This window comes from Prionailurus bengalensis, chromosome E2, assembly GCF_016509475.1.
Source record: "Prionailurus bengalensis isolate Pbe53 chromosome E2, Fcat_Pben_1.1_paternal_pri, whole genome shotgun sequence".
NCBI classification, from domain to species: Eukaryota; Metazoa; Chordata; class Mammalia; order Carnivora; family Felidae; genus Prionailurus; species Prionailurus bengalensis.
This window is the reverse complement of record NC_057352.1, coordinates 57,972,519-58,033,466: the sequence shown is the minus strand read 5'-3', so window position 1 is coordinate 58,033,466 and position 60,948 is coordinate 57,972,519. Positions and strand designations below refer to the sequence as shown.

At 56.0% G+C, this 60,948-nt stretch overlaps 1 protein-coding gene across 1 annotated transcript; it reads left to right on the top strand.

The window, feature by feature from the left end:
- The first annotated feature begins 1,158 nt into the window (after nucleotides 1-1,158).
- COTL1 (coactosin like F-actin binding protein 1) lies at nucleotides 1,159-37,941 on the top strand. The gene is made up of 4 exons (XM_043599791.1): nucleotides 1,159-1,925; nucleotides 2,188-2,270; nucleotides 22,496-22,653; nucleotides 36,808-37,941. The coding sequence occupies exons 1-4, from the start codon at nucleotides 1,849-1,851 to the stop codon at nucleotides 36,916-36,918; spliced, it is 429 nt and encodes a 142-aa protein (XP_043455726.1). The 5' UTR covers nucleotides 1,159-1,848; the 3' UTR covers nucleotides 36,919-37,941.
- The last annotated feature ends 23,007 nt before the right edge of the window (nucleotides 37,942-60,948 follow it).

The window sequence follows — 60,948 nt, the reverse complement described above, 5'->3', positions numbered from 1 at the left end:
AGTGGCCTCTGTTGGGGGTTATGCCCACGTGCACCCCCACCAGTGTGGACAGGGGCTGGGTCTCCCTAGCCTCACCACAGAGCAGGCTTGTCCAACTTTGATCTTTGCTGACCTGCTAGTTTATTTTGAAGGGATCTCTGTCCTGCCTTAATTTGGGCGGAAAGGGAGCACATGTTTGAGAGCCATTTAATCTATCTGGTCGTGGCCTGGGCCGGTTTTTGCTTTCGTTTTTTGCTTAGATGGGCTTCTGTATACATCAGCAAGATGAATTCTTTGTGATTTGAGTTGCAAATACTGTTCCCTGCTTTGTCTTTTGTTTTCACACTTTGCACGAGGCACTATGTGTCGTTTATGTTGTTTCTCCTTGAAGAGCGCTCTTTATCCACAGAAATGTGTCCTTGTTTTGTTCTAGGTTTGGATTTTGAGTCAAGCCTGAAAGACCTTTCTCATTCCAGACTTCTTCCCGGGTTTGCTTCGGAAACTTCTGCGGTCTCCTTTATTTACATTCAAAGCCGTGATGCTTTTGGGTTGCCCCTGATCAGTGGTGCGAGGTACGCATCCAGGTTTTTGTTTCTTTCCAACGGGCAATTGTATCATTACCTTTATCAAGGAGTAAGATAGGAACTGCTTTGGGCTGCCTCAGACTGGAATTTGTTTTTGACTTTTTATTTATAGCAACACCTGCTCCTCCTTTTCTTTTTTACCTGCCTTGACACTGTTACAAGTCTTTGTGGTCTGGGAGGATAAGGAATGAATGAGTGAGTCAGCCAGGGAGGGAGGAAGACCGAATGAGTCAGCTTTTGCACTCAGAGGAACCCAAAGGGGGAGATAACCGGAATGCAAATAACCAGAATACAAAGTAAACAGTGATCCCACCAGCGTTCTGGAAGCAATCCACTTGCTATCCCCTCCTATTCGAAATGCTTCCTGCTTTCCAGTCCCTCCGCACCTAGAACCCAGAGTCAAACACGGGGTGGGGTCAGTTCCTTTGGTCTGCTGCATTAAGTCACCCGCTTGGAGGTCCCCTTTGGAGGCTAGGAGGTCTGCAGCTCTGCAGCCTGGGCGGGGTGGGGGGTGGGGAGGAGGAATAAGGAAGAGCGAGAGGCAAGGAGTGGGACGGAAGAGGAGGGCAGAAGACAAGGGAGGAGGGGGAAGGGAGGAGGAGGAGAGAATAGGGAGAAAGGAGAAGGGGTGAGTGGTGGAGATAACGGGGAGAGTTAAAAAGGAAGAGAGAAGGGGGAAGAAAGGAAGGGAGGGGAGGTAAGAGAAGAGGCGGGGGAGGGGTTGGGAAGTGGGAGGAGCAAGGAGGGGGAGGGGAGGAGGGGAGCAGGGAGGGAATAAGGAGGGCTTCCACAAGGAAGGGGAGGAGGGAGGAGGGAGAGGGCGTAGGGAAGGGTGAGGGAAAGGAGAAAGAGGGGTTGGGGACGAGGAAGTTGGGGGAAGGAGGAGGGGGAGGGGGAGTGGGAGAACGAGAAGGGGGTTGGGAGGGAGGAGGGGGAGGGAGGAGCAGAAAGCCCCTCCTCCAGCCCCGGCCCCGGAGTTGCGCAACCCGCCCGGACCGGGATTGGTCGTGGGCGAATCAAGAGGCCCCGCCCCCACGGCCCAGCGGCCAATGGCCAGAGGGGGGCGTGGCGGCGCGGCCTGGATCCCAGCGCGCGCCCTGTGCGCCCTCGGAGCCGCCGCCGCGCTCACAGCTCGCAGCTCGCCCCTCGCAGCCCGCGCCGCTGTCGCCGCTGCCACCACCGCCGCCCGCCCTGCGCGCGTCCCCGCCGCGCTCCTTTCCCTGCGGCCGGCCCGGGGAGCGCTCGGTCGCTCCGGGCAGAGTGTCCCTGCTGCGGCCCTGCGGCGATGGCCACCAAGATCGACAAAGAGGCTTGCCGGGCGGCGTACAACCTGGTGCGCGACGACTGCTCGGCCGTCATCTGGTGAGGAACTTTCCATTGCTCTCCAAGCCCCGCTCCCCGGGCTCGCGAGGGGCCTGGTGCACTGAGCCGGCTTCCAAACGGGACGGATTAAGGGTCATGCCGTGCTGTCTCCCGCAGCCTTAACCCAGGACAGCGTGGAAAGCCAGCGCTGGCTTCTCCCTATTCAGAGCATCCTTTAGATTGTCCTGCTGGAGGCTTGGCACCTGGCTGCTACCATCGCTGATGTGTGTATGTGTGTGTTTTTTCTTCTCCCAATCCAAAGGGTGACTTTTAAATATGACGGCTCCACCATCGTCCCCGGCGAGCAGGGAGCACAGTATCAGGACTTCATCCAACAGTGCACAGGTAGGGAAACGCGCCTTCGAGGGGGGTCTGGGGGGGGGGGGAGATTGCTGATCTTTGGGGGAAATTGTCAACGCGGGAAAAAGGAGCTTCTGCGGAGGCCAAGCTGGGAGGAGCCTGGCCACCCCCACCGCGCCTCTGGCGCTGGGGGAACCAGATTTGAGGATTTTAAAGCCTCGTGAAACGTGCTCCCTCTGGACATCCAGAGCAACCAGGGGGGGACTGCCTGGCTCCCTTGCTCCCACAGTACCCTCTCCAGAAGAGTTGGCTCCTTTGGCTCCTCTGCCCCCTGCGGGTCACTGGTTTTCCAAGGGTCAGCTCAGTGTGGTTCCAAACTCGTCTTCCGCCCTCCCCACCTTCACCAGTCAGTGGGCCGAAATAAAAACAATCCTGGAACTTGCAGGAGAAAGAAACTCAGCTATATCCTCCCTTCTCCCGAGATCATTGTCAGTGTTTTGGTTATATGTGTGTTTTTTACTTGTAGGAAATAGAGTCAGATAGGACAGAGTACACGGCATATGATGAGTACAGTTTCATTGATGTGAAATTGTAGAAAAGGCAAATCTGATGCGTGGTGTGAAAAGTCAGAAGAGTGATCTCCTTTTGGGGTAGATAGCCATTGACTTGGGAGGGGCACACGGAAGGCCGCGGGCTTTTGGAAATGTCTCCTCTTTCCGTCTGGGAGGTGATTACACAGGTGCGTACCTAGGTAAGAAATCATTGAGCAAAATACTTCTGATGTGTAAACTTTGTGCACTTCCCTGGGGGTGTGTTAAACCATTGAAAGGAAGGAATGCATGGTGTATATAACCACAGACCCCTCGGTAGAGGCAGAAAGCCCAGCCCCTTTGGGAATGGGACCCATTCCAGGTCTCTGGTCGCTAGCTTTGAAACAGATGTGCAAACAAAGGCAGTGTGGCCTGGAGGTTAGAGCAGGAACTCTGGGCCAGCTCAGCAGAGTGGGTGTGAATCACCGACTGGCCACTTCCTGGCTGTGTGACTGGGGGCAAGTTACTTAACCTCTCGGGGCCCTGGTTTCCTTACCTGTAGTCTCAGGACTGCTGTGAGGGTAACCGAGTCAACGTGTGTAAAATGCTCAGGGCAGTGCCTGTACAAAACTACGCGGCCAACCGTGAAATGAAGAAAACGTACGAAACTGTGCCGCGGGATCACGTGGCCGCGCCTTTCCTTCACTGTTTCCTTAACCAAATGGTATTTTGCCTTTGGTTTAATTGAAAGAGTATTTCTGAAGAGTCTGCTGGGGGCTGGGCGGTCCTAAGGCGTACAGATTGCTTAAAAATTAAACCTAAAATATCAGAGGTGTGAAATGCTGTAACAGCTCACGTTGAATAAGGCACCGAGGGTGTCTCGTGGAGAGCCGCTGGGGCGGGATTTGAACCCAGGCCCCTGACTCAGGATCCCTGCCTCTGTACCGCCACTACCCTTCCTCCGCTGCGGTGGATGCTTTTGCAAGTAGCATCCAAACTCTTGGCTTTCCCCCCAATCTGGTGGACAACCAGGAGATTTAACAATATCTTTTGCCTGGTCGGATCTGAGGCTTTGTCCGACCGGCCAGCTTCCCTCCTCGCTGAATTCAGGAACAGAAGACTAGCAGTTTCTTTCCTCCCTTTGACCATCCATCACTTCCCACCCAACCCCCCTCCCCCACCCCTGCCCCCGCCGCCGCCATCAGACTGGGTCTTGCTTCTGAAGCTATTGTTCGCTCCAGTAAGTAGGAGAAGGCGACCCAGGGACGAAAGTGCATCCTGTCAATGGAAGAGACTCTGAACAGATGCTCGAGGCCATTGGAAGGGCTTGGTGCGGTCAGAGAATACTTCCTTCCTCCCCTGGGGCCTTGCAGGCGTGTTACTCTGACCCTTCCCCCAGTGGCAGGGATGGGAGTGGGGAGTGCCTGGCGGGGGAACTAAAAATGCTTTCCCTGCTGCTTGTTGATCTTATGAATGGGCTGTGGGATCCGAAGGCTCCGTCTGCTTTGGCTGGAAATCTGCCTGCCTTCCCCAGCCATCTGTTGGACAAATGTATAGACGAGTTATGGTTGCTGTGTCTGCACTGGTTCCCCTCGGAAAACCACGGCCGTGTCCTCGTGACCCAGTGACAAAGGACTCAGAACGCACCGGCCGGTAGCTTTCTACACGCGAGTCGCTGCACTTGGCGTGCCTTGTCCCCATGACCGAGATCGTTCCCCTTCCACAGGTGAGTACCCCAAGGCCCAGCGCAGTTAAGTAACTTGCCCGCCATCACGTAGTTAGGACGCGGCAGAGCTGGGACTTGAACCCAGGCAGGCTGGCTCCAAGTCCCATGTTCGTGGCCTCGTCTCTCTAAGGAAGTGGGTTTAGATTTTTTTTTTTTTAAAGTTTCATTTATTTAAGTAATGTCCACACCCCACGTGGGGCTTGAACTCACGACCCCGAGATCAAGGGTTGCTCACCCTTCCGACCGAGCCTGCCAGGTACCCCGGAAGTGGTTTAGATTCTCATTTTCAAGCCAGGAGGCTTCTTTAGTGCTACAGTAGGTTCCAGTTTGTTTGCAGGATACATCACTTATGTGATGCGGGGAGGGCTCTCTGTGGCCCTAATTCCCAGGCAGGTGTCCTGCAAGCCTGAGGGGCCCAGGCCGTGGGGACAGGCTCTCGCTCGGGCCCAGCCTTCCCCTTTCCAAACATCTAACAAGGGGCAAAGGGGACTTAGAAGCCAGAAGCCATCACTTCATCCATCTCTCCCTCCAAAGGTGCTGGGGTGGGGTGGGGGAGGGGCGGTGGGGCGGGGCGTTTCCTCCCGGGCTTTCTCTCCTCCCAGACAGCCCGATTCTGGCATTCTCTCTCCGAACCAGCCCTTCTTTCCCAGCCCCGTGCCCTCTGGCTGCTGCCGTCCTGTCCGCCCAGCTTCTGCCTCTCATCTCTCCTCACCCCCAGGCCTGGCCTCTCCTTGGCTGCGGCTGTTTTCTGGAAGGTTGCTCATCTTCCTGTTTCTGCTGGCAGGGTTTGGAGCCCTCTGTGTTCTGTACTGGCTCTGTTGGTGCTGGATGCACCTGCCCCCCCCCCCCCCCCCCAACTGCTTTACTGCCTCCACTCTTGGCTTTTTGCCCCACACCTCAGTCCACGAGAGATGGTCTGAGAGCTCGCATAGTGGGGTGTGTTTTTTATTTCCACAGCCCGGAGTTAGAAAATCTCTAGAGTCACATCCCAACTGTGTCTCTTGCTCGCTGTGTGGCCTTGGGCAAGGACATCCCCTTCTCTGTGCCTCAGTGTTCTAGTCTGTGAAATGGGCGTCCTGGCGGTGCTCACCTCTGACAGTGACTGGGAGGGTTGGCCGAAAGAACACATTTAAAAGGAGACCGCAGGCCCCCGATGGCACATCGACTATTGGTACTTTTTATGGGGTTTACTCTCGTAGCTCTTACGAGGACGTTGTGTTTTCTGTTCTGAAGCTCCCGGTATGTACCTCAGCGCCGTGCCCAGTGGGCCCAGAGCTCCAGATTAGCCCCAGTAGCCACTCGACCCCAGGGCGGCGCCTTGGACCTTTCGCCTGGGTCTGCGCGCAGTAACGCTCAGTCCATAAGCACCGACTGCGGAAGAGATGGTTGGCACAGCGGTTCAAGGTTTAGGCTGCATCGGGCCGGCCTGGCTTCCAGGTTGGGCCAGTCATGTGACCTGGGGCAGTTGCGTGACCCTCCTTTGCTACAGCGTGGTCATTAGGAGGGTTAAGGAAGCAACTCACCGTGCTGACGATGTCCTAAGCGCTCCTTAAATGTTAGTGACTGTGATTGTCATCTCCTTGGTGGAACTTAATTGGTGTGGCAGGAGCCTGTGTGGTCTGAGAGCACCAGAGAGGTGGGAGGGTCAAGAAGCGATGGGGAGGAAAGGGGTAGCCAGCTGTGCTGGAGGGCGGGGGGTGCCCCCGACAGAGCCTGGGGGAGCCGAGGGGAGCCACTTGCCAGGCCGAGTGGATGTGTGATCTCTCTGATTGCGGCAGAGAGGGCCTGCGGCTCATGGGTACGCGACGATCAGTGGCTCAAGCTGTCTATGAAATCACGTTTTGTTTTTGTACTTGATAAGTAATGTGTGTCCCTGGTGGAATATTGAGAAAGCCAGACTTCCTCCCTTCCTCCCTCCCTCCCTCCCTCCCTCCCTTCCTTCCTCCCTTCCTCCTTCCTTCCTCCTTCCTTCCCTTCATGCCTCCCTCCCTTCCTCCCTCCCTTTCTTCCTTCCACGTATGTGAGTGGCTCTCCTGCAGGGTCCTGTTCTGGGCACTGAGGATAAATATAGAAACAGAGAAGGTCCCTGTCCTCAGAGAGCTCATGTTTTATTGTCATTGCCCAGCCTTTAAAATGGCTACGTAATGTTCTCTCATATAAGTGTAACCTTGTTTAACCAATTCTTTGTTGATGGACCCCAAAGTACTCTGTCGCAAGCCCGTTTTATTTTGGAAAGGATCCAAGCACCTGGGAATGAATCCAGTTTTCTGTGGGTGCATATTTTAGAGCCGATCGGGTTCGAGCCTCGATGGTCAAGCCAGGGTATCTTGCCTGGACTTGTAGCCTTGAGGTGCTGTGTGACCTTGGGCAAGACTCCCGCATTTTGTTTCCCCCTCTGTAAGATGGGGATAATGGCTGCACCGCTTTGTTGTGAGAATACATTGACATGATATATACAAAGCGGCACTTGGTACGGCCTCAGGGCTCAAAACTATGCTTGTTGCTAATGTGGAACCTTCTGGGAAGGTGTCACACATCAATGGATAGGTTGAAATAAACTTGGGGGTCAGTGTCCGCGTGAAGCTTGATTGGGGTCGATGCCCTGTGATGTTGGCTAGATGAGGGTCTGGGTGCAGATGATATTCCCACGATGCTTTGTTGGGCCTGGAGTCTTCAGCTCAAAACCTCACTCACAGGGAAAAGCGGGGTTTGGTATTTTTGTCCATCCTTGGACGTCCCAGCCTTGGGGTGGGGGGCTTTTCAAATTTCAGAGTAATCCCCGCTCTGCCAGTGTAGTTCCGGGGAAGCTGACTTAACTCCGTACCGCCCCACTGGGAAGACGCTGGCCACTCAGAGTAAGCCGCGTCCTCTGTTGGCTGATTGGTTCGGGGTTGGGCCCTCGTGACTCAAGTCGAGCCAATCGGCTGCATCCCTGATACTTTGGACAGAGTTGCTGGGTGAGCCCATTTTGCTCTGGGATTAAGACCTGTTAGCATAGTGAAGGCCTGGAGCCTTCGGGACCCTTGCACCCTGTGGGGACTCGGGAGCAGAGCCAGAGATGGGGAGCGCGTCCTAGAGGGCGTGGCTTAAACTCTCAGGTGCAGCCACGCGCCTGGAGCTCTCTCCTGAGGCCGTTTGCTTCCAGGGGCCAGTTCAATTTCTTTTCCTCAAGCCAACTTGAGTAGGCTCTTTATCATTTCCATCCAAAAGAGCCGAGGCCATAGCCCCCAGGGTAGATGGCTGGGCGGGGCTGAGGGAGGAGAATCCAGGCTGGCCCAGGAATTCAAAAGCTCTCCTATGAGGATTGGGTGAGGTATCCGGGCATTTTTAGCTTGGAGAGGCACCTCAGGGGACTTGAGTGTTGTCCTTGGTGTTTGAGGGACTGCCGTGTGCCATGTGCCCACTTCGCTTCTTCACACCCCAACCCCACGTGGTAGAAGGACCAGACAGTAGGAATTTCAGGGGTAGATTGTAGGTTCACCTAAGGACTGTCCTTGGGTTAGAATGGGCTGTCACTGAAGGTAGTGAGACCCCCATCATGGGAGGTATGTCAGGAGTGGTTGCCTGACCACTTAGCAGAGATGTTTAAGAAAGGGTTTGGAAGGGGCCATCCATGACCATGCACTCTCCTCTTCTGGTCTGTTCTACTCCCAGGAAGAGAAACAGAATGCATTAGTATAGGCCCGGGATGGGGTCAGCCCTACCAGGGGCTGAGAGCGGCAGTCGGGTGGTTTCTAAGGAAAATGGGTGCGTTTGTAGTTAGAGAAAATACTATTTACTCTGACACTTGCCCAAGAACAGTAAGGCAGGCTTTATTCAGGGGGACTGTGTGACAGGTGTAGGGACCATTACCGTGCAGGTTTGCAACGGGGGAGGGGGATCAGGCTCAGTTCTGAATACAACAAGAAAAAGTCCGAATTTGTAGTCAAGAAGCAAGATGGGGGCCAGTGGGTGGGGAGTGGCCAAGAGGAAGTGTCAGGGCTGAGGGCGATTCTGGCCGAACTGCTAAACTTAGCAGGATTCTTGCTGAACGCGAGTAACGCGCAGATGAACACAGAAGTCCGAAAGTTGAGACCCAGGTGAAGAAGCGTTCAGAAGGCCAGATTAGAATTTGGTCAAGGACGGAACCTTGGCTGCTACCAAAAGAAAGCGGATGGGGCGCGAATAAGACAAATGCCCTTGTCTGGGGCCTCTGCGTGTCCAGCTGCACAACTCACGTACAATCGGCGGTCAGTTTGTCGTGCTGTTCTGCACCTGGCTGTTTCCCGACCTCCCTTGTGGCCCATGCACGTACAGACTCCAGAAATTTCAGCCAAAAGGTCAGGAGAGAAACGTCTAGTGAGTCTAAGGGAATAGGAGGTCGAAAGGAAGCTTTAAATCTGCAACAGTGCTGTGAACGTGGCAAAGCGCTAAGCAGTCTGTCCGCCCATTGAACGAATGAGGACGGAGCACCTCCTTTGTTCCAGGGACAGTGTTGGGTTTATGATCTTTAGGTGGCACTTTGAAGGCTAGTGAGCCACTACCTGCACGGCTCTCTGCGATATACAGTGTCTCGTTGCTTTCTTTTCCCATACGTGTGTCGCCGAGGGGTTTTGAGCTGCACTGCCTTGCCTCCTTGTGTCCTAAGATGCATGGGCACGCTTGAGATGGCTCGTCTGGATTGCCTCTGGGGTGATAGTGGTGCCTGCTTTTGACTTTGTGGTCTTTCCCCTTCCATGGGGAAGGCTGCTACCTGTCCATCTGCCTGGTAAGTAGCGTGTCCTTGTTCAGAAAGAGTCTTCGATGAATTGAATTGAATTGAATTGAATTGAGTTGAAATGAATTGAGTTTTTGCTCCTTGAAAATCGCTGGGAGTTGGTGCAGACTTTTAAAGTTTTGCTTGTGGAGCGACTAGGTGTTCCCTCCGCCCCCTCATCTTCCATCATTTCTCCACCTGTTACGTTCTGGGGACTGTCCCCTCACCCCTAGAGCACGGCACCCCACGCGTAGGTCTTTGGTAATCTGGTCACCAAAATTAGTGGCCGTTTCTTTGTCCTTATTCCACTCTGTGTTCTCCCAGCTTTTGTCGGTGAGCACGACTCACTGAAAAAACACGTTTCCTTCCCTCTGCTTCCCCCTGCAAACACACATACTTCTCCTTTTATGTCTCTTACCTCCTGTTCTCATTTCCTGCTCCCGCTTCTCTTTTCCCTTCTTGCCCCACAAGAGTGGGCGTTTCCCACCCTTGATCTCGGCTTTTCCTTCTGCAGGGAATGGGGTGAGCGCCTGCTGGGTGCCACGCCCTTTGCCTGGTGACCGCGTAGCCCAGGGCCAGGTGGCGTCAACTCCTCTCCCCTTTGGAACATCTGGTGGCTTTTGCCCATAAGGTCCAAATGCTTAGCGATAACACAGAATGCCCCTCACGAGCCCTCCCATTGCTCGTCCCCAACACAGAGGGTCCTGACCCCTCGGTTGCTCAAAGGCCAGGCTCCGTGCGGATGCTTTGCACATATTGGCACAGATACTGTTTCGTATCCGTGAAGGATGTGTGTGTGATGAGTAAGTAGGAGTTTTCCCGTTTCACTGATGAGGAGTCTGACCGTTTCCTTGAAGAGTGGAAAGTTGCTTGCTTGAGATGGGAGAGTAGGTGGCCTTGGACCCCAGATCTGTGTCCAAGGAGCTTTGTCCTCCCGGAGGACTTCTATACGCCTGTCAAGGCCCAGTGGAAATGTCCCCTCCGTGCAGATGGCCTCCTTGCCTCCGTGATGCTCACCACATTGTGCGGGGTGAGGGGTGCCTGTTTCTTCAGCGCTGCAGCAAGGGCCTGGAGAGAGCGACTCGGGCCGGGGTGGTGGCCTCCTCGGTGGCGAACCCCTGCCCCCCCGTGGTTAGCCGGTCCCAATCTCTTTTCCTTACGTGGGCCCAAGTCGCGGGCTGCAGCACTCAGCAGCGCCTCACGTCGTCGTCGTCTGACTTTCGCTGCTGGAGGTTGAGCTCCCCCCCCCCCCCCCCCCCAGGGCGGAATCCTGGTTGCTGTCCCGTCAGCACCTGGAACAGCACCTGGCATTCTCATCTGCTGCTTGTTGAGTAGAGGAATGACAGTCCCCTGAGATGTTGGAGAGCTGAGCTACCCCCCACCCCCCTGGGAAGGCACGCTGTGCCCCTGCTGAGGTTGCAGCCCAGTGGCCCGTATGGACATCTGCAGGTGCCAAGGCTCCCTCGCCGCTGCCTCTGCCCCCAATGGCTTCTGGCTCCGGTTTCCTGCCCCAGGGCCCTTGCATGGCTGCATTCCTCACCCACCTGATTTTATGTGCTTGGCTTTTCAGATTCAGCTCAGTCAGTGGCCTCAGCAGGGGCAGGTCCCCCGAGGCCTGCGTCTGACCTGATGGCGGGGCTATGCCCTCAGCATTTTGTGTTTTATTTCACCAGCGCATTTTGAAATCAGCCTGCCTTACGTCCTGAGTTGGTCCTGGACTTCGTTTATCCTCCTCTACCTCATTTTTCCTGTGCCTTCTGGAACAAATTCCCACAAACCGAGTGGCTTGAAATAACGCGATTTTATCATCTGACAGTTCTGGAGGTCAGAAGTCCAAAATCTGTCGCACCGGGCTAAACTCCAGGTGTAGGCAGGGGTGTGGTCTTTCTGGAGGCCCCAGGGGAGAGTCCATTTCCTGGCCTTTTCCAGCTCCCCGAGGCGCCTGTGTCCCTCGACTCAGGGCCCCTCCTCCACCTTCGAGGCCAGCGAGAGCGGGTCGCGTCCTTGTCAAGCTGCTGTGTCTCTGGTTCTGATTCTTTTGCCTCGAGGCTCCTGATTACGTTGGGCCCACCTGCATCATCCAGGATGCTCTCTCCTATCCAGATCCTTAACAATCACCTCTGCAAAGGCCCTTCTGGGTCAGGTGCTGTAGTCGTGGGTTCTGGAGATTCCGACGCGGACACCGTGGCCAGCCGTCTTGCCAGCCGCTGTGATCTAATGATTTCATCTCATCTACACCGTGGCCCAGTGTGGAAGGTCCCGCTGTAAGTCCCACTCCGTAGGTGGGAAAACTGGCGCCTGGGTTCCTGGCCACCCGCCCCTGACACCCTGCTGCTTCCCTACGCTTGCAGCTGAAATTCTTTTCAAACAAGCTCTTGTGGGGGCGCCTGGGCGGCTCCGTCGGTTAAGCGTCCGACTTCGGCTCAGGTCGTGATCTCGCAGTCCGTGAGTTCGAGCCCCGTGTCGGGCTCTGCGCTGACAGCTCGGAGCCTGGAGCCTGCTTCGGATTCGGTGTCGCCCTCTCCCTCTGTTCCTCCCCTCCTCACGCGTGCGCGCGCTCTCTCTTGGAAAAAAACATGAAAGAAAATCTCTCTTAAAAAAAACCAAAAAAGCTTTTTCCTTCCCCCACCCCCCAGTTTTACTGAGAGAGATTTGACAGACATCATTAGCAGCGTAAGGCACAATGGTTTGCTTTCTACGTGCTGCGGAATGATCACCACGGGAGGTTCCGTGGATATCTGTCATCTGATGGGGGGGTGCAATAAAGCGAAAGAGAAAGCATTTCTCTTTGTGATCAGAGCTCTTAGGACCCACGCTCATAATAGCTTTCCGCAAGCTCTTTTCTGGAACGCTCAGGGGCAGACCTAAGGCCTGTGTCCCTGGCTGGTGGCACACGTTAGTGGGACTCACAGCTCAGAGGTGATTTTTCTGGAAGAAGTGGAAAACCTGCGATGGTCTCTGAGGGACACCTCTGTGATTCAAATGCCTCTGTCCTTCCCAGGGGACAATTCTGACTTTGCTACTTCTGTCTGAAAGGATGTTCCGGAAGGTCATCTGATCTGACCCGGAGGTAGTTTTCGTCCCTTTTGGGGGGCTCTAATTCTACCCCGACTGTAGACTGGAGCGTGTTGTTCCTGGTTTCAGATAAAAGCCGGTTGCCGCCTCGGGCAGGCCAGGGTTCCCCCTGGGTCACGCTGGGCTCCTGGGGAAAACTGAGAAGAGCCGGGTCCTGGGCTGCGAGCCCCCCTCCGCCCCCCACCCCCCGACAGGGGAGGGCCCGCCTGCACTCCCGCGAGCCCCGCAGCCCTGAAGACGATGCCCCTCGCCCCGTTCTCGATTTAGCAAAACCCACTGCCCCGTGTCCGATTCTGAGAAAATAGCTTACTCTCTCCCTCAGCGTGACTTCTCGTTCCTCCCATCCAACAAATACAAATCCAGGACCTGCCGCCTGCCAGCCCCTCTGGCCGTAAGGGACATAAGTCACAGAGCTCGCGTTGTTTTGGGAGCACAGGGACCGATCACAGACAAGCTGGCAAATTGGGTCACTCCCGAATGCCCCAAAGAGGATGAAAAGAAGCAACGGCCTGGAGGTGGCCTGCAGCGGGGCCACCGTCAGCCAGGGTTTGGTCACGGGAGGCCTAAAGAGGAGGGGACGCTGAGGCAAGCCTGAATGCGAAGGAGGTGGACACTCGGGTGCCTGGGAGTGGAGTGGGCCCGGCACAAAGGAAGGCCCTCAACAATAAAAAAGAAAATGGGCGAGGGGTTTGAACAGGCATCTCTCCCAGGAGCCTGGCAATCCCACTCCTTAGTATCTACCCGAGAGAAACGCCGTCACGGGTCTACGTGAAAAGTTGCGTGCGAATGTTCACGAGCATCGTTCACGAGAGCCGGGGAGCGGAGACCGCCCGGCTGACCGTCGTCGGATGCAGGGTAGACAAAACGCGTCTCTCCACGTGGTGGGACGTTACCCAGCCGTAGCAAGGGAGGAAATCGCGATTTGTCAACGCCGTGACGCTGGCGAGCCTTGAGAACATGATGCCAAGTGAAAGAAGCCAGACGCGAAAGGCCACGCGTTGTGCGAGCCCACGTATTTGAAGGTTCCAGAACGAGGCGCTAGAGAGCTGGGGAGTAGTTGCCGGGGTGGGGGGCAGGGGACGAAGGAAGACAGACCACCGGCGGGTAGGAGGTCTCCTTTTGGGGCTAACGGAATGTTTTGGAATTAGACCTAGCGGCCAATGAATTGTGCGTTTAAAAGGGGTGAATTTTAGGATACGTGAATGATGTCTTTTTTGCAATATGTCAGTTTTTGCAATATGTAGAGGCAAAGGGGTCCGGGGGGCCCCGTGGGCCACGGCGACGACTCTGGGTTTTACTTGAGCATTTTCTTCCTATGCCTTTGTTCTACAGCCTTCTGGAAGTTTGCCTCGGTCCTTCTTGTGGAGAATCCCCTGCTCAGCATGTTTCGCTCTTGTCACTGTTCCGTCTGTTGCAGACATGCCCGTCCCCATGGGGACCCTCCACCCCCGTGGGCCCCTCGGATGCACTCAGCGCTGCCCTCCCCGCACCCCCCCCCGCCCCCCCTGCACGTGCCGTGTGCACTTGATGTCCCGGATTTCCATTCTCCCCGCCATTTCCATTGGCTCCGTGATAGTTGACCTCTTGTCATCACCGTCTAGCGTTTTTTTCACCGCTGGCTCTGTGCCAAGGCTCGCTTCTGAGGCTTTCGCTCTCCATTCTGGGGAGGATTGATATCCAGAGACATAGGTCCCGTGGCTGTGTTCTCGTCTTCCCGAGCCCGCGCCCAGGACGGAGCCGGTGCCCAGGGCGTGTGTAGCTCATTGCCGTCAGCCCTGGCGTCGGAAATGAGCATTTAAAGAAAAGTAGGGGTTCCGTCTCGGATATTCATAGGGGTTAATAAATTGGTGAGCCGGTAAAAGTGAAATGAGTCAGCTGTGAACGTGTGGGCGAACTTGAGGGCTGGAAGGTTACCAGCCGTGGGGATCGGTGGGGGTGCAAACGTTTTGTGAGTTCTGTGCCCGGCACCCAGGGGCACCGGAGTTGAAAGAGCCACACGCCGCAGCCCGGAGAGCTGGGGATCGGAGTGAGAAGCCACTGGGCCCCAGTCACCCCGTGGAAAGAGGCAGAGCCGGGACGCAAGCCTGGGGCTCCTGGCTCCCTCAGGCTGCTGGGGTCTAGGATTTGCTTGGCTCCTGAGACCCAGTTGAAACGTCACTTCCTCTTGGAAGCTCTCCCTGATCGCCCCTCCCCAGGCAGAATGAATTTCCTGCTTTCTTTGACGTTCCCATCCGCCCTGTGGAAACTTGTTGCTGTGGCATTACCTGCCCTGTGTCACACGCTCTGTTTTTGTTTGCCGGGCTAGAGTGTTACGTCCTTTGAGGGCAGGGATGGTGTCTTCTTCTTTTTTCAAAAAAATTTTTTCTTTAACGTTTATTTCTTTTTGAGACAGAGGGAGACAGAGCGTGAACAGGGGAGGGGCAGAGAGAGAGGGAGACACAGGATCCACAGCAGGCTCCGGGCTCCGAGCCATCAGCGCAGAGCCCGACGCGGGGCTCGAACTCACAGACCGCGAGATCGTGACCTGAGCCCAAGCCGGACGCCCATCCGACTGAGCCCTCCCCCCCCACCGGCGCCCCAGGGACTGTGTCTTCTTGAGCAAAGGTCCCTCTTCACAGATTGTTAATACGTGTCCGTGACGACCGACAGCAAAAACAGATGCAAGAATGCAGAGCGGGGCACGACAGGGGACTGTGGTGCTTGGACAGTCAGACATCCAGCGTCCCCATGGTGTCTCGCTGCAGGTGCTGTAGGAGTGGGTTCTGCCTCCGGGACCTGGTTGTGGCCTGTGGTCTCTAAGTCAGAAGGGTTTAGCATGCTGACTTCCATTTAAGGAAGTAAAACTAACCATCAAAAAAAAAAAAAAAAAAAAAAAGCAGCAAGAAAGTTCCGGTGCCTTGTCATTTGGGGAGAACCTTCAGCTACCCTGACAATTTGGGTATCCAGATCAGCCCGCCCCCGGAGGGTTCTACCAAAGTAATCACCTTGCCTTCCCTCTGGCTATCGTGTACTCCATTTTCTCCTGTTTTCTGCCAAAGTGGGAAAGCTGGGTCACTCGCGTGTAATGGAACCGCAGTGAGTCAGGAATCCCTGGAGAAGTCTACCGCCTTGAGGGGCGCCTGGGGGGCTCCGTGGGTGGAGCGTCCGACTTCGGCTCAGGTCAGGATCTCGCGGTTCGTGGGTTCGAGCCCCGCATCAGGCTCTTGTGTTGACAGCTCAGAGCCTGGAGCCTGCTGCGGATCCTGTGTCCCCTTCTCTGTCTCTGCCCCTCCCCTGCTTAGGCGCCGTCTCTCTCTCAAAAATACACATCAAAAAACAGTTTTTAAAAAGCCTCCCTTTGACGAATGGGGGAGCAGATCTCAGACGGCAGGTGTGTACCCTCTGTATACGGACCCACAGCACAGAGCACGTAATCAAATCCAGTCTCCATGCCTGCTCTGTGACGAACGAACCAAGATGTGAACAGGGGCCTTATTCCTAGGGCAATGGGCTTTCTTTCTCTCTTTCTTTCTTTCTTTCTTTTTTTTTTTTTTTTTTGTGCTTAGTATTTCCCCCAAATTTTTTGAGTGGGACAGGAGGGTTTTTTTGTTGTGTGTTTAACCAATCGGGGCAAACAGTTAAGAACCACCTTGAAAAAGAGAGTGTGAGTCACATGGGGCTTTTCAGTAATGACAGGTCTCCTGTCAAGGGAGGAATTCGTTCCTATCAGCCTCAGGCCTCAGTCCCCTCCCGGGGGCCGCCACCAAGCCCCCTGTCCTCTGACTCCTAGAGAGGACGTTCTCCACCTCCCAGGTCCTCGTCCGTTACTGCCTGGGCTCCCCTCCCCTCTCCCCACCACGCCTGCCCCCCCACCCCCCACCCCTGTGAGCAGCCCCGTGGAAGGGAGGGCTGCTGTGGTCCCTGTCCAGCTGTCCCCCGGCCCCAGGCAGCAGGATGTTCGAAGTCTTTCCCATTTCCTCCCGCACCCACTCCAGGGAGCTCTCTTGGTGGAAGCTAACAGCTCAGCTTTTTGGTGTGTGGGTTGTTTTCTTCCTTACGCGAACCTTGTTTGCATAACTTCTTAGGGAGTCTATATAAGGTAAGGTCAGCTTCAGAGCAGGCTGCAATCATGTCGCGCTCTGGGGCAATTTCCTCCCCACTTCTCCTTCCCTTTTCTTGTGACTCGCTCTCGAGAGCGAGTTCACTGTTGGATGGAGGTTACGAAATGATGCGTGCGCTCTCTCTGTCCCTCTGCTGGCCAGCAGATGTGTATTAGTGCCCACGAAGTGCCTCGTGCCGTGGGAGATAACACCGAGTGGACAGGTGTGGAAGTAGCTAAATAGATAAACCGGGCACAGAGCGTCTACTTAGGGGGTTACGTAGGTGGCGAGACCCTTATCGTTGGCTTTTTTGTACTTCTCATGATTGTCCGCTTTGTGTTTTGTGTGAAATGGAAAAGAATTGTTCAAAGCCTTTGTAAACGATCCTCAGTCTCCTCTGGGTTCTGTCCCTTTCCAGCCAGGGCTGGCTTCAAGGAGAGGCAGAGGGGAAGACTAGGGTCCCTTTTGGGAGCAGGTGGGGGCCCTTGGTCAGTGTGGACCCTGTGTTGGGGTCACCCTGCTGAGAATGCTGGGTGGGGTGGTCAGAATCTGCCTCTCAGGATTACCTGAGCTGAAGGGGGGGGGGGTGGATTTCAAATCAGTGGGGGGAGGGCAGGAGAGTCCCTGAGAGCTTGGTGGAGATTCTGTGCCATTCACAGTTTTTGGGAAAATACAGAATGGTTCATCCTGGTGGCCGTGGCGATGCCAGCGAAGTCTGACTCCTCCTTCCTTCCTCCCTCTGTTCCTGTGCCCTGTGTGGTCATCTCCTCTCGTTGTGTTTCCTTCCACAGCCACCCTGTCCTAAGTGCTTAGCATCACACCCCCCGTCCTCTTGCCATGTCTACTCTCGCTCCTGACTCCTTCCTGCCAGTCCAGCCCCAGACAGAGAGCGTGAGAGGAGGAAATACAGGGGCAGGTGGTGAGGGTTGAAGGTGGTCAATGGGAGAGAAAGGAGGGAAATGCAAGGCCCAGAAGGGGGTGAGAGGGGAGGAGAGCCCAAGGCAACGAGGGGCATGGAGGAGAGAGCCCAAGGTGACGACAGCGGCATTTCTGGGCGCTTACTCTGCACCAGGCCGTGCCCACGAACTTGGCAATGGCAGCCTCACGTTGTGTATTAACTTGCTAAGTACATGCAAGCAAAGACCTTGAAGAGAGAACTGGAACATGGAACCGGGTGGACCCTGCCCGGTGTTGCTCTGCCCTGAGCTGGTGGGGCCTTAGGGCTGGTGGGATCTCTTTCACACTATGAGGCTCTGTAGGCCACCCACAAGGTTAAGTTCTTTTGCGTGTGGGGTTTATTCACACCATGCGAGGGCCATCTTTTCATGGCCAAGGTTCTCGCTGGGTGAGAAGGAGTGGGTGTTCACAGCCCCACATTGGGAATGATGCCTGATGCACAATCAGTCTGTAAATTATGATGATGCGAAGCCAGGCCATACAGGAAGCTCCTTCTCACGATCACTTCCTCAAAACAAGAGAAGTGTGGGTGGGAAGGGAGGGGGTGGGCTGGGCTCGGGGCACTGAAGCTTTTCTGCCCTTGAAACCTCCTGCCACCCCTTTCCCACCAGCGCTGGCACGAATGCTCCTCCCCTCCCCGACCCTCCCTAGGTCAGTGGTTTTCAAGCTTTGGAAGCACCCAGATCCCCCAGGGGCTCGGCTGCCACTCCCCATTCCCAGAGCTTGTGAGTCAGTAGGTCTGGGGTGGACCCGGGCAACCGCGTGCTCATGGTTTCCTGGGGGGGGCGGCGGGGGGGGGATGCTGACCCGACTGGTCCGGGCGCCCCCGCTCCGAGAACCGTCCTCCGCTTAACCAGTGCTCCCACGGGCAGGGCCAGCGTTGTCTGGCTTCTTACCACTTTAGCTCTCTGAGCCTCAGTGTCTTCGGCTGTAAAATGGGCCCGGGAGCCTTGGCGACCTCACAGAGAGCTCGGCACGAAGCGAAGTGCCAATACGCGTCAGCTTAGGACGGTACCCGGCCCGTCGTCGGCGCCCAGCAGACGGCTCCTGTTATCCTCAGGACCCTTGTTCATCTTATCTGTGCCCCCCGTGCTTAGCACTGTGCCTGGCACATAGTAGGCCCTCCGGAAATGCCCGTCGGAACTGGAAAGGTAGGGATAGAAAAAGAGCAGTCCCCCCATGAGCCGCGCCTGTCACGTGCCCTCCGTTTCTGGCAGCGCTCTCAGCCGCCTCATGACTCCGCACGTGGGGAAACTGAGGCTTAGGGGCATTCGTGCGTCTGGTCCAGGTCACAGAGCTGGTATGAAGTCGGGGGGGAGCTTCTGTTGGATTCCGGAACTTGGACTCTTCGCCTGGGTGCTGGGCTGGGGAGCAGAAGGCTGAACGTGAGCGGCCGGTGTAGACGGCTGGGCTGAGGCCTCTGGGAGAGGGAGCGCGGGGGCCCGCGTGCTATGGGAGCGTCTGGGCCCGGCTTCCCCCGCTGGGCTTGCCCACACCCTCGGCTCCCAGTCTCAGGCCCCAGAGATGTGCCACTGGCCCCCTGGGGACCGGCTGGCACCATGAGAGGGACGGCAACATCGAGTACTCACGTTCTCCCGGCCAGTGGTCCACACGCGTGTGCCCCCACACACACACCACGCACATCTACGATGAGCCTTAGCTCTGCCTTTCTGTGGATGCACCCACGTTTTCCTGTGTGTGAGCGGGGTGCCAGCGGGACAGAAGTGAGGGGTGTGGCGTTTTCCACGCCCCTGCGGTGCTGTGGCTGCGCGCGCGTGCGTGTGTGTGTGTGTGTGTGTGTGTGTGTGTGTGTCTCAGGTCGGCCCCGTGTGTCTGGAGGAGAGGAGGTGGCCCAGCCCAGGCTACGAACGACCGCCTCCCCCTGCACAAACCAGTCGGCGGTCAAGATGGGCTTAGAGCGGGGGGGGGGAGAGAGGCTTCGCGCCTGCGTGGGCAGCTGTGAAAACGTCGCCCCGACCAGCCGCGCTTTCCCCGCGCAGGCTCAGCTGACTTCCCGGTGTCACGCCCGATCTGGAGCAGCAGACATTTGCAGGCGTAACGGGACTCTCGCATTTTCAAAGACGTCAGCAGTCTTGCTGGCCAGACCGGTGTCAGATAAGCCAGCGCCCAGCGGCCACCCGGGCAAACAGTCCCCCGCTGCCACGATGATGTAAATGACATTGGCCTGCGCTTCTGGAAGGTCCGCAGAGGCCGGGCTCCCCACGCCCTTGGCGACTGACTGCTCGTGGGCCTGTCTCACGCCAGGCCCCGGGCTGGCACTTGGGACGACAGGCAACTTTCCCACGTGGAGGCTCTGGCCGGCGACGGGGCGGTGGGGATCCAGCTGGAGCCACGGGAACCCAGACATCCCGCGTGGCTGCGTCCACTCGGGTCCTCAGACCCGCCGCCTCGTTCCCCGCACTCCGTCCTGTGGCCACAGCTTCAGGGAGAGGCTTCCGCTGTGGCGGGCCGGGCGGGCCGTCCAGCTTCCGTATTTAATCCCCGTGGGCGACTAGTGATGTGGTCCCCTGTTTGGGAGGATCCCACACGTGCCTCAGCAGCTGGATGTGGGAGGAGCAGACCTTGGCCGTGGAAGGGACCCATCGGGCCACCGCAGGGGCTGAACTTGCTGAGGGAGAGAAGCCGGGCCCCAGAGGCCGCGGGCGGTGTGATTCCATCTACGTGAAATGCCCCGAACAAGCAGATCAGAGACAGAAAGCGGCTTAGTGTTGCTTAGGGCCGGGCGGACGGGGGCCGGGGAGCGACTGTCGTGGGCGAAAGGGTTTCCTTTTGGGGAAGAGGCCTGTGTTCTGGAACGAGGTAGGGGGCTGTGATTGCACAACACTGTGAACGTACTAAATGCCACTGAACGTACGCTTTAAAATAGTTGACGTGGTGACTTTTATCTTCCACTGTGGCTTTTTCTTTTTTTTTCTTAAAAATAAAAAGGGGGGCGGGGCAGGCAGTACCCAAAACAAAAAACTCACCGCGTTTTATGGAGGAGGGAGTGGAGGCTCAGTGTTTGGGGATTAAGTCAGGGTGGGTCCGTGAGGGTACGAGATAGAGGTCTCACCCCCACGTGGGAGCCCCTGGACTCCTTCCTTTCCTCCCGTGGCCAGTCTGTCACCAAGCCCTGTCGATCTGACCATGCGGTGTCCCTGAGACCGTCCTTCTCTGTCCCCCTGGACCCCCGTGGGCGGGTCCCCCAGTGGGTGTCCGCCAGGCTCCCGTGGCCGGTGGGCGCAGTTCCCCAAAGGAAGGGGGCTGGGCAGGCACGCCCAAGCCACCCAGGCCTCGGCCTGCAGCCCCCTTGGCCAGGATGCGTTACCTTGGGCACATCGCATGACCTCTGAGCCTCATCTGTCACCGGGTGGAGTGCATGTTGATGAAGAAGACGCTGACGTCCCCTCCTCCCCCACTGCCCGCCTCACGGCATCATTATAAAGACCAAATGAGGGGCGCCTGGGTGACTCCGTGGGCTGAGCGTCCGACTCTTGGACGCTCCGGCTCAGGTCACGATCCCAGGGCTGTGTTCCGTGTCCCAGGTTCCGTGTCCTTTAAGAAATCGGCACCATGGAGCCTCCTGGCTTGGCCTCTAGTGTCTGGGTCAGGAGTCCGTGGCCTGCAGAGGACCGTGTTCCCTGGCTCCCTTGTGACAGGTGGTTGCCCCTCCAGACAGCTTCTTGGCCAACTTGTGCTCAGGCTTTGAGGTCCTAACGAGGCAGAGAACTTAATCAGCCCCAGACTGTCGTAAACCTATGTACGCTGTGTGGGATTCAGCACAGAAGCACCTGGAAAGTCTAGGAAGGAAGATGCCTTGGGTTTTAAGAAAAATACAGGAAAATTAAAAAAGGCCTCAGATGTGGTCCTTTGGCCAGCAGCGTTTGTGTCGCCGGGGAGCCACTTAGAAACGCAGGCCCCGGGGCCCCATCCAAGACCCGAGGCCTCCGAATCTGCACATTAGCAGGATCCCCGAGCGATTCAGATACACACGGACATGTCAGAAGCACAGCTCCCCACTGTCGTTGGGAACCTGAGGAATCCTACAGCCGGCAGCTAAAAGCCCTGCAAGTCTGGAAAAGCTGACCGAGCACCTAGTAGGAGAGGAGCCCCCCCCCCGCCCCCGCCCAGAACAGTCCCATGCGGGGGTCTCCAGCCAGGGATTGAGATGAGCTCTCCGCGATCATCGCGATTAAAATATGAACCGTTTGGGAACCCAGCTGAGTAAGGATCTATGATTTCGGTGGAAAACACAAAGAGGGGCTTCATCAAAGGGGGACCCCGACTATCTAGAAGGTCATCGTCAGCCAGGGGCGGTTCCGCCCCCCAGAGGACGGTTGTTGTCCCTGGGGCGGAGGGGTGATCCTGCATCTAGCGAGTGGAGGCCAGGGATTCTGCTCAGGACGGTCCCCACCGTAAAGAGCGAGTTCCAGCCGTGAGCTAGACGTGGCCCGCGGTCCTGGAGCCGTATCCCACAGCAAGATCGGGGCCACGCGATCCTCCCCAACTCCCACCCCGCAGCTCAGTTCCTATTCCGAGCAGGGCCTCCGGGGCTCAGAAGACTTGAGGAAGGCCTCCCTACATAAGATCCAGAATTTGAGCCCTTCCCTGAGCGTGTGAGGGATGGGCGGGGGTGTGGGGGGTGGAGGTTGCAGGGGTCGCGGCCACAGAGGCCTGGGTTCAGATCCCAGCATGGCCTCGAACTGCCCATGTGGCCGTGGGAGCGTCACGTGTTCCTTCTGAACCCCCGTTTCCCAGCTGTGAATTGGGCCTCGGAGGCTGTGGTGGCAATGCTGGGTTAAACGAGGGAATGTCGGGGGCGCCCGGTGGCTCAGTCGGTTAAGCATCGGACCCTTGGTTTCAGTTCTGGTCATGATCTCCCGATTCGTGAGATCGAGCCCCGCATCGGGCTCTGTGCTGACAATGCTGAACCTGCTTGGGATTCTCTCCCTCTCTGCCCCTCCCCTGCTCGTGCCCTCTCCTCTCTCTCTCTCTCTCTCTCTCAAAATAAATAAACATTTTTTTTAAATGAGGGAGTGTTGGCCGAGGTCCGTGTTGAGCGCCTGCCACGTTGCCCTGGGTGCCTTCCGGCTCGTGGCTGCTCCCTGGGGACACCGTCTTGGGACGTTTTAACTGAGCCCCGTGCCCTCTCCTTGCTGTTCCGGCAGATGACGTCCGATTGTTCGCCTTCGTGCGTTTCACCACTGGGGATGCCATGAGCAAGAGGTCCAAGTTTGCCCTCATCACGTGGATTGGTGAGAACGTCAGCGGGCTGCAGCGAGCCAAAACGGGCACGGACAAGACCCTGGTGAAGGAGGTAGTGCAGGTAATTGGCTTTGTGCTCTTTCCGAGGCTGGGCGGGTCACGCCCCACTCAGGGTCGCCGTCCCCAGGGACAGAGCAGGCCGGGGTTGGCGCCTGTGACTGAAAGCGAGCTGGGCCACATCTCCGTGCCGCCAGAGCCACCAGCGAAATGTCACCGCAGTTGTATGCAGGGTGCGGGCTCAGGACTTGACCACCACGTCGGGGAAACATGGCGGCTGGGGGCCCACCTTTGAGGTGGGGCAGGCGGTTCATGAGGAAGGGAGCTGGAAGGATGAAGAAGGGGGCTGGAAGGACGACCAAAATGGGGACCTCTACCTGCTTGGATCGCGGGTGATCATGGTTGGCTCCCAGTGGTGGCCATGACGACCCAATGGGCACCTTCATGCATGGCCTCCCTGAACGGTGCCTGGCATACGGTAGGTACTCAATAACACTTATCCCCCAGTCCTTGCTAGATCAGCAGGAAGAGGGGGAGGTGGGAATACCCTTGGTTTTGTCTCCGAGCTCCTGACACTTCCCCTAGAGGGTTTCTGTTTCCAAGCGGACATACCACAGGTCGGTACTGGTGGAAGCTTCCGAGGTGGTTCGTTTGGGGCTAAGGCTTAGGGTCACACTGAGAAGAGAAAATCTGAATTCCAGAAAGAGAATCCAGGGGAAGGGAGGCGAAGGAGTCCTCTCCCCTTCCCGGAGTGTTCTCCGTCTCGCAAAAGGGTTTCTCAAAGCCCGCGATCGGGACATGATGGCGGACGGACGGGTATGGGCTTTCCTTCGGAGGGGATGAAAATATCCTTGAACTGACTGGCGTGATGCTTGCACGTATCCACGAATGTGTGAAAAGCCACTCACTGCGTTGTAAAAACCCAGACCAGCAACACGCACAGAAACAGGCCGCACGGAACGCGGTATCGTGGGTCGGATCCTGGCACGGAAAAGCCAGTGGCATCAGAACGGGGTCAGGGGTTTCGTTAATGGTAACGCGTCAGTGTTGGCTTCTCAGTTGCGAGAAACATACCGCAGCAACGGAAGACCGTAAGCCTCATGGAAACAGAGTGTGGGATGTGTGGGAGCTCCCGCACTGTCTCCTGCAGCTTTTCTGTGAATCTAAAATCATCCCTCGCGGAAAACTTTGATTTAACAAATTATATTAGGAAAGAGAAAAAGAAGGCCTTCCGTTGCATGATCGTGGCCCATTTCTTCCCACCGACCTCTGCGCATCCCCGCGGTCACAGCCTGCACATCGCACGCGAGGGGGCATCTCCTAAATGATGTGGCTGCCGGCTCCGGGATGCGCGTTTTTCTGGTGGCTGAGTGTTCCTTTGCCAAGTGCATCGTCATGGGCCGAATGTTCCCCTGGTGTCGGCCCATCGAGTTGCTGCCAGTTTTTATTTTCATAGATAACGTTCCAACCACCCTTTTCATACACACGGCTCCTCTGCCTCCCCCGCTGACTTAGGTCTTTGGGGTACATGTTCAGGAGGCGGGGTTCCAGAGTTCATAGACACGAAAATCATCTTAAAAAGGTGCGAGGTGTCAGATTACCTTCTAGAACCGGGTTAGCACCGTGTCTGGGACATAGTATGTGCTTAATGTATGTCGCTGATTTCGCATTCTGATCCACATTACTGGTTGACACCACTGGCTGCACCCTGTCCGGCATGGACCCTCGCTTTGGAAAGCCCCCTGCTCAAACCAGGGCCGTTGTAATGGTCAACCGGCCGTCAGGGGTCTCCTTTATGGTGGCAGCCTGTTCCGTGGCCAAAGGTCTCCCGCTGAATTCCTCCTTGCACGCTATTCCTCTCCCCTTGGCGGCCCGGGAGAGAGCGCCTTGCCTGGGTGACGTCCAGTGGGGCAATCTTCTGAATCTCGCAGGGCTCCGTTTTCCTTTCCACTTAAAATAATTGGGGTAAAAATTCAATAACATCGAATTGCTCATTTTGCCCATTTTAGTTTATTTATTTTTTATTTTTTAAAGAAATCTATTTATTTTTTAATGTGTATTCACTTTTGAGAGACAGACAGAACACGAGCAGGGGAGAGGCAGAGAGAGAGGGGGACACAGAATCCGAAGCGGGCTCCGGGCTCCGAGCTGTCAGCACAGAGCCCGACGCGGGGCTCGAACTCACGGACCGAGAGACCGCGACCTGAGCCGAAGTCGGACGCTCAACCGACTGAGACACCCAGGAGCCCCACATTTTACCCATTTTAAAGCCTATGACTCAGTGGCCTGGAAGCACATTTCCAGCGTTTAGCAGCCGTCACCCCTGTCTAGTTCCAGAACTTTTCCATCACCTCCAAAGGAAACTCCGTCTCCGTGAGCAGAGCTCCGGGAGAGTTCCTTTTGGGTCTAGCGCTCACCCCAGTTTGGTTCAGTGAGCCAGTGACCGAGGGTGATTTGGGGAAACAGAATTCTTTGGTGGGGAGTTTCACTTGGGACTCTTGGCCATCATCCATTGGTTGGCGAGCTCAAAGACGTGAAAGCGAAAAAGGGAATTGCCTGACTCTCTAAACTGGGAAGTGCAGGGTTACTGGGCTTTAGGCGTGGGTGGGTTCTGGGCTCAAGCAATAGCTTCCCCTCATCTCTCTTTTCTCCTGAGTTTAGCCTTCGGCGGCCTCTGTACAGCAGAAGTGGTCCAGGCTCTGGTGGTTCTTCTGGGTGTTGATCCCAAGGGAAGAGAGAGCCCTCGGCGTCAATCATTCCCTTATAAAGGACCCTGATTGGCTCAACTCAGGTCACATGCACATCTGGGCAGGGAGGCGGGGCTCCGTGTTCAAGGGATGCGGATGAATGAAACGCTCAGATGTCCCTTGGGTGGGGGAGCTGGGGCGCCATCTTGACCTGCAGGTGCCGGGTTGCATTTTGACCGTTACCTTCCACTCTTGCATTGAAAAGGGTTTAGTATCTGAAGCTAAAACGAAGGGTTGAGTGGGTGGATTTGCTGGGTCATATTCTGCTTGGACGTATCCCCAAGTGTTTGCATTTGATTTGATTTGATTTTTTTTTTTCTTAGTGTTTTCATTTTAAAAATGTGCTCCTTGGTCGATGGCATCATACCTTTACAGGAACCTCGTATCGCTTTGTCCGGCGAAGGGGCGGAGCTTTTTGAGCTGGGCGCTGTGGGTTCAGATTTCAGCTCTGGGCGGCCTTGGGCACGTTGCTTACTTTCTCTGGGCCTCCCGGTCCCCTGAAGTCCAAGAACGGGAGTAAAGTAGTACCTGCCTCTTGGACCACAGCCTCCGCCATCAACGACGCCGGAAGGTCCTGGCGCCGGGGCGCCTGCGTGGCCGAGACGAGCTTCCGGGCGGGTCGGGCCGGACAGTAGCGACGCCCGGGCTTGAGTCCGGGGGCTGCGCGGAGGGGACAGCACGCGTGGCTGCCTCGCCGCGGCTGTCGTCTGCCGCACAGGAGTGCGCGTTGTTCTGGCGCCTGTGGGGGATTACGGGGACAATGCAGCCACCATTGTCCGGGGCCCGCTGTCCGTGCTGGGCCAGGCTGTCTTGACTGGGAGCAGACTCTGTCACTGATGTGTCGTGCTAGCCTTGCAGAATGTCTCTATTCACGTGATCCTTTTATTTATTTTTTGATGTCCTCTGAACGTTCCGGAGTGGGAACAGCCAGAGGGCGCGTCTCCGCTCTCAGCCTGGGCAGAGGAGAGCGGTGTTGTTTCCCCCAAGGGGCAGGGGAGGCAGGAAGGACCGACGTTTCAGGGACTCTGTAACCATCAGCTTAATGTGTATTCTGATGGCTCCTGAGCCCCGGGAGCGGGGTCAGCTTAAATTCTGGACCCCTTGGGGCGCCTGGGTGGCGCAGTCGGTTGAGCGTCGGACTTCAGCTCAGGTCACGATCTCGTGGTCCGTGAGTTCGAGCCCCGCGTCGGGCTCTGGGCTGATGGCTCAGAGCCTGGAGCCTGTTTCCGATTCTGTGTCTCCCTCTCTCTCTGCCCCTCCCCCGTTCATGCTCTGTCTCTCTCTGTCCCAAAAATAAATAAACGTTGAAAAAAAAAATTCTGGACCCCTTCCCACCCCCCAGATATACCTAACACTCAGACAGGAAGGAAAAGCCCCATATCGCAATCGTGTATTCTTTGCCGAACAGGCCACTTCTTTCACTGTCCCCATGTTACAGATAAGGGGCCTGGGGCCCAAGGAGGCTGAGTAATTTGCTCAAGCTCCCAGCGCCTGGACGCGGTGGCACTCCATCCAGCGCCCAGACTGCCTGGCCCCGGAGCCCCGACGCTGTCACCTTGCCCTCCCGCACGTTTCCGAAGTCCTCAGCCCCAAGGAAATGTTCTGAGGCCACGTGCGGGTCGGAAACCCTACCTTTGCAGGATCACACGGCACATTAAACGCTCTGAGAAGTTGTGCAGGAAATAAACCTCTTAGATTTATTTTCAGACATACTTCATCTTCTTGACGGTAGAGCCTTAACAAAAATTCTGGAAACGGAATATCATGACTCCGCAAATGGCGCCTGGGTGGCTCAGTCGGTGGAGCGGCCGACTTCGGCTCAGGTCGCGATCTCGCGGTTCGTGGGTTCGAGCCCCCGCGTCGGGCTCTGTGCCGACGGCTCGGAGCCTGGAGCCTGCTTGGGATTCTGCGTCTCCCTCTCTCTGACCCTTTCCCACTCACGCTTCTGCCTCTCTCAAGATAAACATGTTTAAAAAATAAATACATAAATAAAAATGCTGCTGTGTCCAACGGAAAAGGTCATGGGCTGAAGGGGAAGGGAGACCCAAGGTGATACTCTAGCTCCACAACTCGATGCTTTAGGACCTCGGGCAAGTAACTTTTTCTTTAGAATCTGTTACGAAAAAGAGAACGCAAATGTCCACAGAGCTGTTGCAAAGCATCCAGAAATGCAAAGGGTGTAAAAAAAAGTTTTCTGTTTTGGTGACTGGTGACCTTCTATTTGTCCTTCAAAACCCTCATTCTTTACTCCACTCTCCTACCAGCCTCAGGCAGAATTTCTCCTGCACGTGTTTCTGCTATGATCCCATGAACTACATGGGTCCCATTTAAGTATAATTAAAGGACCCTCAAAAGGGGTCAATCTCGAGGGCAGGGACCATGCCTGCTTTATTTTTTTTTTTTTTAATTTTTTTTTTCAATGTTTGTTTATTTTTGGGACAGAGAGAGACAGAGCATGAACGGGGGAGGGGCAGAGAGAGAGGGAGACACAGAGTCGGAAACGGGCTCCAGGCTCCGAGCCGTCAGCCCAGAGCCCGACGCGGGGCTCGAACTCCCGGACCGCGAGATCGTGACCTGGCTGAAGTCGGACGCTCAACCGACTGCGCCACCCAGGCGCCCCCATGCCTGCTTTATTACAGAACACTCCCCGTACCTGGAAACGCACCAAAACAGGTGCGAAAAAGTAAAGAAACACATCTGTTCACACGGGCTGGCTTCGGACGGTGTCTTACTCTGCGTATCCCTAGGACAGAAGAACGTTCCTACATGTTCCATAACCGGTGTCAGGATTGGATTAAATTGTGGAAGCCAGTTACCCTCAGGGAGGGCTTTGGCGGCAGGGCTGGAGTTTCCAGAGGCTCTGCTTTCGTTGCAATAGAGAAGCTGGCTGGGTCGCCCGGGAGAAAGCCGCGCTCCTCCGTGGGACGAGATTCGTGGGGTCCCTGCTCTGCCTTCAGAGCCTCGGTGCTGCCCAGCACTCGGGGGACCGGCTCTGGCTGCTTTGTGGCCCTCCAGGGGATTTCAGCTGTTCGTTTTCACCGGGGAGTGTGTACGCTTCTTCAAGCTCGGGGTTTATGGAAAGGCCCTTTATTCTAGGAGCCGGAGAGGGCCTTCTGTGCCCTGTGCATTTCACCTGGGCCTGGGCTGGGGCAAAGGGGCTTTCTGTGGCCTGTGGCCTATGTTTGAGACCCAAACGACCTGATCGGAAATCCAACGCCCCGGCAGCCCGTGAAGGGGGGTGGGTGGGTATCGCGGAGGGGGCCGGGTGCGGTTATCACACCCAACATACAGATGGGGAAGCTGAGGCTCGGAGGGAGGAGCCAAGGCGAGCGTTGAGGCAGAGAAGCAGATGGGGGGGTCAGAGGCCGCCTTCAGGGCGGGGAGCCCCACGGCCCCCTCTGGGCTCCTGCTGCTAAGAAGTGGCAAGCTCCAGTCGGGAAGGGAGGAAGCTGTCCCACACCCGGAGCCTGGCGCAAAAATGGAAGCCGCCGTCACAAGCAAAGAGCGCTGCCCGGCGGGCTGGGGCCTGGGTGGCCCTCGCTAAGCCCCGGACGGGTCCCCGCCCTCCGCCAGCCTGTGGTGGCACGGCCCCTGCCTGGTCACCCTCCAGCAGCTGGCCTCCTGGTGCCCCGTGCAGCAATCCCTTCGGCTGTCACCGGCATGCAGTTTAACCCCCGTGGTGGGGACGGGGTCAGAACGCAGGCAGGTCCCGGAGCACCGAGTCCAGACGGTTCCTGTTCACGTGTGACACGCGTACCCCACGTTCTCGTTGGGGTTCTGTGGAGCCGCCTGTACTCTTTTTTTTTTTCAGATGTTTTTAAAAATGCTTATTTGAGAGAGAGAGAGAGAGAGAGAGCGTGTACAGGCAGAGGAAGGGCAGAGAGAGAGGGGGAGACACAGAATCCGAAGCGGGCTCCAGGCTCCGAGCTGTCAGCACAGAGCCCGACGCGGGGCTCGAACTCAGGAACCCCGAGATCATGACCTGAGCCGAAGTCGGACGCTTCACCGACTGAGCCCCCCAGGCGCCCCGAAGCTGTCTCTGCTCCTGGCGTCTTGTGTGTGTCGTTTGGATTTTTCCTCCCTGTTTCTTGTGCCTTTCCTGTACCGCTCCTCACTTTTGTATTTATCTTGTCGTTTTCTGTCCCTGGATATGCTGCCTTTCAGACTCCCTTCTGGAACAAGCCCCAGGCACCCTGGTTTCTCCCCCGTGGTGGTGCATCGCAGGGCCTTGTGGTTGTTAAAAACGGTTCAGAGGCACCTGGGTGGCTCAGTCGGTTGAGCATCCGACTTCGGCTCATGGCATGATCTCGCGGTCTGTGGGTTCGAGCCCCGCGTCGGGCTCTGTGCTGACCGCTCGGAGCCCGGAGCCTGCTTCCGATTCTGTGTCTCCCTCTCTCTCTGCCACGCTCTGTCTCTCTCTCTCTTAAAAAATAAATAAACATTAAAAAAATTTTTTTAAAGTGGCAAAATGAAGGCAGAAAAGAACGATCAGCCGTGATCCCTCACCTCACGCAGAGATTTCTGATTGCTGCGGCTTCCCGTGGAGCCCTTGCCAATGGAACGTGTTTTACGAAGGTGATTAGTCATAGCAGAGATACCTGCGTCCTCTTAACGCTTCGTAAGTGTGCTTTCACCATTTTAGCATCTGCGTGCTGTTGTGTTCAGCGTAGTGCCCGTGTGCGTGCACACGGGCACGCTCTCCCGACAGGGATCTCAGCACGGGGTGAGTCGTGGCTCCCAGGCCCAGCCCAGCACTCGGCAGGTGCGACCTTTGTCGGGCTACTTCCCTAACCTGAGTTTGAGCCTCCTCCTCTGAAAGGTCGGGACGAGCATCTCTGGCTGACGCGTGGAGTCGCAAAAATTAAATAAAACACCCTATCAAAGTGCCTGATGTGTATGAAGGGTTTGATGGCGATGCTATTTACTTATTCAGCTTTTGTCGAAAAGTGAAAACAGTCTGGTGTTTACGGACAACGAACATCTGTGCGTATATATTATAATTAGGAAAAAAAAATCTGCTGAATTATTTCCCGGGCAACATTCCCCCAAGTGGGCGTGGCTGGGGAACAAGAAATGACAGGCACGATTTTGACCGGGCAGAAATTGAACACCCCAGCCCGGATTGCACTGTGCTTGCCAGTTGGTCGACAGCTGGGGCTCTGGGTTAAGGAGGCTTCTGATGCGAAGTCTGGACTCGTGAGGAAAGTGCCACGATTGGTTATGTCTGCCGCGGATGCGGGAGGAGTGACGTGTGTTTCCCACATTCCTGATCTGGACGTAGGCGCAGTCAGACATCAGGCAGAGGGGAGTCGGGGCTTCGGTCAGTGTCCACGGTCAGGAAAGCGGGGGTCAGACCCTAGGCAGTCACCCAAGTATTAAAGAGGTGGGTGGCCCTGCCGGGGTCAGGATTCGAGGCATATGGACAACTGACCCTATTAGGTTTTGGCCCAGACCTACCCACAGCGTGTTCTAGGATGTCATGCCTCCTTGCCATCCGTCTGCGTTGGACGATTCCCTGAATCGTGCCCACCTGAAACCTGACTGCGTGCCTCTCTCGTGGCCTTTGTTTTCTCTCCCCCGCGAAGGAGGGTCACACCATTCACGAGATGCTCAGGTGACGTATGTGCCTTTGTTCCCGAACCTGCCGAACACTAGACTGTACAATTTTGGTGTTTGTGTTTTTCTTGTTTCTCTGATGACTCACGGCTGTTATAAGAACCTGTTCTTTTTGAGTCAGTTACACTTTGCTGGAAGGATTTTGAGAAGCTGGGTCTTTGAAGCTCTTTAGAATGGTTGTAGGAGGGCAAAGCGTGGGGGGCCCAGGAGGGGTTGCAGCTGAATGCCCAGCGGGTTCGATGCCGTGCATTTTCATCTGGCACATGGTCCTGGGAGGGTGTGCTTTCTCCTAGCAAGATTCAGGCGGCAGGGTACCAACTGCTTTCCTTCAGCACACTGAGGTCTTTGGTTGCTAATTAATCTCCACCCACTTGGGGGAAAGATACGTGATCGTGGCCAGTGTGTGTCTTGTCTTGTGTCTCACACACACAGGAGGAGAGAGCCTATTCCCCACACGTCTACGCAAGGGTTTGGGACGGGCCACGTCTGGCCTTCCTTTTGAAGACGGGCCTTCCTTTTGAAGGCCAGGCTCTAATCCCATAGTTGGCTTTTCTGTGCCAGTTTTTTTTTCCCTATTGCCCATCAGATTCTGGCATCTGAGGTGGAATTTTGTCCCACGCGCTCCGATGGCTTAAGTGCAAACCCGGGATGGCTGGTGGGAAGGTGTCAGAAGAGCCTGTTGCCTAGCCCTCTTCTTTCACGCAGCTAGAAACCAGGGCCCAGAGCCATTGGCTGCTTCCCTTAGGGCATTTTAGAGTCCTCTGCTTCTCCTTTTATGCTCTCAGACTCAGAGAGAGCCCTAGGTACCAGAATTTTGACTTCCCGGGACCTGGCAGAATGTCTGCTGTGCAGTAGGTGCTTCGTAAGCATGTGTTGGTTGTGTGAGTTGCATTAGCTCTCCTCATCTTTGGATACAATGAAGGTCACCTGTCTTACCATGCCCTGCTCTGTAGGAATGTGCATTGCTGACATCACAAACCTCACCGTTAAAGACTCCACGTTCCTCTTCTCTTCCCAGACCCTCCTCTGCACCCACATTGTCTGCACGGGTTCGCAACCCACCTTAGTCCTAATGTTCTGGGTACAAGACCTGACACTTCTACCCTGACAGGCTGTCCTCCCACGGCTCACCCCGTGTCCCACCCAGCTTTTGGGTGTGCAGCTGGATTTGCTATCTTCTCTCTCCAAGGGCGAGGTGATGCCAGAGTCACTGCCTTGGTTATTCTCAGGAATTCCCCGGACTTTCCTCCACTAAAATAAGGGTGGAGGTGAAGGAATCATCGTGGGTGAGAGAAGAGGAACGAGCCAGATCTCTATGCCTTCACACTCGAGTGTTTCAGGAAACTTTGGATCTCAGAGTCCCCTGGCAATCTTGCAAACAAAGGTGAACCCAGCCAGGATCACTCAAACTATCACCTAACGATTCTTGGGTACCCTCATGGAGTGTCTAAGCCCTTTGCACACTCGTCAGATCCACCTGACCAAGAGATGGAATCTTGGGGGGACAGGGAAGTGGGGGGTGAGGAGTGGTAGTTCAGGATGGGGGAGGGGGGTAAGTCCCTGGGGAGGGCCGGCTTCTGGAGATTCAAATGGACAACTGCCCCTTGTTTGTGTTTGGTCCAAACCTGCGGCACCCAGCATGCTTCAGGATTGACGCAGGGGTTTAAAGCCAGCCAGTTGGGAGCTGTTTGAAAATGACATGGTTTAAAACCAAAGATCGGAAAATGTTTTAGTGTTTTTTATTTTTTTAAATGTTTACTTATTTTTGAGACAGAGAGAGAGAGAGCAGCGGAGGGGCAGAGAGAGAGGGAGACACAGAATCTGAAGCAGGCTCCAGGCTCCCAGCTGTCAGCACAGAGCCCGATGCGAGGCTCGAACCCTCGAACCGCGAGATCATGACCTGAGCTGAAGTCAGACAGTTAACCGACCGAGCCACCCAGGCACCCCAGCGCTTTTTAGACCAACTTTGCAAATAGATTCTTGGCTGTGTACAGAGCCTGGTTCCTAACCTGTCCTCTAGAGTTGCCTTCCTTGGAACAGACCATTGGAAGCTTCCGCTGGAAACAATGTCTGTCTTACATCTTTGAAATATGAACACGTATGCACTTGAGAAAAGTCTCAGGGACAAATGTGTCCTCAACTTGGTTATTGGTTTCTAAGCCATCCCTGAGTCAGATTGAGATGGATGGGCCTCTTCCTTGGAAAAGTCCTGCCATGGCAAAAAAAAAAAAAAAAAAAAAAAAAGGTGGGGTGGGGTGGGGGAGTGACACTTTCTGGAAGCTATCAGACAGGGACAGAGTGTTCTTAGATATGACAAAGAAGATCTTTCTAGAACCATAGGTAACCCTACCTGCAGACCGGCACCTTTTTGCTTTGAAGTCTATGACATGTGGCTTTGGCAGCCTTGAGGGTATGACAGAGGCTGTCGTGGGGCGGGCAGTCTGGAGCAGAGGAAGGGAGAGGACAGGACAGACTAGGGTCAGGACCTGCCCCCAGGACCCCTGCCATGAGGCTGCTGTGTGCCCGGGGATGAATAGCTTCCCCTCTCTGGGTCTCATGCTGCTTTTCAATCAAAGGAGGGGGTGAATGTCGGAGTTAAGGTTTCTTTTTTCTTTTCTTTCTTTTTTTTTTTTTCAACTCCAGATCAAGACGAGCATTTCCAGGCCTCCAGTCAGCTCAGCTCAGCTATTTTATGATTCATGTTTCTCCTTGACTGAACACATTATTCTTTCAGACTCTTTCCTGTTCTAGCTAGACCTGCCCCGCCACCAACCACACGTGGCTGCTGAGCTCTTGAGGTTTGGCACATCTGTACCGCTTTGGGCCGTAGGTGGGCCATGTGCACCGGGTTCCTAAAACTTAATACGGAGAGAAGAACGTAGAAGGTCCCATGAGTGATTCTGTATGTCCGTAACCTGTTCAAATGGCAGTATTTGGGATATATAAAGTTAGATACAATCCTATGAAAGTATCACCTGTTTTTTTGTTTGTTTGTTTGTTTTTTACTGTTTTCACCGTGGATGCTAGAAAATGAAAAATTCCCTATGTGTTAGCATTGCTCTGGGCCCTGTGTCCTTCCTGGTGAGGACATGCCTCTGTCTCTTGCAGCTTCTGCCCCATGGGCGTATGGTTTTGCTGTTTCTGCCTCTTTTTGAAATGTCACAATGAAGCCCACCCCCCCCAGGGGCGCTGGTGTCCCCCCTCCCCAGTGAAAGGCCCGTCCTGAGGACTGCTGGAAAGGGACAGAGGTGGGGGAGGGAGGGGGTTGATGCAAGTTGGGTTTTAGACTGACTCAGACCTTCAGGGACTTTTTGTAGAGTCCACACCCTCAGGGGAAGTGTCAGCTCCCCTCTGAAGCCTCTGGGGGTGACGAGCATCCTGTGTGGGGGAGGCCTGTGAGGCCTGGTGGGGCCCCCTCCATGTGGCTCCACCCCCTCCCTCTCCTTTGGCCCCCTGGAGGGCGGGTGCTGTTCCCATAGTGGGAGCGGATGGGGCTGCTTCTCTATGTACTTTTGTTCGGTATAATCATCGTTCTTACTAGCCTTTTGGTTTTTAAATCATGTCTCTGGTATGTAGCATAGGGTTTCGGGGGGTGGTTTTGGTAGTCTAAGACATAGCTGTGTTGGGGGAGGGTAATTTTGCTCATTTACATTTATTGTTATGTCGTGTTTTTACTGGGTTCCATTATTCTGGATCGTTCCTCATTTTGGCCGTGATTTGGTTTGCCATATACCTGTGGTCTTAAGTTGGACGATGCATAGCTCCATTTACACTTTTACTGTAGATTTCTTAGGCCCTTATCAAACTTTTCTTAATCTAAATCTTCTAATGGCTAACAGACACAAACAGGAGTGTTCTTATTTCTTTAGATTGCCATATATAGCTATCACGAGGCAGGGGAACTTCGGACTTCCTGCTAGAGGCCTCTCGAGATGTTGGCTTCCTCCTCCTGGGTCTGCTCTCTGCCTCCCCCCCCCCCCCCCCCCCCCCCCCCCCGCCGTGCCGCTTGGGCTCAGGTTGAGAAACACGTTAATTCTCAGTTCCCCTTTCTGCCCCAACTCGTGTTCCCTCACTGTAGTGAGGACAGACGGCACAGGATGACGGAATGGGACTAGAGAGTGTCAGAAGGACGTCTCGTCCTTCTGGGCTACACAATCTCTCCAAACCCAACCCGTGGGTCTTATCTTAAAGGAATACAGCTAATCTACTGAGGGAGGATTAAGTGAGAAAATGTGTGAGCCTACACCTGGCACATATTAGTTGCTTGATAAATATTAACCTTCCCCTCTCGCCTCCCAGTTAGTAGTCTTAGTTCCTTGGCCCGGCAAATGGTTTATCTTTATACTGTGAGGCTCAACCTTGAGTGTTCCCCTGGTTTAGTCATTGTTCTTGGAGGCATGGTGACTTTTTTTTTTCCAGTAGAGGTGAAATTCACATAACCTAAAACTAACCGTTTCAAAACATAGAGTTCGTTGGTAGTTCTTCACAGTGTTGTGCAACCACTTATCCCTGTCTAGTTCCAAGGCATCTTCATCCCCCCGGAAGAAACCCCGTCCCCATTACCAGTCACCCCATTCCACCCCCAGTCCTTGGAAACTGCCAATCTACTTCCTGTCTGTGTGGATTTGCCTTTTCTGGACATTTCATATAAAAGGGATCATAGAGCAGGCGATCTTTCACGGCTGGTGTCTTTCACTCAGCGTGACGGTTCTGAGACTCATCCATGACGTTCGTTCCTTTTTGTGGCTGAATAATATTCCATTGTGTGGATAGACTGCAATTTGTCGGCGGACGTCTGGGTGGTTTCCACTTTGGGGCTGTTACGAGTGATGCTGCTATGAATATTCATGTACAAGTATTTGTGGGACCGCGTGCTTTATTTCCTCGTGTAGAGCTCTGGGGGGTGAGATGGCTGGGTCACACTGAAGTGTTTTAAGTTTGCCAATGCGTGACCGTGTCTGGTACCCGTAGGTGCTTAATAATGGCGGTAATTGTTAACACAATTTCCTTGTGGATTTCTTTTTTTTTTTTTTTTTTTTTAATGGGGATGATTTTTCTGACCTTCAGGCTTGTTACTTGTACCTTGGTAAGTTTCTCTGTATTCGTCTCTTTCACCATCCTGAAATTTTCCTTGTTTATCCAAGTCTTGTGACCCACATACCACAACGGCCGTTGATTCGTTGATTCTTCATGGCTCGGAGTTATCGGATAAGCCCGGTCACCCGCTTGATGCATTCATGCCACAGGCATTTACGGCGTGCCCCACGTGTGCCTGGCCTGTGGGATGTTATGGTTGAAGCCTGTGTCCTCTGGGGGCGGGGGGGGAGGGGGGACAGTGGCCATACCCATTTGGCTCTTTGCTGTGGCTGAAACCAGCCCTTGCGGGAATATTCACACCATGGAAATGAGCAAAAGCTACTCACCACTTGTCTTTCTTCCTGTCTCTTTTTTGTTCTGGAAAGCCTGGTGTTCCAGCCGGGCTTTCCAGCCTCCTCTCCTGCTGTTCTCCTGACAGGTTGGTCTTTCACAGACAGGGCAACTGAGGCCCGGGGAGTTGCAGGAACTTGCCCAAGGTCACGCAGCCAGAAAATGGCAGAGCCAGAATTCAAACCCGGGCTGACTTTGGCCCCACATCCTTGGCCTCGGGCCTACCCCGTACCCTGATGTCACACGTTTTGTGATCTCCAGTCACGGTTTTTCTTTCTCTTGCCAAACCACGCTACCACGCGATTGTCGTTTTGATCATTTCTTAGCGTTTTAGGTGCCAGGACTCGCTCGTGTGTCGTCTGAGCAACGTGTAGATCCTGTCCCTTCTTCACGGGAACTCTGTGTTTTATTTTGTTCTTTTCTTGCAGAATTTTGCTAAAGAGTTTGTGATCAGCGATCGGAAGGAGCTGGAGGAAGATTTCATCAAGAGCGAGCTCAAGAAGGCGGGGGGAGCCAATTACGACGCCCAGACGGAGTAACCCCAGCCCTTCCCCTGCCCCTTGCAAAGTCATCTGCCTGCCCCCCGGGGGAGGGGACCGCGGCCTCAGCCACCAGCCCACCAGCCCGCCAGGGACGGGAGACGCAGTGAGAGGCACGCGCCTCCCTGTCTGCCGCCTGCCTCCCCTTCCCCGCTTCCCTCCCGAGCCCTGTTGCGCCCCATCTCCCGAAGCTCGCGGAACATGTTTCTTTTATCTCCTCTTCCTTTCCCGCTCTTTCTCGTTCTAAGGAAAAATCATTTTGATCCCAAGGCCACGCACATCATCAGATCTGAGGCTCCCCCTGCGGTGACCCCCCTCTCCTGGCATTCTCTTACACCGTAGCCCGCGTGGCTTGGGGGCCGCGCCCGTCGGGGGGCCGTCTTGGGAGCACCCTCGTTCATCCCATGCGTCAGGCTCGGACCCCCCCAGAGCGTGCTCCGGGGGTCCCTCACCCCTGCATTCAGAGCTGCCTAAGCTACCCATGCCCGGCAGTGACACATCGAAGCCTGACTCCGACCGAAGAGAAGAGAGAAAATTTGCCTTAACAGTCGCCCAGCAGCGGCTCGTTCCTACCCTTTTGCTCGGAACCCCACTGCGCGGCGCGGAGTGGGGACACGGGTCCGAGTCCAGCTGTGACCTGGCATCTCTCAGGGTTCGCTTCAGGGGCTCCCAAGGTGATGAGGACGCCAGGGAGGGAGGCCGGGGTGCCGAGTGGGGATTCGGGCAGAACCCGATTCCTCGCTTTCGGGGGGCCCCCGCCGAGCCGCCGGTGGAACGGACCCCCGCCCGCGTGGCCCCAGAAAGTCAGCGGTGTTCATCCCAGGTCCACACCACACGTCCAAACGCAGTTTTGTTTTCAGAGGAAGATGAGATTGGCTTGTTTCTTCACGCGTCCAATTCTTTTTCTTTCTTTCCTTGCTCATTTCATTTGGGGGTAGGAAGTCTGTGCTGTATCGGGGCTGCGAACATCTGCCCTCAAACAGTTTACAGAAATAAATGTGGTTTTTTTTTGTTTTTCAAAAAGAAACGAGTTTGCCTCATTTGTCTTAGGAAGCGTCTTCCTTCCCTGTAACAACGGAGGCAGTTGTCCTATTCGGACCTAAGAGGCATTTATGGGGCTACTGGGGACAGAGGCACGTTCGCATTCAGTAGCTTAATTTTTTTTTTAATTTTTAAAAATTATTTATTTATTTATTTATTTAAATTTAATTAATTAATTACTTATTTATTTTTAAAAGAGACAGAGCGTGAGTGGGGGAGGGGCAGAGAGAGAGGGAGACACAGAATCCGAAGCGGGACCCAGGCTCCGAGCTGTCGGCACAGAGCCCGACGCGGGGCTCGAACTCACGGACCGCGAGATCATGCCCTGAGCTGTAGTCGGCCGCCCAACCGACCGAGCCACCCAGGCGCCCCAGTAGCTTAATTTTTAACCACAACCTGAAGAACTAGATGCCATTTGTGTCCCTTTCATGGAAACTGAGGCTCAGAGAGACTCAGTGGGTCACCTGCGGCCGCCCAGCTAGAAAGCGGAGCTGGGATTCGAACCTCCGTCTCCCAGGGCCCCAGGCGCCGCATCTGGGAGGGCGGCGGAGAGGCCCTGCGTTTGAGAGGGTGACGACGCATCAGGGTTGTGACATTTGCCGAGTGGCCAGGACCGTCCACGCTGGCTTTTCAGGAAAGGCTGACGGAGAGCGCCCTCCTCGGCTGGGCTGCGACAGCCTTTGGGAGGTTGTCCTCGAGCCAAAGAACTGTACTTCCGGGACGCCAGCCCTGGGGGGGGGGGGGGGGGGACTCAGAATCAGGCCGGAGGAGTTTCAGACACACAGACAGCGGGCGCAGAGGAGCTGAGTGTGGGGCCGGACAGGACAGCACCCAAGACCGGCGCAGGGCTGAAGGCAGCCCGCCGCACCCCCCCCCACCACCACCACCACCCTGCCCCAGCCGCGACGGGGTTTGAATGCCTGCCCGTCTCCCTAAAGCTCAGTGGCTTTAGGCAAGTTACTGAACCTCTCTGGGCCCCGGTTCCCTCATCTGCAAAACCAGTAATACCTACCACCCGCCGGGATGGGTCGGAAGGCAGAAGGGGTGGGAAGGATTCTGCTGGTGTCCCCGTCGGGGCTCCGCTCTCATGACGCCAGGCCCACCTCTAGGTCTTGTTAGCTCTGCGTGTCCCAGATTTTTCCCACACCCGGAACGGAGCGAGCCGAACTAGGTCTCCAGCTTCGCGGCACATGGGTTTTAACTCTGGTGAGAGAGCTGGGGACACTTACAGGTCAGGACAGGCCCCCTCTGGAAGAAAAGCCGGGCTCCAGGAGGGCAAGTTACGAGGGCCCTGGGCTTGGTCAGAGGCATCAAGGAGGGCTTCCCTGAGGAGGTGACGCCTGAAACCTGAAGGAGAGGAGCAGTGAGGTGGGTGGAGGGGGTCGGGGGACAGAGGCTCCGTGGGGATGTGTGCCCGGGGCAAGAAGCAAAGGGCGAAGCTGGGTTTGTGTGTCAAGGAGCTTGGATTTAATCTCAAGTGGCGGCTCCGGCCTTTGCTGGGATTTCAGAGGGCACCTGAGGGGAGCGTGAGGTCTCGAGGGCAGAGAGAGGCTTTGCCTCTGCGTCTCTTTATCCCCTGTAACCAGCGCCTGGCAGGGGGCCAGTGACATTGCCGGGGACGACCTCCGGCAGCTCCCGTCTCAGCAGAGGCCTGGACGGGCCCTGATCCCCCCCTCCCTGATCCCCCCCTCGGTCAGGGCCTGGCAGGGGGTAGGGATGGGGTTCTAGCTACTCAAGTCTCCGCCTCGGTGTGCTCTGAAACCCTTCGCTTGGTCATTCGACAGCTGTTCCGGGCTCCCCTGAATCGCACGGTGGAAAACAGCCACCGTTTATTCTGCCCTTGATTTTGTGAGCCGGGGATCCCGGAAGGGCTCAGCGGGGCGGTTCTCACCAGCAGGGTGTCAACGCGGTGGCGGTCAGATCCGCCTGGCCGGTCGTGCTAGCCGGCCACAGGCCCCTCTCCTGTGGCCCCTCTCCCGTGGCCCCTCTCCCGTGGCCCCTCTCCCATGGCCCCTCTCCCGTGGCCCCTCTCCTGTGGCCGGCGGCCGACACGGGCAGCTGTCCGGGAGCTCGGCGGGGTGTGGATGTGAGCACCCAGCGTGGCCCCCCCCACCCTGGCCTGGCGGGGTCAGCGTTCTGGACTTCTTCCCCCAGAGCGAGCGTCCCTGAGGACCAGGGGGAGGCTGGGTGGCCCTCGGAAGTCACGTGGCAGCCTATCCATTGGATTCTATTGGGGCAGCGGTCGTGAGCCTCCCCCACCCAAGTTCAAGGGGAGGGGACGTGGACCTCACCTTTCAGTGGGGGGCATGCCACGGCCTGTGTGTCCCTGTTAGCGGCCAGGCATCTGCTAGGGCAGGGGCAGCCTCCCACTCAAAGACGGTGGCGGTGGCGGTGGGGGTGGGGCAGAGGCAATCCGCAGTCAAAGAAGTCACTTGTTGCCCTGGTGTTTCTGGGCCCTCGGGGAGCACGGAGCTCGCGGCTCCTGGCTGATTGTTCCTCGGGGGAGGCCCCTATTTCTCTACTTCACCCAGGGCTCCTGATCAACGTGGACCCTGGGGGCCCAGCCCCCGGGTGCCCCAGCTGGGGCCAGGCCTCCTGCGGCCCCTCCCCCGCCCAGGAGGGGCTGTCCTCATTACTGTCACTCCACTGCTTCCCGGCCCCCCGCTTCTCGGTGAGCTGCAGAAGAGAGGCAAGAAACCGGTGCCGAAAGGGCGGCTGTGAGGAGGTGACCGCTGGGGACAGGAGACACCGCTGCACTCGGGCCGAGCCAGGTCAGAGGCGGCCGGTGCCTTCGCCTCTCCGCCTCTCCGAGCCTCAGTTTCCTCCTCTCTACCGCAGGACCGTGGGGCGTCCGACTCTCGAGTTTGGCTCGGGTCACGATCTCAGGGTTCGTGGGATCGAGCCCCATGCTGGGCTCTGGGCTGACAGTGCAGAAGCTTGGGCTTTTATTCCTTTCTCTCTCTCTCTCTCTGTCCCTCCTCCCCCCTCGCCAAAATAAATAAATAAAACTTAAATAAATAAATAAATAAGAAACCAGGACCGTGCACACAGTACTTACCTGTCTTCGTCTGCTGAACTCCTACGCAAAATACCGCGGACCGGGAGGGCTTATAAAGAGCAGAGATTGATTTCTTACAGCCTGGAGGCCGCGAGTCCAAGGTCAGGGCACCGGGGTGGTCGGGTGAGGGCTCTCTCCTGGTTCTCACTGTGTCGTCACAGGGAAGGGGTGAGGGCGGGAGCTCCATGGGGTCTCCTACGTGAGGTCTAGTCCCACCTCACGACCCTGTCTCCTCCCCAAGGTGCCACCTTCTAACACCATCATGCTGGGCGTTGGGGTTCCAACGCGTGAATCGGAGGGACACACACTCAAGACCACGGTGTTCCCTCATGCATTTATATGACAGCCACATGGATGTCCCGTCCGTGGGTGAACCGTGCCAACAGCTCAGCACGACGACGTTATCTTCGCATTATGTTGGCTACTCTCTGAGTGGTCCCAGAAGACCGTTCTTGCTCTGGGAAGGGCTGGGCCGTGAGCAGCTTCCGGCCGGACACCGAGGCACAGATAGAGCGTCCAGATCCTTCTATCCCTGCTGCTCGGCGGATGGGAAAACAAACACCTCCCGAGCTGTGTTTCTCCAGAGCAGGGAGACATCTGGATGGGGCTTGGGAGGGGCTCTCGGCCGTCCCGATGGGGAGGGGGGCCGGTGGTGGGAGCCGGCACCGGGTGAGGTGGGAGGGTTCCCATCCCAGCTCTACCGATTATAGCCTGTGTGACCTCAGGGAGGACACTTCACCTCCCTTTGGGGTAGCCAGGGCAAGGCATATGGCCAGGCTGGAGTCCAGTGGGGCAGGGATATGTCCCCAAATATTTGTGAACAGAAATACAGCCAGGCAGGATTTGAACCCAGGCCCATGCTGTGGGTCTGCCCCAGGAATGGAGGGAGCACCAACGTTCCGCCCAACAGGAAGAGGCTGCTTGGCCTCACGCGGGTCCCCAGCTGCCTGTTGGCCGGGACAGGGCCCCTTAGCAGGTGGTCCTTCCGGGCAGGCTGTAGTAGGAATTCTGGCAGCTGGGCTCTCATTCAACGAAAGAGAGACGGGGTGCCTGGGTGGCTCAGTCACGTAAGCGTCCGACTCTTGATCTCGGCTCAGGTCACGATCTCACAGTCACGAGATCGTTGGGCTCCACACCGAGTGTGGAGCCTGCTTGGGATTCTCGATCTCTCTCTCTCTCTCTCTCTGCCCTCCCCCTACTTGCGCTCTCTCGCCCTCTCTCAAAGGAACTTTTTTTTTTTTTTTTTTTTTAAAGAAAGAGGGATAAATGCCAGGCATTCGAACTCCAATATGGCGCCATGGGGCCATGGGGCCATGACAGCGTGAGAACCATGGCCACTTTTTCCCTGTAGTTCAAGATAAGAGCAAAGAAAAACTGAAGGTGTCTTGGGGGAGACCGCATGACGCTCTACCTGGCGGGCATCTTTGATGTGCCTTGAAGGCAGACCCAGAAGCATCTTCCAACGGGGACAATCGTCCGAGCCTGGATTCTGCTTGTCTTGGTCGGGATGGGTCGAGTCATAGCCTTTTAAACCGTAACCTCAGAGGGGAGCCTGGGGGGCCCAGTTGGTTAACCATCCGACTTCGGCTCCGGTCATGATCTCCCGGTTCGTGGGTTCGAGCCCCGCGTCGGGCTCTGTGCTGACAGCTCGGAGCCTGGAGCCCGCTTCCGATTCTGTGTCTCCCTCTCTCTGCCCCTCCCCAGCTCCCTCTCTCGCTCAAAATAACTTAAAAAGAAAAGAAAGAAAAGCTCCTCCTAAATTTAGAAGAGAGTTTCCCTCCCCAGACTACAGCTCCTTATCAGCCCTTTGCTAAAAGCCCCCTGGGAGGGGGGCTTCATTGCCCTGGGATCAAGTTTAAGTTTCCCACCGGGGGAATAGCAGGCCTTGTTTGTCTCTCCAGCCAGGGCTCTGTGCACTTCCCTCCTTGGACCGCTGATCCGGCCGTCCTCCCCTCACTTTCCTGAAGGCCCCACCCTCCCCCTGGACAAGAGACTGGTCTCCGCCCTGATCTGCTTCTTCTAGAAGGCCCTCTGTAGTGGGGTGAATAGCAGTCCCCGAATGATGTGTCCGTGCCCTGGAACTTACGCACGTGATCGAATTTGGCCATAAGGCCTCTGAGATGTAATTACATTAAGGATCTTCAGATGGGATCATCCTGGATTTGGGAGGGGCTCCGAAACCAGTGGCAGGTGGTCCTTATAAGAGGAAGCAGAGGAGACTTGAGACAGAGCCACAGAGGGGGAGGCCTGGTGAAGACAGAGGCAGGGATTGGAGTGACGTGGCCACGGGACGAGGGACGCTTGGAGCCACAGCAGTTGGAAGACGCAGGCAGTGTCCTCCCCAGGGCCTCCAGCATCTGGAGGTCGCCCCACCCTGCCACACCTTGATTTCAGCCCTCTGGCCTTCAGAACCGTAAGAGAAGACATTTCTGTTGTTTTAAGTCCCCAGGTGGTGGTCAAAGTGACAGGAGCCCCAGGACCCGTCCCTACCTCTTTTGCATCTGCCCCCTCCCCCATTAACTGTCACCCTCTCCAGGGCAGGGACAGCGTCCCCAGAGCCTCTCACATTGGAGGTGCTCGGGCGACAGTCAGTGAACGGGGCTGCACTGCCTTCCAGGCCATACACAGGACCCACCCCTGCTCCCATCTGTTCTGTGCTGAGCCAGGCAAAGCGGCGGGGAGTGGGGGGTGCTTCCCAGCCTCCTCACCTGGACGCTGGCTCCCACCTCCGGCTGTGTCCCCAGATGGCCCCTGGAGGCCGAGCACAGGCCTTTTTGTGTCCGTCCACCTATCTGGTGCACCTGCCCAGCTTCTCTACCTCCAGGAGCTTCCCACCATTACCCAGACTGCTCCTCCCTTCTGATTGTCCCTGGGGGGGCCTTAAGGTTCCACTGGGGAGGCGCCCAGGGCTGGGAGGCTGGCTCCCTCCCAGGTGGGGGAGGAGGGGCAGGAGGGGGGCCGGTGTTGCCCTGAGCCCCAGAGCCACACCGGTGAGTCTGGGGAGACTTGGAGACCAGGAGTGTGGGGAGGGGGCTTGCAGCCTGCAGGGGGGGACCCCATCCCTGGTCTGGGGGAGCTGCCCAGCAGCTGGGGGACAAGGGAGAGAAGAGGGCTCTTTGAACCGAGAGCTAATTCTGGCACGGGTCGTTTTGGCAAATTGGAGAGAGCTGGGGCAGACCGCGACGCGTTCTTGGTTGGCTCGTCCAGCAGTCCCCGAGTCTGATGTCACCGGCGAGGGCACGCAAAAGCTGCGACGGCGTGCCTGGGCGACACGGAATGTGATTCCCCCGGTAAACCCCAGAGCATAAAGCGTAAAGGCGGGCGAAAAAGGCACCTCGCAAAATGATAAGGATGTAGGATGATTACACCCGAGCTACCTTCTTAAAGAGAATAATGTACTGGTTGTGAATATATACGTATCGGCAAAACCGTACCAGATGCTGGGAGAATGAATAGTGAGCCCTGGGGGGGGCGGGGAGGGAAGGAGGGAGATGGAACACAGAAGGATTCCAGCTGTATCCCTTTGGTTTCATTTATTTTTTTTTAATTTTTTTTAACGTTGATTTATTTTTGAGACAGAGAGAGACAGAGCATGAACGTGGGAGGGGCAGAGAGAGAGGGAGACACAGAATCCGAAGCAGGCTCCAGGCTCTGAGCTGTCAGCACAGAGCCCGATGTGGGGCTCGAACTCACGGACCGCGAGATCATGCCCTGAGCCGAAGTCGGACGCTTAACCGACTGAGCCACCCAGGTGCCCTGGTTTCGTTTATTTTTAAAAGAGCTGCAGACAGTATATACAATAAAAGGTCAGCATCCGTGTGGTGGACAGGTGGGGGTTTGGTAGATTATTTGCCCTCTTTTCCTGTCTGTTTGGAATATAGATGTTTAGAAAAAGTTTAAAAATTATTTTAATATTTTTATTTATATTTGAGAGAGAGAGTGCGCATGCGCTTGAGCGGGGGAGGGGCAGAGAGACAGAGGCAGAATCCGAAGCAGCCTCCAGGCTCTGAGACATCAGTACAGAGCCCGACGCGGGGCCTGATCCACGAACCGTGAGATCATGACCGGACCCGAAGTCGGACGCCCAGCCGACTGAGCCACCCAGGCGCCCCCAGCCTTTCAGACTTTTTCACACAGAGCACACATTTTTATTTTCCAAAACAGAGCTTACGCTCTGTTTATGTTTTTGTAACCTGCGCTTTCCACTTATTAGGACATGGCGAATGCTTTTTCCCATCAGCGAACACTGCCGGCCTATTGTTGCTGTCTTCTGGACGGTTGTACAGTCATTAGCAGGTGACCCCTGAGTGATGCAGTGCGCCACCTGCACACCAGTCCTCAGAAGCCCCGCTCCAAATGTTGAACCGGTTGCCAATTCTTTTAAGATGGAAAGATTTCACAGGCAAACCCAGCTCTCAACAATTCTTGACAAACCCAAAAAAGATCTGTAACGCCGGCATTACATGCTTGCAGAGCAAGGAGGGGCTGGGCCTGAGGCGGCTGCCCGTACAGATGGGAGTGGGGGAGGTGCCCTTGGCAGGGCCCTACAGGCCCCAACTTTTGGTTAATTCCCTGCCGCCCTTTTATAAAAAGTCCTTTCTGTTAACCGTCTGACCCCCGTAAGCCTCTGAGTCGGCCACCAGAGGCCACATAGATGACACGTGTAGATAGGTGTTGAATGAATGAAGGGTTCACACTTCAAAGCCACGATAGGCTGGAAGCCGAAGATGCTTTCTATATTTCCTTTAAACAGCCCAGATGGGGGGTTGCTATGGCAACTGCGGGACCGCATTACGACCGCTTCAAGAGTGATCACAGAGGGCCCTCCAAGAAGCAGCACCCCCCATCCCTCCCCCCACCCCCTGAGTCTTCACCTCCAGGGTGGCTAAGATCCCAGGTACTGTTTCACAGGGGAAGGAGGCTTGCTTTTAGAACAGAATGTTCGCTCTGGAAGGGAGCCCCGGGCCCCGCAGAGGACGGCAGATTCTGGCTCCTCCCCCCCGCAGGAAGGATTCCTTTTATGATTTGCTGCCCCGGGGCATCCCAGGCTTTGAACATTCGTCTGCCAAGCAGGCTGCATTTAGGAAGCACAGAGTTGTTCTCTCACTTAAAGAGAAAATGAGGGGCGCCTGGGTGGCTCGGTCAGGGAAACCTCTCCCTCGTGATTTTGGCTCAGGTCGTGATCTCCCGGTTTGTGGGATCCAACCCAGAGTCGGGCTCTGCAGGGCCAGCGTGGAGCCTGCTTGGGGTTCTCTCTCCTCTCTGTGCCTACCCTGCACACACGTGTGCCTGCGCACGCCCTCTCTCTCTCTCTCTCTCTCTCAAAATAAATCAAAAAGAGAAAGAAGAAAACAGACAATCAAAGATGAATTGTGGTAGCGGAATTGTGCTTGTCATACCGTTAATTAAATGCCATGTAGTTGACTAAGTGGGTTCTAATCCTGGCTCTGCCATTCAGTTGCTGTGTGACCTTGGGCAAGTTACAAAACTCCTCTGGGCCTCTGTTTTATCACTATTTATTTATTTATTGAAGGTTTATTTATTGAGAGAGCGAGAGAGAGAGAGAGAGAGAGAGAGAGAGAGAGAATCCCAAGCAGACTCCATGCTGTCTGTGGAGAGCCCGACTTGAGGCTCGGTCTCACAAACTGTGAGATCGTGACCTGAGCCGAAACCACGAGTCAGACGCTTAACCGACTGAGCCACCCAGGCGCCCCAAGCGCAGTCCCCATCTTATGAGGTTGCTGCAAACTGTCCGATATATGGCAAGGCCTTTAGCCCTGAACACAGTGCTTGGCTGATAATGGCAGCCACTCAGTCGTGGCCACTACAACTTAGATGACTGAGAACAATCAGAGTGTGAGTTTAGCGAGAGTTTATCTGCGCAGCCGCGGTGAGAGTAAAGCAGAGAAACCCGGCCCCCATTACTATAGCTAAGGACCACTGGAGTCATCCAAGAACCCTAAACTGGGCGCCATGGCAAAGTGTTTGCCGCTGGGGCTGCGAACGAGGTGTTGGGCCTTCGAACCGCATTCTGCCCTGACTCTCCAGCCGCCCCCGCCCCCGGCCCGGGTCCCTGACCTCCTGGGGCGTACTGCCCCCTCCTGGGTAACCAACCGCCCTTGGACCCAGCACCTGTTCCAACTTCCTTGAAAAGTTAAAAATGAATTCCCCAGGGCACCTGGCGGGCTCAGTGGGTACAGCACGCAACTCATGATCTCAGGGGTGTACATTGTAACCCCACGTTGGGCACAGAGATTTCTTAAAAATAAAATCTTGGGGCTCCTGGGTGGCGCAGTCGGTTAAGCGTCCGACTTCAGCCAGGTCACTATCTCGCGGTCTGTGAGTTCGAGCCCCGCATCAGGCTCCGGGCTGATGGCTCAGAGCCTGGAGCCTGTTTCCGATTCTATGTCTCCCTCTCTCTCTGCCCCTTCCCCGTTCATGCTCTGTCTCTCTCTGTCCCAAAAATAAATAAAAAACGTTGAAAAAAAAATTAAAAAAAAAATTCCCCAAGCTCTCGGCCAGGGCTCTCTGGGTGGGAATCTGGTGGTGTCCATTAGATGCACTCGTGTGAGGTTCGGAAGGCAGGGGCGGGGGAGACGGAAGCTGTCTGTCCGTGGCCTGTTTCCCCCTGACGCGCATGGCGGGTGATGACGTCCGGTCTCCAGTTTTGTGGGTGTGTCGAGGCAGGTGCAGGGCAGCCTTGGGGGCTGATAGCCTGGATGGCAGCTCAGAGGGCGTGTTCTTGACTCAGTGGCCTCCTGAACCACTTTCTGATTCTTACTCCTCCCGAGGGCGGCGGTTCCCCCGGCGGGTCAGTTCGGTGGCATCTGGGGGTCATTACGGAGGCTGGGTCCGGAGCTGCTTCTCTGCCAGCCATCGCTTCTGTAAGCACCTAATGCCCTGTACTAAGTTGCTTTCTGCTAGAAATACTTTGAATCGTTTCTGCTTTCTGTACAGAGCCTGACTCAGCCCACCTGCCTGGGTCCCCACCCCTGCCGGCCCCTGGTGTGTGTGCCCCTCCCAACCTTCCATTAGCGGCTGGGTCTTGATTCTGAGCCTGGCTCTGATCTCAGGCTGCTGCTTACCTCCAGTGTAGACAACCCACTTCAGACTGTGACCCGCCTGCACACAAGCATTCGGTCCCTGCTCCTCGAGAAAAACACGGTACCGGGCGAGTGGTTCCAGGTTCTTGCTACGCTCTGATTTCTGGAATCTCTCACTTAGCAATGAGTAAGTTCAGGAGTCACTAAGGAATATTTCAAAACTACAAAGAACAAGCCTAGCTTGGAAATGATACCCAGTGTCATCACATCAAAGGGCCTGTGGGGGTGGACCAGTTTTCCTTTACGTGACTTAAAAAAAGTGGAGATTAAATTAGTGATTACATCGTGACCTTTTTCTTACTAGTGTTTCAATCTTTGTAAACTACAAAAGTAATAGATTTCCGATGTAACTAATTCTGGTAGTTTCGAAGGGTATAAAAGAAAGTCTGGAAGAACACAGACCACAGTACAAACTGTGGGCGCCTCAATCTGTATTCTTGAGGCTTTCTGATGTGCACACACAGACACACACACACACAGACACAGGCGTGCATAGATAGAATTTTTTTGATACAATGAAATTACATGTAAGTGGGGCGCTTGGGTGGCTCCGTCGGTTAAGCATCTGACTCTTGACCTCGGCTCAGGTCACGATCTCACAGTTGGTGGGATCGAGCCCCGCGTCACGCTCCGTGCTGACAGCACAGAGGCTGCTTGGGATCCTCTGTCCCTCTCTCTTTGTCCCTCCCCTGCCCCCCCCCTTAAAATAAATAAACTTACAAAAATAAAAGAAATTACGTTAAGTGACATTGTACACATACGTGAAGCCTTATTTTTACGTGTGCATGTGTATAGTTTTGCAATGTGCTATTTTCAGTTAACGCATCAAAGAAAATGTTCGTCGTCAGTTCGCATAGACGGATCTCCTTTATTTATTTATTTTTTTTTTAATTTATTTTTTTAATTTTTTTTTTCAACGTTTATTTATTTTTTGGGACAGAGAGAGACAGAGCATGAACGGGGGAGGGGCAGAGAGAGAGGGAGACACAGAATCGGAAACAGGCTCCAGGCTCGGAGCCATCCGCCCAGAGCCCGACGCGGGGCTCGAACTCCCGGACCGCGAGATCGTGACCTGGCTGAAGTCGGACACTTCACCGACCGCGCCGCCCAGGCGCCCCTAGACGGATGTCCTTTTACTTAAATTCTCCTTCCCTTTCGAGATCATGGAGGTATCCCTACTTGACTGGTCCCCCACGATGGACACTGTGGCAGGCAGAATTCTGTGACGCCCCCCAGTGACCCACACCATGCGTATCCCCCCGGGCTTGGGTGCGGAGGACCGATAAAGAGGAAGGGGCGTCGCTCCTGTGGCTGGGGCGTGTTCCACGGCACCGCTGATTTTAAGAAAGGGCGATTCTCCCCGGTGGGCCTGACCTAAAAGGGTGAGTCCTCTCTGGCGGGGAAGTCCAAGGTGTCCGAGGGTTTGGTGCGATGGGGATACTCCACTGCTGGGGGCGGGTGGCTGAGAGAGACTCCCGGCCGATGGTCAGCAGGAAAACGGGAATCTCGGGTACAAAGCCACGAGGAAGCACATTCCGCCACCAAGCTGAACGCTCTTGGAGCCGGCCCTGAGCCCCAGGCGACTGCACCTTGCTGGCCTTGGGGTTTCGATGCCCCGAGGACCCGGCCGTGGTGCTCGGTGCCGCTGACCTGAGCGGCTGTGGGGGCGTCCGTGGGTGGCAAGGGCTCGGGAGGGTCTGGTTTTAAGGTGGCGGAAATTTGTTCCCCAGCCGTAGAAAAGGAATATGGCATTTAGGTTGTCCCCAGCTTTTGCTTCTTTGTCTTTAATTGGCCTCTTTGTCGTGAATGCCTTTGGTTACACGTTTTCACTCCAGCGTTTCTGCAGGGTTTTTAAGCTGACCCTTTAGATGATGACAGGAACCAGCAGTCCCGAAGCCCTGGGCTTGTGTGCGCCCCACCCGCCTCCCCACGCCCTCACCTGCACTGGGTCTTATGATTTTTTTTTTTGTTTTTTGTTTTGGTGGTAAAATACACGTAACAACTACCACTTTAACCATTTTATTTAGTTAAAAAAATTTTGTTTAAGTTTATTTATTTGGGGGGAGAGAGAGAGAGAGGCAGAGAGAGAGAGGATCCCAAGCAGGCTCCGCACCGTCAGTCCAGAGCCCGTCATGGGGCTTGAACCGAGGACCTGAGCCGAGATCAAGGGTCAGACGCTTGATCGACTGAGCCACCCAGGTGCCCCCATGTTAACCATTTTAAAGTGAATTATTCGGCGGCATCACACACATTCATCATATGGCTCAGCCATCACTGCTGTCTGGTTCCGGAACTTTCCATCACCCCCAAAGAACACCTGCTACCCATTAAGCAGCCCCTCTCTACCTCTACCCCCACCGCCCCAGCCCAGACCAGCCAACTGTGCTTTCTGTCTCAAAAAACAAACAGGGATGAACACATCCCTGCCCCTCTGGTCCCCCCCCCGCCCCCACCTTCCTTGTTCTGCAGCCTGCTGATCCCAAGTGGGAGAGCCGCCTGTATCTTGTCTGGCCTGGGCCTCCTCAGGCCCTCCCCTCTCTGGGCAGGGGGCAGAGTGGCGAGGGGACAGCATGGAGGGGTGGGGACTGCGGCCAGGGAAGAGGTCCTGCCCTGTTTCAGAGGGCGGCTCTCACCCCACATCACAGTGGCCATTGTGTTCTCGGATCTCATGATGTTCAAAAGAGGGCCCGGATCGGGATATTTATGGAACAGGGGCTGGCATCTCATGCAGAAAGCACGTTCTAGTTGTTCCAGACGACGTGGAGAAGCGGGGGTGGTCGGGAGCTGGGAGCCATTCTGCCCCGCGGGCTGGCTCCCTTGCCAAGGGAATGAAGGAGAGGTGCGGGAACAGCGGGTCCCAGGTTGCTGGAGGCTGGAAAGCCCCAGACAGACACCCCCGGCTCGGTCTCCAGGCCCAGCTCGTTCCTGCCAGGCTCTTTAAAGATTCTAGAACATTCTCTTCAGCTGCCTGTGTGCCTCGCTGTTTCCATAGCACTGCGGAGCATCTGAGGAAAAGCAAGCCTGGGTGTGTTGCTTTCCTGGAGTATCTTAAGGCCCCCTTTGGGCCGAGCACCCCCTCCCCATGTGACCTGGAGATGTCCCCCGGAGGGGGTTGTTGGCTGGATTTATGCTCGCCCTCAGCAGATGCTGTGGGAGGGCTCTGACCTCCCCAGCCGGGTGCATTGTGCTGAGTTGGCCTTGGGGGCTGGGGCTGTTCCTGGGCTGAAAGAGGGAGAGAGGAAACCCCACCCCTGCAGCCTGCAGCCCGCGCGGGCCTCTGGGAGGAGGCTGGGGGCACACCAGCTGTCGGGGGGGGGGGGGGGTGGTGCTGGAGAGCTCTGGGGGTGCAAGCAGGCCTCCCTAGGGCTGCGTGGCTGAGGGGGGACGTGCTGGTTTTAACAAGCCCACAGGGGCCTGAAAACCTGGCTCCCACTTGGAAGTTTTCCTAAAAGGCTCTTCTAGACAAAGACCGTTACACCCGAAGGTCTGCAGTCACATTAACTTAGGATCTCAGGTTTCATTTATGTGTGGGAAAGCCGTGGCTCTGGGCCTCCCATGCAGCCCCCCCCCACCCAGCGCCCCGGTGCCCACATGAGAGAGTGAGGGGTGTTTTGGGGAAGGGGGGTGGGGGCCCTCCCCGCGCAGGAGGGGCCGCCGTTGTCACTGAGGGCACACCCCGCGCTCGTCTCTGAGGGATGCGGTATGGTTAAACCATTTTACAGGCGAGGAAACTGAGGCTCAGAGAGCCGAAGCTGTTGGCCTGAGATGGCAAAGCTAAGCGGTGAAGCTGGGACTTGAACCCAAGTCTGTCGGCTCAAAAGGTTGCGCTCACGTCTTTCTTTCTCTCCCCCCCCCCCCGGCCTGGAACCCATCGTAAGGACAGGACGAGATAGCTATTTAATTATTCATGATGCACACTTTCAGTTTAAAAAAAAAAAAAAAAAAAAAAAAGCTCCAGAGGCCATTTTCTTTTCTTTTCTTGTCTTTTTTTTCTTTTAATATTTTTTTAAAGGCTTACGTTTGAGAGAGACAGAGAGTGAGTGGGGGAGGGGCAGAGAGCGGGAGGCACAAAATCCAACCCGAGCTCCAGGCAGGCTCCCAGCTGTCAGCACAGAGCCCATCGCGGGGCTCGAACTCAGGAACCCGTGCTTAACTGACTGAGCCACCCAGGCGCCCCCGGAGGCCATTTTCACGGCACCCTGGGGTTCCACTTTGAAAGGCTGCTCTGGGCTCTGGTTTCCGAGATTCTGATTTCCACCCTGGGCTGACCCCGGGGCCCTTTCCCCCAGGGCCCAGGCTGGCTGAGCGAAAAGGGCCCTCCTGTCTCCATCTGCCCCACACACGGGGACCGCCAGCCTCCCTGCAGAGGCTACTCAGCCAGAAGAGTAGAAGCCACATCTGAAGAGCAATCTGACCCCCAGATGTAGGCTTTCTCATGCAAAATCGTGTGCCCTTGACCCAGGGGGGGCTTTGAAACCAAGAAAACTCAGGATAGGATCACTGGACGGGAGGTCCTTGGGCAGAGACAGCAGGCCGGGGAGTGGGGGACCTCGCTCTGATTCTGGTTCTGCCCCGGGCAAGCTGTGTGGCCCCCCGGGCTGACAGTCCCTCTGCTTCCCTGGCTCTCGGTGTCCCCTGGTCAGTCTTCCTTAACGCGATGGATAAGAGACTGGAGATTTTGCGGGGGTGACGTTAGGGCTCGTGTTAATTGCTGTGTAATCATTGGAATGCTAAAACATCCACGGGGGAAGCTCACTCTTCCGTCGGGGGGTCCTGACGCTTGAGCAGGCGCAGAACCACCCGCAGGGCATGTTACAATGCAGATGGCTGGGCCCACCCCTAGCATTTCTGATTCAGCGACTTCGACTTTTTTTTTTTTGAGAGCGACAGAGAGAGCGAGCAGGGGAGGGGCAGAGAGAGAGAGAGAGAAGCCCAAGCGGCCTCCACACTGTCAGCGCAGAGCCCGACATAGGGCTCGAACCCAGGAAACTGGGACATCAGGACCCGAGCCGAAACCGAGAGTCAGACGCTTAACTGACTGAGCCCCCCAGGCGCCCCGTGGCTTTGACTTTGGAGCAAGGATGACGTTGGCGCTGTGCTGACCAGGCAGAGGCTGCTTGGGATTCTCTCTCTGCCCCTCCCCTGCTCCCATGCTCTCTCTGTCTCTCTCTCTGGTGCCTCTTAGGGGTCAGAAGGGCCAGGAGGGGATTTTAACCTTGGGCTAAAAATGTGGGTTTTTTTTTTTTTTTTTTTTTTTTTTTTTTTTTTTTTTGATGAGGGTGGACGCACAGTCTCAATTTGACCTCTGGAGGGGCTGGAGGCTGAGGTCGGCCACGCAGGTGGTCCGCCACGTCCTCAGTGAGCGAGCCCCGGGAAAACTAGACATCAGGGCTCCGGTGAGCCGCTCGTTTTGGCGATACTCCGAGCACATCAGCGCTGCGGGAATAAGCACCCCTTTGGGACCCCTGGAAGCTTGTGCTCCGTGTTTCTGGAACTCTGCCCTATGCACCTCTTCCCTTTGCTGAATCAGTCTGTCAACTGTAATGGCATGGGTCCAGTGGCTTTTCTGAGTCCTCCTGGTAAGTCGTCAAATCTGAGTGTGTCAGAAGTGAGGCGGTCCTGGGACTCCCAAACTTGGCGAGCAGCCATTGGAAACCACGATGCCATGCAAAGGCCCTGTGGTACGAAGGCATGCTATGCACTGGGACTTTCACCAGGCCGGTGTAGCTAGGATAGATGGTGAGGGGGGTGGGGTGTCAGCCATGGACACATAGGCACAGTGCCTGGGCTTGCTTGTCACCCCACACCGATGTGCGGTTTCCCAGCAGCCGTCCCCTGCTGGAGATAGACAGCTCGGGCCTCCAGAGCCGAGCTATTATGCACAGATCCCCCACCTCTGCCTGGCTGTTTTCCTGAGAACCAGGAGCTGTCCTGGAATGTTCCCTGGGCTCCTGTCCGAACTCTGCTTATGCACTGGTCCCCGGGAAGTATTCACAGAGTCAACCTCAGGTTGTCCTCTGGGCGCGTTCACCATGAAGGAGTACTGGCTCCGTCTGATGGATGCGCTTTAGCCCCTCGGGCACCAGGCAGCGTGAGTCCGAGCCCCCAGGCACCTGCCCTTCCGCTGACAGTCTCGCTGTAGGACCGCGGGGGTCCACGGGTCTGGGTAGAGGAGATGCCCGCGGGATCAGCAAGGACCCCACACGGTGCCACATTCGGGGAGTGCTCGCTTGTGCTGTGAGTGTTCCTGCATTAACTCCCTCGTCCTCCCAACCACATTTCGGGGCAAGTGGTGATTACGCCCATTTCACAGATGAGGGGCCTGCGGCCCAGAGGGGCGGTAAGTGACCCCCGTAAGTGACACAGATGTTCTGGAATCGGGTCTGACTCCAGAGCCGGGCCCTGGGCCCCACTTCAGCCCGCAGGAAGGCTTACCTAACATACCCCTTTGGCTGATTTGCTCAAAGATGCTTTCTTGAGTGCTCCCCAGGCCAGCCTGTGCTGGGGATTTCGTGGCTGACTTAATTCGGGTCCCAAACCAACAGAACCCAAGGCAAGGTCATTTGGGAAGTGGTCTAAGATACGGGAGCAGGAGGGTCGAGGTGAGACAGGAGGGAAGAAATAATGGGAGGGTTGTGACCTTACGAGGCAGCAGGGACTCGGTCCCCCCGGGGCACCCTGGAGGCTGTCGTGTTCCCTCTAAGGTCAAGGCAGCTGATACTTGCCCTCCCCTCCCTCACACTGGCCCAGGACATCAGGCCTCTGCATTTCCTTCCCTTACAGGTGAGCAGAGTGGTCCTGGCCAAAGACAGCAGCCACTAGGCAGAGAAATGCAGGTGTGGGTGGTGGAGGGCAGGTGGGCGCATCACATAAGGGCAAAGGGGTCAGGGGCCAGAGTGGCAAAAGAGAGGGCATATGGTCCGTATATGATTATATTATTTTTTTAGTATTTATTTATTTTGAGAGAGAGAGAGAACGAGTGTGAGTGGGGGAGGGACAGAGAGAGAGAGGGGGAGAGAGAATCCCAAGCCGGTTCCAGACCGTCAGCACAGAGCCTGACTCGGGGCTCGATCCCACCTACCCTGAGATCATGCGTGGTCAGCATATTATTAACATATAATTCACAAGGGGTCTCAGACTCCAATTCCAGGGCCAGACAGGGACCACGAGCGAGCACATGGTCTGGGTGGGGACAAGGGTGGCCAACCGCCCAGGTCTGGCCTCAGAACTGTCTGGTTTTAAACCCGAAAGACCCACGTCCCAGGCAACTCAGAATGGTTGGTGGTCCCCGTGTAGACCGTAGAGCCGTGCAGAGCAGGTGTCCCCCCCCCCCTGAAAGCGGCAGTGGCCCCCTAACTCAGTGAACTTCACCGGTTAGGGGTGTCATCAGCGAACAGTTCAAGAAGCGTCAGAAACCTGGATTCTATGTGAAATTTACCAATTCTCATTGGAATGAATCCACATTTATTTATTTATTTATTTATTTATTTATTTTTAAACATTTATTTATTATTGAGAGACAGAGACAGAGCATGAGTGGGGGAGGGGCGGAGAGAGAGAGGGAGACACGGAATCCGAAGCAGGCTCCAGGCTCCGAGCCGTCAGCCCAGAGCCCGACGCGGGGCTCGAACTCACAGACCGCGAGATCGTGATCTGAGCCGAAGTCGGACGCTTAACCGACTGAGCCACCCAGGTGCCCCTCGGCTGGGTAGGTCTTGACCTCTGTTATCCCGAAAAGCTCCTGAGTAGCCTCGTTGGTGCTTTATCTTCTTAAATGTTTCTACCTCTTCTCATTATGAGAGAATTATAACTGTATTATAGAAAATTCAGAAAATGGAGGAAAGAAAAAAGCCCGGAGAGATCAGCCCCCTAGAGCGAGGCCAGTGGGATCTTCGTTTATTGCGTCTCATGCTCCCCCACCGTTTGGTACACAGGTATATGTATTTGTACCTGTTTCTTCGCACGTATCTGTGATGCTGCTGAACGTAAATTACTTATCCTGCCTTTTGACTTAATCCTGGAGCATTTGCGTGTTACTACACGGTGTTGATCACCAGCCATGGCTGGTTTTAGCTTCATTTGATTTTTCTGGTGGAGGGGCTTTCTGTCCTGTAGTAATAAGGCACAGAGGAAAGTGGTTTTAAGCGGCCGCGACACCTTGGGTTCAGAATCCAGCTGTGCGGATTCCCCACGGCGTGACCTCTCCAGGCCTCAGTTTGCCTCGCCTGGAAAATGGGGATAATGGATAGCACCACCTCCGAGGGTGCTGAGAGGATGAGCGCTTCTGTAATATGCGTGTGTGTATCCCCGGGACTCGAGATCTCGCACAACATATGGGCTGTTTCGTGGACCGTTTCCCTGCGATGCCGCGATTTCTCTGCGTCATTTTGGGGGGACCCTTCTCCGTGGCCGTCTCCGGTTTCTGCCTGTGTTGTAAGCAGAAGCATTGACTGTCTGTAAGGCTGTTTAAGGAGAAGAAGGCCTTGTTGGTTGGACGTGTTCCCCCGAGCCAAAGGCAGCTTTGGTTCTCTGCCCGCTAAGACACGGAGCCTTGCCTCAGGACAATGGCCAGGCAGGCTTCCAGCCCAGCAGAAGAGGTTTGGATTTCCTGAGCTCAGGGTTCCTCCGTGGGGAGGAACATGCTGGGCCACGGCTCATCGCCCCCGAGGGACCTGGGACACAGGGAGCAGAGGCAGACCTAAGCTCACGTTGCTGCTGTGCTGTGGGTAACGAAGCCCTTCTCTGACCCAGAGAGCTCGTGTCTTCCTTCAGCAGCCTTGGAGCTGGTAGGCCACTCGTGGGCTGTGTGCAGGGAACAATGTCTGCTCACCGCAGTCCCCGGGTCGCTCGGTGGTCCTCTCGGCGTATGTACTGCTCATCCACGGTCCCGGGCCACTCAGTGGTCCTCCCCAGCATGCGTCCTGCTCATCCACGGTCCTGAGCCACTCAGTGGTCCCCCCCTCCCCGGCATGCGTCCTGCTCATCCACGGTCCTGGGCCACTCCGTGGTCCTCCCCGGCATGCGTCCTGCTCGTCCATGGTCCCAGGCCACTCCGTGGTCCTCCCCGGCATGCGTCCTGCTCATCCATGGTCCTGAGCCTCTCGGTGGTCCTCCCGGTGTATGTACTGCTCATCCACAGTCCTGAACCGCCCGGTGATCCTCCCCAGCCTGTATCCTTCTTGTCCATGGTCCTTAACCACTCAATGATCCTCCCTAGCATGTGTCCTGCTTGTCCACGTTCCCAGGCCACTTGGCTGTCCTCCCCGGCATGCATCCTGCTCGTCCACGGTCCTGGGCTACTCAGTGGTCCTCCCCAGCATGCGTCCTGCTCATCCACGGTCCTGGGCCGCTCAGTGGTCCTCCCCAGCATACGTCCTGCTCATCCACGGTCCTGAGCACTCGGTGATCCTCCCGGTGTATATACTGCTCATCCACAGTTTTAAACCACTTGGTGGTCCTCCCCGGCACGAGTCCTGCTTGTCCACGGTCCTGGGCCACTCAGTGGTCCCACCCCCCGTCATGCGTCCTGCTCGTCCATGGTCCCGGGCCACTCAGTGGTCCTCCTGGTGTATGTACTGTTCGTCCATGGTCCCAGGCCATTTGGGGGTCCTCCCCAACATACATCTTGCTCATTCACCGTCCCGGGCCACTCGGTGGTCCGCCCTGGCATGCGTCCTGTTCGTCCACGGTCCTGAGCCACTCGGTGATCCTCCCGGTGTATGTACTGCTTGTCCACGGTCCCGGGCCACTCGGTGGTCCTCCCCAGCACCACTCCAGCGGGTGCACAGCTTTCCCTCACTTCTCTTTCCTGTCACTCTTTGGACCAATCTCCCGCTGTCGGAAACATAGGTTATTTCCAATGTTTTCACTATTTATACAACGCTGCAGTGAGCAGTCTTGTAGCTAAGCTTTGCTCTCGTGTGACTCTTTCCAAACCATGAGTCAGAAGAAAGCTGAGTGACGAGCCCCTGCTATTGGCTTCTTATGGCTCTTGAGCCCCTCGTAGATTGAGGCCTAAATGATCTGAGCTGCTGGGGTGTTGCTCGCCCCGTTCCCCGCTGGCCCATCTCCTTGGGCCTATAAAACCATTCCAGCCTTCCCGTCCTCCGGAATCCCCCTGGGGAGCACTTCCCATGCTGAACTCTAAAAGAAGGGGCATAGGGGCGCCTGGGTGGCGCAGTCGGTTAAGCGTCCGACTTCAGCCAGGTCACGATCTCACGGTCCGTGAGTTCGAGCCCCGCGTCAGGCTCTGGGCTGACGACTCAGAGCCTGGAACCTGCTTCGGATTCTGTGTCTCCCTCTCTCTCTGCCCCTCCCCCACTCATGCTCTGTCTCTGTCTCAGAAATAAATAAACGTAAAAAAAAAAATTTTTTTTTAAAGGAAGGGCCATCCCTCTGACTCTGGCACCAGACCCTGAGCTCTTCGAGAGAGAGAGATCCTTAACCTTGTGTCCCCAGTTACCTGGCACATAGTAGGTGCTCATCCAATGCTGGCTGAACCCCTCCAGTCAGGAGCCATAAATCAAACCAGGAGGATATCAAGACCTCATATTTCACGGTATTTAATCCACTGGCTCTCGCTCACTGAGTCCCCCGCATGGTAAACATCATCCTAACTTCTAACAGCATGGATTTGTTGTCCTGCTTTTGTGCGCGAACCACACACACACACACACACACCCGCGTGCTCTGTCTGGTTCCTCTGACTTGGCGTCACATTCGTGAGACCCGGCCCCGCCGCCACGGGCAGTCGTAACTCATTCTTTGTTCTGCGGGGGTCTCTGTCCTGTGGATAGACCACCCTTCCCCCCCACCCTTCTACCGTCGATGGGCATTCGCGTCATTGCCGGCATGAGTAGTGCTGCTAAGAACATTCTAGCACAAGGTCTTACACGTGCCCTGGTCCTGTGGGCGTGTTCTGAGGAGTAGAGTGGCTGCGTGTGTCTAAGTTCGGCATTCATAGATACTCTCAAGTGGTTAGAAACCGTTTATCCGATGAATGACGTTCTCGAATCTAAGAATCAGGGTGATGGATACATCGAAGGAGTAACTACGGTCAGGGCTGGTCTCCGGGGCGTTGGGGCCGTGAAGTCACACAGGGCCCCCTGATTGGGTGGGCCACGCTTGGGATTTAATTTTCCGTGGTAGCTGGTTTGAAATTCTTAATAATTTTATCTTTGCATTTGCGTTGTTTTAATCTGCTTTTTTAAAGTTCATTTGTCCATTAAAAACATTTTTTAAGGTTTATTTTTGGCGGGGGGAGGGGCCGAGAGAGAGGGAGACACAGGATCCGAAGCAGGCTCCAGGCTCCGAGCTGTCAGCACAGAGCCCGACGTGGGGCTCGAACCCACGAACTGTGCGATCATGACCTGAGCTGAAGTTGGGTGCTTAACCGACTGAGCCACCCAGATGCCCCCATGTATCCATTTTTGAGAGAGAGAGAGAGAGAAAAAGAGAATGCACAAGCAGGGGAGAGGCAGAGAAAGAGAGGGGAGGAGAATCCCAAGCAGACTGCGAACTGTCAGCATGGAGCCTGATGCGGGGCTCGAACCCACGAACTGCGAGATCACGACCTGAGCCGAAGTTGGACACTTACCCAGCTGAGCCACCCAGGCGCCCCTGCATTTGCGTTTTGTAAGTCAAGTGCGATGGGACAGTGGAGCACGCGTGGGGGCCTTGCTGGTGCCTCCCGCTGCCACCTCCCTGCCTCCCGAACCCATCACAGCCGCCGGCTCCCTTCCCTCCCCAGGAACCACCGCGGCTCTCCACCCACTTGTCCGAGAGCGTCCTGTGCCCCAGGGAGTGTGTCCTCAAATAATGCATTAAAAATGGCAGGACAAGTAGGGTCGGGGGAAGGGGGTGGCGGGGTGGGGGAGGGGAGGGTGGCCAGAAGAAAGGAGAAAGGTCTTTCCTGTCCTTTGAGCCGGGAGGCGCACCTTCTCACCTCCCCCCCGCTGGGGTTTATCCCGCTCTGGCTGTGGCCCCTGCCCTCTGCCAGCCCGGCACACACACGTGACCACGTGTAGCCTCTCACCGCCCCTGTGAGCTCAGCCTTGCTGTCACCATCCCCCGTGGGCAGACAAGGAGGCGGAGGCAGGGAGCTCGGGAGCCCCCCACTCCACCTCCCCCCCACCCCCAGTGGTGGCTGGGAAGCGGGTGCTGGGTGGATTGGAAGGCCGCCGTGTCCGCCCCTAAAGCCTGCGCTCATCGTCCCCTTGGGGTACCAGGCCTTCCTGCAGGTCAGGGTCCCCTCAGGGCGATCATCTAGAGGAAGCCTTCCGGGGGCCTGGATGACAGCCAGGGTGACATCAGCAGAAGCCTTGGCTGCATTTATGGCTGGGGGGGGGGTGGGGGTGGGGTTGGCAGGCCCCCGGGGCTAGAGAGCGGGGACAGTTGGAGGGGGGGGAGAACGGAGGTCTGGAGAGGCCCAGCCATCTCCTGCAGCCCGAGGGCGGGGAGTGGCCGTTTCAGAGGCTGGCAAGCTTTATGAAATGATCATGAGGTCACGGCTCATAACGCAGAAGAGGTCGGGCGGAGGCGCCTGGCTGGACAGAGGGCCTTTGTTCCCCCGGCAGGGACTGCGGGGGGCACTTTGCCCAGAATCGTCTCAGAGAGGAAGGAAGCCGAAGATTTATCTCCCCGCGTCTAATCAACTTCCTTTGGAGAGGCCGCTCTCTGTCCCACACAGAACCCTGAGTGGCCCCCCGAGAACGCTGTGCCACACGTCCCTGAAGGCCCCGACTTCGAAGGGCCAGGAACACACGGTTCGCTCGGGGAGGCTTAGAAAGGCGCGTACGTGAGGCTTCTGTGCCAACCAGGCACGGTCAC

Coding starts and splice junctions, on each gene's coding strand:
- COTL1 (XM_043599791.1), top strand. CDS start 1,849: ATGGCCACCAAGATCGACAAAGAGGCTTGCCGGGCGGCGTACAACCTG. Junction 1,926..2,187: donor GACTGCTCGGCCGTCATCTG/GTGAGGAACTTT, acceptor CCCAATCCAAAG/GGTGACTTTTAAATATGACG. Junction 22,654..36,807: donor TGGTGAAGGAGGTAGTGCAG/GTAATTGGCTTT, acceptor CTTTTCTTGCAG/AATTTTGCTAAAGAGTTTGT.